The following is a 70,458-nucleotide window of genomic DNA, read 5'->3' as shown; positions in this document are numbered from 1 at the left end:
TATTCAGACTTTGGTTCTCGTAGTTATTTTATTCTAGGACCCTGCCTTTTACCTTTTTTTTGTTAATGTAGGATGAGCGTGAAGTGAAAAGACAAAAACGAAAACAATCAAACAGGGAATCAGCTCGCCGCTCAAGATTACGCAAGCAGGTCTTATTTTTGCATGATTTCCCCTGAACCATTTCATGTTATTTTTTTAGCATGTGCACCTTCTGGGAAGCAAGCTTATCTAGAAGAGACCAAGTTTGTTGGAGAACAGAACATTAGTGATGGTTCTCTAGTTGAAAGCTGCAGCAATGTAGGATGATAGGGAGGATACCGCAGGATTGACTTCAGACAGAACTTATTAAGCTAATTATCCATTGCAAAGACATAACCTCTATAAGATCTGGTGCCCAGTTGCTCTACCATACCTGGCCACTAGAAGTTCTCAACTTGGGGGATGCACCTAAATCAACCCTAAACAACAGTGAGTTAGATATGGTCGAACCTATTTGGGTGGACTGCATGGGGTTGGTTCTTAAGTACGTATGGCCATCTTTGGCAATGCATGTGTGCATGCAAACTTTTCTCCGAGTCTAGGATAGAGCTGGTGTTTTCTGTAGCAGAGAATTATCTTATATAGATGCCATAACCAATTTTTCTGCAGAATAAGATCTGTGCAAATATTTGCTTCAATAAAAGAGAAGAAAACATGAGAGAATATAGGTGACCACCTTTGAATAGCATAGCAAAACTTCAACCATTCACAAACTGATAACATAGGATTCATATAGGAACTCAAAACACAGGAAACGTCATAGGAAAATCGTATAATTGTTGACACGGAAGAGAAAAAAAATATAGGTAAGACCTTATGTTTGTTTGCCCCCAAATCCCTATGGAATAGACCGAATCCCGATGGATTATTCCTTTGTTCCAATGACACCATAGAGGAATTTTTCTATAGGAATGCAATTATTCAAAAAAATCTATGTTATTGCCTTTGACAATTTTAATCTTAGCATAGCTCTCGGTCTTTTTTCTCTGAGACCTTTTCCTTCTCTCCTCCATTTTCTGCCCTATCCTGTAAATATGTTTCAGTTCGACGAACATTTTACCGTCTGGGCCTTCCCTACAGTTTTCCATTTAAAAATATTTGTTGCCTGATAGCTGGTGTTATACTACAGGCTGAGTGGGAGGAAGTAGCCAATCGGGCTGATTTGCTAAAGCAAGAGAACAGTGCACTTAAAGAAGAACTGAAACAACTTCAGGGGAAGTGTGATAGCTTGACCTCAGAAAATACAACTTTACATGTAAGCTCTGCCTTTTGTTTTTACATAGTAGTTTATCAGAGCTGTTTACTATTACGTAAACATTACTAACAGAGGTCTACTATTGAATCACCCTAGCCTCACATTGCCTCATTCGTTCTGGAACTTCGGAGTTAATGTTGCACCCTTAAATGTGTGAGATGTTCGTAATGATTGCAGGAAAAGCTTAAAGAGCTTGATGGTGAGAAATCAAATGGAAATCTGTAAACCGTGATGGCCGTGGCTTCACTTTCTGACTGCTGATGTAAGGCATAATTACTTGGCAGCTGCTACAACCATTGCAGATTAATATGAAGCCTAATATTTTCGTCGTAATTTTCTTGCTTTTTTCCAGATATATTGGAGGCGTCATGATAGGTCCGATAATTAGGAGGTACACTCATGTATGCTATTAGATTTTTGGCTGAGATGGTAGGATTGTATCATAGGATTCAAGATGATGGCTACAGATTCTTCTTCCAGTTGCCACAGCTGCTGTGTTTTTTTTTTCCTTCTTCTTTATGTAAGATGCTACTTTAGCAGTATGCAAAGATCCCCAGGTGATGTTTGAAACTTTGGGGGATTAGCTTATAAGGTGCTTGTTGTAGAGCTGCTCGTTGAGCTGAACAGATGCGTGCTATAGTTACAATTTATGATCTGTCGATTCAGATGTACTAATCTGTATGATGTACTGATTATTAGTGTTAACATGCATTGATTCCATTGTCAATGCTGGCTCAAAAATATGAAATTTTGAACTAAAACCACGACAGGTATCTTGGACTGGAAGGAGTAGTATTGTTCTGACCTGGAATATCATGTTCTGCTATCGATACTTTCTTGCACAAGTGTTGTTAGTTTCAGATTCAAAATTCCCACAATATACTCTCAATTTTTTTCCCCACAATACAAAGTAGGACCTTTGGGATTGAAAGTGAGAATTTGGCTCAATGTTTTTGTAATGTCCGTATAGCCCTAGTCCAATCACTTTATCTTATCCTTTTTTCCTTTCTCTTTTTGGTCTCCCGGCTCTCATCTATTCTCTTTTTGCCCATTCAGAGTCTAGAAACAAAAGGCCGTCCATCTTGCTGTTGTGCTCATGTTCAAACTTGATTGAAAAGGTGCAGTTGCCTTTTGATCTCTTTCGTCACCAATCTGCTACTTTTGTCAATCACGTGGAATGTGGCATCCTTTTCCCTATTCATCCTGCTGCTGGGTGTGAGCTGGTAGAGCATTTCGATGTCGTGTGTCATGACCAAACAGAATGAGTGATCGTGGCAAACACCAAAATATGGGGCACAGTTTATTTAGCAGCGGGGTTGCTCAAAAGAACCGGTGGTCCTGTTTTTTGTTCAACTCATTACTTGTGTGACCGGCGTATGCTTGTCTTTAATCACAAGATGATTTCCAAAAAGAAGAGATAAAGTAGCTGGGCACATATTTTTGCAATTGACTTGAGCGTGATGAACTTGTTGCCGAGATAAAGTCCAGATGTCGCATTGTAGTTGCAAACTGCTCAGAATGAAGAAATAAATGGTAATTACACCCGAAGTACACAACTTGGGTGGTGGATGCATTTTAGTCCAAGAACTACCAACACGAAATTAGCTGCTCCACCAACTTATAATGCGGGTTTAAACAGGTCCAAATCGGGCAGTGCTGATGCGCAGCATGACACACCGTCAAATGCCACACGCCTGTGGCTAGTTATTTTGCCAAAAATCGCCCATGGTTAAAAAAAATAACCCTTCGACCCATCTGTTCAAAACCTCAAATTCCCAAATATATTCTCCATTTCCCCTTCCAATGACGGTCAGAACCAAATGCTCGCATCGATCCCAGGGTGGCGGCTAGGGCAAAACCCTAGCCGCCACCGCTCCTCCCAACCCCTCCTTCCCCGCATCTCCCCGCCGGCGATGGAGGAAGCCGACGGGCAAAGCCCCTCCCGGCAGATGGCGGTGGCGGGCTCTCATCTCCAAGCGTGACTGGTAGCGGCGGAGGCCTCCTCCTCCTCGTGTGATGGGATCTTCGGCCTTCCCATATTTCAGATCGTGCGGCTTCGGGAGGGAGCGACGCGGAGCTTCGATATCTGTTGCCATCGTGGGACATGTCAGTTTTTAATTTCCATGGAGAAGACAGTGACGAAGAATATTTATGGTGGCTGAGGTCTGAGGTATAGTAATGGAAGACTGAGTCTTCGCGTCGAACATGACTTTGCTTGGTATTTCTTGACTGCGACATCGGCAAGAAGGGACGACGGCATAGCAGGAGTACATATTCTTATCTTTCAGGGTGAAAATTCAAGGTCTTGCTTTAATTGGTTGTGCGTGGCAATAGCCATGTTGAAGGCGTCGTTTTGAGAGGGCAGACTTGCTCCAGGGTGAAAATCCAAGGTCTGGCCTTAATTGGTTGCTTCTGGCAATGGACATGTTGAAGGCATTTTTTTGAGTGCGTAGACTCCGGGTGTTGTCTTGGCAGTAGTTTGTGGTGTGGCTACAAGATTTTGATCATCATAGCGGGATTTTTTTGTAGTGGGGTTTGTGTGTATCTGTAATGTCTTTAGGACATTTTGTCTCGGTGTAATTGATATCTTCACGATATTAATATATTCTCTTTCTAAAAATAAATCTTTGCATGTGGTCATGACATCGACGACATGGGGGCGAGTCATAGGAATCGTTTGGAATTAGTGTCTACCTCTGGTGTGCTCGGTTGTGTTGTGGGCATCGGGTGCACGACGGTTCACGGCGAGCCCTGGGCTAAGGTCAAGAGGGTTTTGTATTAGGCTCAAATCATCTTTGGAGGTGCGATATTTAGCTCAATTTTGTTCTAAATTCCACGGTCCCATTTTGTTTAGCATTATTGTTCTGAATTGATATATTTAGGAAAATTCTTATTGAAAGGATCAAGACGATGGGCTAGAGGAGGGTGAATAGATGGCTAACAATTTTAACTTCTTTGATTTTAGGGAACCAAGAATTTGGGTTGTCTAGATTATGCAATTAGGTGGATAACCTATATGATGAGGATACAATCTAGCATACAAAATAGAACTTGCAAAATATGATAGATAAGTAAACAATATAGTGCAAGTAAGTAAATGATAGAAATAATCGCAAGGTGGAGATGGTGTATCTTGGAGCTTTGGGGAGGTACGTCTCAGATGAAGAAGTGTGATGGCACGATTCCCACCAATATACACAATTGCTCACCTAATTCTCCATGTGCCCTCGCGGAATGCATGGTGCCATGATCCACTATGAGGCGTCCTTGGAGGCAGCAACCACACTTCCACTAACAACTCTTTGGAGAAATATCCACAATCAAATTGGAGGCTCCAAAGTCAACAAAACCAAGAATGAGCTTCATGAAAGCCACATCCGTCTAGGGTGCCTAAACAACCAATAGTAACAAGTTCCACAAGAGAATCTAGGGGGGATCAAATTTCCTTTAGTGGGATGGTAGATCTAGGTCTTCTCATCAAAACCTAAAAGACCACTGAGTTTAGTTGAATAGGTTGAGAGGTCTAGGAAGATTTGATATTCGAAACAATTGAGGTGAGAGACAATAAGGCATCGTCCTCTTGGGGAAGTAGATGCTCTTTTATAGGTGGCCTCCAATTTTACCGTTGGGTACATTCGCATGCCATAAGTTCCGAACTAAGTGACCGGATGTAGGGGTATATTGCCCCTATGTGTGGTTTTGGTAATTAGTGACAACCCCTATGGACTAATGTTTTCATTGAGTTTATATGAAGGAATATTCCTTAGGTACTACTTGTATTCCATGTGTTGGATTCAAGTATGGATGTCATGAAGATAAAGATATACCTTGTGTATTGGCATCAAGATCATCTATTTGAAGATATATATGTGATATGATCAAGAAGAAGAAATGAAGATGGAGTTCTTATGTGGAACTCAATAATTAGCCATGCTCTAGCTTATGTGATAAGCAATGAATGATCAACATCTTGAGTGCTTGATTCCAAGTGAAGAATTATTTATACATCTCAAGATAGTATGATAGAGCATGAGAAGATACAAGGTTGACCAATACAAAGAGTGAAGAATAGATTAAAGTTTGGTCAACAAATGAAGCATGAAGAATGTGCCACGTGAAGTCATGTGGTATGGTAAGCCTTGTTAATTATGCTTTATGAACTAACCCATCATATATGTGCACTTGTGTTGTCCATGTGGGTTAGGTATCTTTCCATGGGCATGCATCAAAAGGGAGATCTCATATAGCCCATGAGAGGATGACATCAAGTGGTGATCGTCATCAGGGTTGAATTGGGCAAGTTCAAGTTGAGCATCTCAAGAGGATCATATGCTTGAATCTTGCCGTCCATTTGGTGATAATGGACATGTGAAGATGTGCATCAATGGAGCTTTGCCATCATGGTGTATGCGGGAGGATTTGTGAGTCTTCACGAAGCAACAATGATCAAGTAAGGCATTCCGGCTTGAATGGAGCTTGAAGAGTTATCATCAAGATCAAGCGGGATGCGCAAGGAAAATGTATGGCCTTGCTAGGTTTTCCTTTTACCGGTCTCAAGGTGGTTTTTGGGAGACCGGATTATAGGATAGATAGCCACACTATCAAGAGGGGCTTTTGGTTGGGTAACTTGATCACATCGTCTTAGGGAGCTCAATCCTTTGCATACTTTGCATATTCCTATTGTTTCTTGGTGTTTCTCTATGTGAGGTTCTTGAGCTTGTTTCTAGCTTTACAACAAGCCCAAGTTCAGCGAAAATGGAATCCGCATGCATCTTCTATTGCGTTTTCTAGTTTGGACGTCTTCACAGTTTCTTGACGGTGGGAGACTCCCTCTGTAGATTCATCTAAAAATATTCTGTGAGGAGTCTCCATATTTTCAGGTGTTTATCCCCTGGCCATATCTCCATATTTCACCATTTTTTCGGGTTCTATTCGTCGTTATCTTTCCAACAAAATTGGTTTCATATCAATCGGAGTTCGGGAGCATTTTCTGTTAAAAATGAAGAAAAGTTGTTTAGCCCTTGGCCGGTCTGTGGTCCGGTTGGACCGGCCGTGGCGCCGGTTGACCCGGCACCGACCGGCCCTGGACCGGTGCACACCGGGCACCATCCAGGGGAGTTTTCCCCTTCGCCCGGTGCTAGCCCGCCGTACGGCCCGGTCTAGACCGGCTAGGTCCGGTCTCATGCCCGGTTGGGCCGGCCTGTGGACCGGTTGCCCCGGCGCGGACCGGCCCCTGCTCCGGTGACAACCGGGGGCAGGTACTGCAAGCCCTGGACCCGTCCCAGTCATGGCCCAGCGCACATTCCGGTGCCAACCGGATGGTCCGGTCTGTAGCTCGGTCTGACCAGCCCCTGCGCCGGACGGCCCGTCCCCAGGCCCGATTGACCGGCCTCCTCAACTGTTTGTTGTGCTGTCTCGATCTTCCCCAACGGTTAGATTTTCCCTTGGGCTATAAATAGCCCTTCTTCCACCTTGGGCTGGATAAGTTCTTTCACTCTCTCTCCTCCATTGTTGCCTTTGAAGAACTTGCCCTATCTCTTGTTTCCCCCCATGATTCTTGCTCATTTTTGAGGGATCTAAGAGAGGAGATCTAGATCTACAATCCCCACCAATCCATTTCTCCTCTAAGTGAGGGGAACCCCTTGTATCTAGATCTTGGAGTCATTTGTTGATTTCCTCTTTGTTCTTCCTCTCTAATCTCATCCTATCATTTGTTGCTTTGGTGGGATTTGAGTGTGAAGGATTTGAACACCTCTAGTGTTCTTGCTTTGCATCATTGCATAGTGTTGAGCTCTCCACCATTATTAGTTCGAGTGAGAGACCGTGAGCTTGTTACTCTTGGAGGGGGGATCTCCTACTTGGCTTGGCGGTTGGTGCTCCGCTGATCTCTTCAAGGAAGATTGTGAAGATGCCCAGGCTTCTCCTTCGTGGAGCTTGTGAAGTGGTTCTGGAGCTTGCCATCTCCAGAGTGGAGGAAAAGCTAACCATAAGGAAAGGGTCATTATCCTTCGTGGGTTTGGTTCGAAGAATAGGGTGAGACTTCGTGGCGTTGGGGAATCCTTTGTGGGACATCCATCCCTCCAAACATGACGTACCTTCTTGCAAAGAAAGGGAACACGGAATACATCCTCGTCTCCGCGTGCCTCGGTTATTTCTATACCCGAGCTTACTTTCCTTGTGATAGCCATCGTGCTTGAAGTACATATATCTTGCTATCACTTGTGCTACATATATCTTGTGCCTATCTTGCGTAGCTCTAGTTGTTATTGTTGCACTTAGTTGAGCCTAGCATATTTAGGATTTGTGCTTGTAAAATAAACGTTAGTTTAATTCCGCATTCTTACAAGCCAAATCCGTAAGAGTTTTTTAAACGCATATTCACCCCCCCCCCCTCTAGGCGACATCTCGTCCTTTCACCGGAATTCCGAGCCAACTTCCGGATGAACATATTACCCTATATACATAGCTGTACCACTTGGGAAACTCCAGAGTCTAGGTATGTATGCTTGGGATGGAGATTGGTAGGAGGCTTCATCCACTCAAAGTTCTGGTGTATCACACTGGAAGTTCTGGCATGGAGAACCAAAATGCTCCACCATTGGATTTTAGGGTGACTCTCTCACAACAAAAATGAGGAATTTTAGTGGGTGCAATATATGATATGTGTATGTGATACGTCCCAAACGTATCTATAATTTCTTATGTTCCATGCTACTTTTATGACAATACTTACATGTTTTATACATACTTTACATCATTATTATACATTTTCCGGCACTAACCTATTAACAAGATGCCGAAGTGTCAGTTGCTGTTTTTTGCTGTTTTTGGTTTCAGAAATCCTACAAAGGAAATATTCTCGGAATTGGACGAAATCAACGCCCAGGGTCTTATTTTTCCACGGAGCTTCCAGAAGACCGGAGGGGTTACGAAGAGGGGCCACGAGGGCCCGACACCATAGGCCGGCGCGACCAGAGTGGGGCCCACGCCGCCCTATGGTGTGGGCCCCTCGCGCCGCCTCCTGACCTACCCTTCCGCCTACTAAAAGCCTTCGTCGCGAATACCCCTGTACCGAGAGCCACGATACGGAAAACCTTCCAGAGACGCCGCCGCCGCCAATCCCATCTCGGGGGATTCAGGAGATCGCCTTCGGCACCTTACCGGAGAGGGGAATCATCACCGGAGGGCTCTACATCATCATGCCCGCCTCCGGATTGATGCGTGAGTAGTTCATCCTTGGACTATGGGTCCATAGCAGTAGCTAGATGGTTGTCTTCTCCGCTTGTGCTATCATTGTTTAGATCTTGTGAGCTGCCTAACATGATCAAGATCATCTATTTGTAATGCTACATGTTGTGTTTGGTGGGATCCGATGAATCTAGAATATTATGTCAAGTTGATTATCAATCTATCATATATGTGTTTTTTATGTTCTTGCATGCTCTCCGTTGCTAGTAGAGGCTACGGCCAAGTTGATACTTGTAACTCCAAGAGGGGGTATTTATGCTCGATAGTGGGTTCATGCCTCCATTGAATGCAGGACAGTGACGAGAAAGTTCTAAGGTTGTGGATGTCTTTGTTGCTACTAGGGATAAAACATCGATGCTTTGTCTAAGGATATTTGTGTTGATTACATTACGCACCATACTTAATGCAATTGTCTCGTTGCTTACAACTTAATACTTGGAAGGGGTGCGGATGCTAACCCGAAGGTGGATTATTTAGGCATAGATGCATCTTTGGATAGCGGTCTATGTACTTTGTCGTAATGCCCACGATTAAATCTCATAGTAATCATCATTGATATGTATTGAATCTTTATTTGTCAATTGCCCACCTGTAATTTGTTCACCCAGCATGTTAGTTATCTTATTGGAGAGACACCACTAGTGAATTGTGGACCCCGGTCCATTCTTTTACATCTGAATACAATCTACTGCAATCATTGTTCTCTACTGTTCTTTGCAAACAAACATCATCTTCCACTCGATACATTTAATCCTTTGTTTTCAGCAAGCCGGTGAGATTGACAACCTCACTGTTACGTTGGGGCAAAGTATCTTGATTGTGTTGTGCAGGTTCCACGTTGGCGCCGGTTTCACTGGTGTTGCGCCGCACTACACTCCTCCACCAACAAACTTCACGTGCTTCTTGACTCCCTACTGGTTCGATAACCTTGGTTTCATATCGAGGAAACTTGCTTCTATACGCATCATACCTTCCACTTGGGGTTCCCAACGGACGTGTGCTTCGCGCGTATCAAGCTAAATTTATGGCGCCGTTGCCGGGGAGATCAAGACACGCTGCAAGGGGAGTCTCCACATCCAATCTCTTTACTTTGTTTTTGTCTTGCTTTACTTTATTTTATTTATTGTCTTGTTTGCTTTATATCAAAAACACAAAAAAAATAGTTGCTTTACTTACTGTCTTGTTTATTTGCTCTATATCAAAATACAAAAAAAATAGTTACTTGCATTTAGTTTAGTTTTATTATCATGTCTAGTTCTGTACCTGTTACTTCTTCACCTGAAGAATTAGTCTTTACTTTTAAACAAGGGGATGAGGAGAGTTTTAAAGATGCTTGGTCTAGAATTTTTGATTCTTATCATAAAGCTGAACCTCAAATGACTCTAAGTCTACTCCTTAGTAATTTTTATTTTGGGCTTATGATTCGCTATAGATATGCCTTAGATGCTGTAGTGGGAGGAGATATCCTTCATTGCGACGGTGATCAAGCTTTTATTGCCATAAAAAAATTGGTTGCATCACATAGTTCAGCTAATAACTTTGATTCAGCTCTTATTAGCATTTATAATAGATTAAACACTCTTGAGACAAGTGCATCTTGCTTGAAAGAAAGGTATAGTTATGTTCGTAACCGTCTTGATCAAGTTTTAGTGAACTCTGAACCTTCAATGTGGGACCCTACTATTAAACTTATTATTGGTGGTGAAACTTTTCATGCCCATTGTGATATTATGTCTGAATTTTGCCTTATGCCTAAGAGTATTTATGAATCTTTGACACTTTGGGGACTCGTTGAAGGGGGAGAAGGAATAACTCTTATTGATAACTCCGTTATAATTCCTAAAGGAATAGCCGAGGGTGTGCACACAACCATTCTTGGAAGAACTGTATCCACTGATTATCTTGTTATTGAATGTGTAGGAACAGGACAAATCACACTTGGAAGATCCTACTTTGAAACTATTGGGAGCAATCATAGATGTGGAAAAAGGCACCCTAAAATTCACCTCTACACCGGGAGGCAGACATGTATTCCCTAAACCAAAGAGTAAGAAAAATAGTAAGAAGGGTAGGCGTAAAGCCCGAGGTAATGTTGATGCTTCTTCTCTAGATAATACTTGATTTGCACTTTCTGCGCCTAGCTGAAAGGCATTAAAGAAAAGCACTTCTTGGGAGATAACCCATGTTTTCTTTTACTACTGTATTGTTGAGTCTTGGAAGTTGTTACTACTGTAGCAACCTCTCCTTATCATGTTTTTGTGCCAAGTAAAGTCTCTATGGTGCCAGACCGTTTCGCCCCTCGCGTCGCCTCCTCCAGGCGACCGGGGAGGCGAAACCCTAACCCCGCGCCGCCGCCGCCCTCCTCCCCCTCTCTCCCTGCCTCGCCGCCCCCAGAGACGCCGCCGGGCTGCGCTCGCGATGCCGGTGAAGGGGGCGGCGGGGATCTGAGCTCTCGGCTCCCCCCGTGGTTGCTAGATGGAGGATCTCCGCGCGGGGTTTGCCATGACCGTGGCGGCGTCCGACGAGCTTCCCCTTCGCGGGCGAGCTTGTCCGTCCTCTGCTCCGGTGGGGGCTCTGGATCTGAGGCGGCGGCCTCTGGTGGTGTGGCGGCGCGGGCTCTGCGGCGAGCGGCGTGCACGATGCGGGTTCTCCTCCTCGGTTGTGTGGACGGCGGGGAGGTGGAGGGTGCTGGCCGTGGTGCGGGGGCCGCGGCGTCGGTGCCCCGGACCAGATCAGTAGGGCGGCGTCTTCCTCTGCGCTTGGCGCGCCCCACCCTCCCGGCGTCGAGCTTTGACGGTTTCTGGCTGGCGGATCTGGTGCCGGGCTGGGTGCTGGAGGTGGTGCGGATGCCGGGAGAAATCCACGGCTGGGCGTGTCGGCCACGACGGTGGCGACGCCCGCGGCGCCGTGTTCTTCTCGGAGCGCCGTCAAGTTATCTTGCCCCCTCCCTTCCCCTTCCTGATACCGGGAGAAATCCCAAATCCTTTGGATTGGGCGGCAGCGACGCCCCGTGCGCCGCCACCTTCCTGAAGGTGTCGCCTTGGATCAGTTGGGGATGTGGGTTGGCGCTGTTTCCTGGTGGTTGGCGCCTTGGCTGTGGTAGGGGCGGTGGTGGTGCTGCTGAGCTCAAGGGTCTAGCTCCCGCAATTCTTTTGGATGCTCGCTGGTTCGTGCCCTGCACTCGCTCGGGTGCGAGGTTGCGGGACGACAGGAGCACGATGCTTCTTCCTTGTAGGTGCTGCCCCGGAGCTCGGCTATGTCAATCCTCGTCCCCTCCAGAGCTCCTTCTCTTCAGCGTCCTCGCCCTGCAGCTTCGTCTCTTTGCGTCAGGTGCCGCGGCCAGCAGCAAGGCATCTCGTGGTGTGCTCAACGCAGCGCTCGGGTGGGCTCTGGTGTTGGCTCAGTTTAGCAGTCTGGTCTTGTCCCTTCTCTGCTCTGGGTGAGTGTGTCTCCATGGGCGGCGGTACGGCGCCCTTCGAGCCAGGGCGAGGGGCAGGGGTCCCTCTCCGGCCATGGAAGAGAATGGACAGGCGACGACTCGCCATCTTGGTCCAGCCGTGAACCCTCCCAAGCAATGCAGATGATCCCATCCTGTTTCACCTTGCCTGCTCCCTGGTGCTTCGTTTGCGTTGGAAGGGCTCTTCGGGCTTCAGCTAGTCTCTAGTGTACCTTATGTTTGATGTGGTCTGTGTGAGTTGTAAGCTGTTCTTCAGCATCTTTAACCTTGGCCGTGTGGCTTTATTAATTTAAAGCTGGGCACTTTGTGCCTTCTGTTTTAAAAAAAGTCTCTATGGTAAAGTTGATGCTAGATTTGGATTGCTGCGCAGAAATAGAATTACTGACTGTCACGAATTTGCGTAGAACTCTCTGTAAAAAAATCAAAAAAATCTGCCAATTTACGTGCGTGATCCTCAGATATGTACGCAACTTTCATTAGTTTTGAGTTTTTCCGTTTGAGTAAGTTAAGTGCCTCTGTAAAATTCGTCTTTACGGACTGTTCTGTTTTGACAGATTCTGCCTTTTATTTCGCATTGCCGCTTTTGCTGCTATGTTGAATGGGTTTCTTTGTTCCATTAACTTTCAGTAGCTTTTTGCAATGTCCAGAAGTGTTAAGAATGATTATGTCACCTCTGAATATGTGAATTTTTGATTATGCACTAACCCTCTAATGAGTTTGCTTTAAGTTTGGTGTGGAGGAAGTTTTCAAGGGTCAAGAGAAGAGGATGATACAATATGATCAAGAAGAGTGAAAAGTCTAAGCTTGGGGATGCCCCGGTGGTTCATCCCCGCATATTTTAAGAAGACTCGAGCATCTAAGCTTGGGGATGCCCAAGGCATCCCTTCTTCATCGACAACTTATCAGGTCACTTCTAGTGAAACTATATTTTTATTCCATCACATCTTATGTTCTTTACTTGGAGCGTCTGTTTGCTTTTGTTTTCGTTTTAGTTTTAATAAAGTTGGATCCCGCCATCCTTGTATTGGAGATATTACGCTCCGTTTTTTCATATGGAACACTTGTGTTCTTAGTTGTGCTTTAATGTTCATGGCGAAGGCTGAAAATTGCTTCGTTGATTGCTATTTGGTTGGAATCAGAAAATGCTTCATATGGTTTGGAATAACTTGATACTTGGCAATTGTTTTGCTCTCATAGATCATGTTTAAGCTCTTGCATCATGTAGTTTAATCTATTAGTGGAGAACTACCGTAGAGCTTGTTAAAATTTGGTTTGCATGATTGGTCTCTCTAAGTCTAGATATTTTCTGGTAAAGTGTTTGAACAACAAGGAAGACAGTACGTGTAGAGTCTTATAATGCTTGCAATATGTTCTTGTGTAAGTTTTGCTGTACCTATTCATACTTGTGTTTGCTTCAAACAACCTTGCTAGCCCAAAGCCTTGTACTGAGAGGAAATGCTTCTCGTGCATCCAAACACCTTGAGCCAAAACCCATGCCATTTGTGTCCACCATATCTACCTATTATGTGGTATTTTTCTGCCATTCCAAAGTAAATTACTTGAGTGCTACCTTTAAAACTTCATTCCTCTATCTTTGCAATATATAGCTCATGGGAAAAATAGCTTAAAAACTATTGTGGTGATGAATATGTAGTTATGTGTCTTAGTTCTTATAAGTTGCTTGTTGAGCGGTAACCATGTTTATGGGGACGCCATCAACTTTTTACCTTTGTTGGATATCATGTGAGATGCTATGCATGTTCGTCTTGTCTGAAGTAAGGGCGATTTTCATGATCAAATGGTTTGAGTATGCATATTGTTAGAGAAGAACATTGGGCCGCTAACCAAATCCATGTATCATGGTGGAAGTTTTCAGTTTGGACATACAACATCACTCTCTTATGAGAATATTATCTGTTGTTGAATGCTTATGCATTAAAAGAGGAGTCCATTATCTGTTGTCTATGTTGTCCCGGTATGGATGTCCCAAGTTGAGATCTATTAAAAATGAGAAATCAAATGCAATTGATCTCCTTGGACCTTTGTACAGGCGGCATAGAGGTACCCCTTTGTGACACTTGGTTGAAACATATGTTATGCAATGATAATCCGTGTTAATCCAAGCTAATTAGGACAAGGTGCGAGCACTATTGGTATTCTATGCATGAGGCTTGCAACTTGTAGGAAGTATTATGCATAGCACATATGAATTATTACTACCGTTGACAAAATTGTTTCTATGTTTTCAAAATAAAAGCTCTAGCACAAAAATAGTAATCCATGCTTCCCTCTGCGAAGGGCCATTCTTTTACTTTATGTTGAGTCGGTTTACCTACTTCTTTCTATCTTAGAAGCAAACACTTGTGTTAACTGTGTGCATTGATTCTTACATGTTTGCTTATTGCACTTGTTATATTACTCTATGTTGACAAATATCCATGAGATATACATGTTACAAGTTGAAAGCAATTGCTGAAACTTAATCATCCTTTGTGTTGCTTCAATGCATTCTACTTTGAATTTATTGCTTATGAGTTAGCTCTTATGCAAGTCTTGTTGATGCTTGTCTTGAAAGTACTATTCATGAAAAGTTTTGCTATATGATTCAATTGTTTAGTCATTATCTTTTGTTAGCAATCTTTTGCTATATGCTTGATACGTCTCCAACGTATCTATAATTTCTTATGTTCCATGCTAGTTTTATAACAATTCCTACATGTTTTGTTCACACTTTATGATGTTTTGATGCATTTTCCGGAACTAACCTATTGACGAGATGCCGAAGTGCCAGTTTCTGTTTTCTCGTTTTTGGTTTCGAAATCCTAGTAAGGAAATATTCTCTGAATTGGACGAAATCAACGCCCAGCATCTTATAATTCCACGAAGCTTCCAGAACACCGAAGAGGGACCAGAGGGGAGGCCCAGGGGCCCCACACACCATGGCGGCGCGGCCAGAGGGGGGGCGCCAGGCTACTGTGTGGGCCCCCCCCCCAGAACCCTTCCGACTCCGCCTCTTTGCCTATTTAAGCCTCCCTGACCTAAAACCTCGACACAGAAAAACCACGATACGAGAAAAGTTCCAGAGCCTCCGCCATCGCGAAGCCAAGATTCGGGGGACATAAGTCTCTGTTCCGGCACGCCGCCGGGATGGGGAATTGCCCCCGGAAGGCATCTCCATCGACACCACCGCCATCTCCATCAATGCTGCTGCTCCCATGATGAGGAGGGAGTAGTTCTCCCCCGAGGCTAAGGGCTGTACCGGTAGCTATGTGGTTAATCTCTCTCTGTACTCCAATACAATGATCTCATGAATTGTTTTGCATGATTGAGATCCATATGATGAGCTTTGTATCGCTACTAGTCTATGTGCTACTCATGTGATGTTATTAAAGTAGTCTATTCCTCCCCGCATGGTGTAAAGGTGACGATGTAGTATGCATCGTGTAGTTCTTGTCAGTAGGTTATGATCATAATCTCTTGTAGGTTATGGAGTTAATTATTACTATGATAGTATTGATGTGATCTATTCCCCCTTTCATAGTGTAATGGTGACAAGTGTGTATGCTATGTTAGTACTCGGTTTATTTTGCAAAGATCTATTATGCTCTAAGGTTACTTAAATATGAATGCTGAATGTTGTGGCGCTTGTTAACTCCGGCTTGAGGGATCTCTTGTAGCCCTACACAATGAATGGTGTTAGTCATCCAACAAAAGAGTGTATATAGCACAAGTGAGGAGAAGTTATTTATTTATTATGTGATCAATGTTGAGAGTGTCCACTAGTGAAAGATGATCCCTAGGCCTTGTTTCCAATACTGCAAACATCGCTTGTTTACTGTTTTACTGCATCTTTACTTTCTGCAATATTACCACCATCTAAACCACATGTGCTTTACTATCTCTTCGCCGAACTAGTGCACCTATACATCTGACAAGTGTATTAGGTGTGTTGGGGACACAAGAGACTTCTTGTATCTTAATTGCATGGTTGCTTGAGAGGACTATCTTTGACCTCTACCTCCCTGAGTTCGATAAACCTTGGGTGATTCACTTAAGGGAAACTTGCTGATGTTCTACAAACCTCTGCTCTTCGAGGCCCAACACTGTCTACAAGAATAGAAGTACCCGTAGACATCAGCATGTCACTTCAGAAATTATTTGTTGTTATCGTTTACCTACTCGAGGGCGAGTAGGAACTAAGCTTGGGGATGCTTGATACGTTCCAAACGTATCTATAATTTCTTATGTTCCATGCTACTTTTATGACAATACTTGCATATGTATACATACTTTACATCATTATTATACATTTTCCGGCACTAACCTATTAACAAGATGCCGAAGTGCCAATTGTTGTTTTCTGTTGTTTTTGGTTTCAGAAATCCTACATAGGAAATATTCTCGGAATTGGACGAAATCAACGCCCAGGGTCTTATTTTTCTGCGGAGCTTCCAGAAGACTGGAGGGGTTACGAAGAGGGGCCACGAGGGCCCGGCACCATAGGCCGGCGCGGCCAGAGTGGGGCCCGCGCCGCCCTATGGTGTGGGCCCTCGCGCCGCCTCCTGACCTACCCTTCCGCCTACTTAAAGCCTTCGTCGCGAAACCCCCTGTACCGAGAGCCACGATACGGAAAACCTTCCAGAGACGCCGCCGCCGCCAATCCCATCTCGGGGGATTCAGGAGATCGCCAGAGAGGGGAATCATCACCGGAGGGCCCTACATCATCATGCCCGCCTCCGGATTGATGCGTGAGTAGTTCATCCTTGGACTATGGGTCCATAGCAGTAGCTAGATGGTTGTCTTCTCCGCTTGTGCTATCATTGTTTAGATCTTGTGAGCTGCCTAACATGATCAAGATCATCTATTTGTAATGCTACATGTTGTGTTTGGTGGGATCCGATGAATCTAGAATATTATGTCAAGTTGATTATCAATCTATCATATATGTGTTGTTTATGTTCTTGCATGCTCTCCGTTGCTAGTAGAGGCTCCGGCCAAGTTGATACTTGTAACTCCAAGAGGGGGTATTTATGCTCGATAGTGGGTTCATGCCTCCATTGAATCCGGGACGAGTGACGTAAAGTTCTAAGGTTGTGGATGTGCTGTTGCTACTAGGGATAAAACATCGATGCTTTGTCTAAGGATATTTGTGTTGATTACATTACGCACCATACTTAATGCAATTGTCTATTGTTTACAACTTAATACTGGAAGGGGTGCAGATGCTAACCTGAAGGTGGATTATTTAGGCATAGATGCATGCTGGATAGCGGTCTATGTACTTTGTCGTAATGCCCTGATTAAATCTCATAGTAATCATCATTGATATGTATTGAATCTTTATTTGTCAATTGCCCATCTGTAATTTGTTCACCCAGCATGTTAGTTATCTTATTGGAGAGACACCACTAGTGAACTGTGGACCCCGGTCCATTCTTTTACATCTGAATACAATCTACTGCAATCATTGTTCTCTACTGTTCTTTGCAAACAAGCATCATCTTCCACTCGATATGTTTAATCCTTTGTTTTCAGCAAGCCGGTGAGATTGACAACCTCACTGTTACGTTGGGGCAAAGTATCTTGATTGTGTTGTGCGGGTTCCACGTTGGCGCCGGTTTCACTGGTGTTGCGCCGCACTACACTCCTCCACCAACAACCTTCACGTGCTTCTTGGCTCCTACTGGTTCGATAACCTTGGTTTCATACTGAGGGAAACTTGCTTCTATACGCATCATACCTTCCACTTGGGGTTCCCAACGGACGTGTGCTTCGCGCGTATCAGTATGTGATTCAGTTTCACCCATAACTTCAAATACGAACCCCTCCCCCCTTGATAGTACGGTTTTTATACGACTCAAATATACAAAAAAAGGCTGGGAAGCCGTCTTCACTCGTTTGACTTTTGAGGAGGTCTTCAGCCATCTTGTTCCATGCATCGAATACACCAATGGGCGTGGTTATAGATGCCGAATAGGGTATACAACGACATTGGCTTAACTTAGCAAACTCAGGTGGCCCATTTGGGTGGTGGAATCATCAAGATAGCCGAGGGTCCTACTTGCTAGAAGATGGAGGCCCTACCGACCAAGGAAGGTCCAAGACGAAGTCGAGAAGGTTCAAGAAGACTGAGGAAATGTAGTGCAAGACACAACATACTTGCCGGGATAGACTAGGACTCTGTAGCCGGTTAGCTAGGTCTGTACCTACATCAAACCCTAGGTCTTGGCGCCTTCATAAGCCAACCTAGGGACAACATTTAGGGCAATACTTAGAAATAAACACCTAGATGTAATCTATAATTTGTGCCATTATACTGAATTCTAGCAAGACTTAGTGATCCTCCATCATGGGGACGTGAACTTGGGTCACCGCCCTGAGCATCCCGTCGTCTAATATAATTCCACTACTATCCATAAGTCATGAGTAACCCCTCATGACACTATCGTTATCAAGGCAACGGTAGTTGGTGCGCACCGTGGGGGCATATGGATTCAAGATTCGGGCGAAAACACTTGGAGACATCAGCGATACCATGACAGTCGGCCAGGTTGTCTACTTTGGTGGCACTCTGTTCATCACGGATGAAACCTTCACGCCGACTTCCCACAACATTCCCGCCTACACGGCCATCCCGATCGTCGGCATCGACATCTTCGCCGGCTTCACTTCGGTGTAGGCAGCATACAAAGCAATCCCCACCCGACCTTCCCTAGATGAGGAAACCGTGGTGGAAGTCAGGTCCGGTCTACCCTCTCCATTGACACAACCGAGTTCCAGATCAGACAAAACTCTACTTAGACCCTCTCCACCCTTGAGGAGGACATCATGGTCACAACTGGATCTACACCCGTCCTTCCAGTCGAGGGTCGCGACAACTATCAACAACACTTTGTGGGCCATGTCAATGCTATCCCGGGTTCTCCCAAAGATGGCGAAGATCATGAATCCGTGCTCACGGCCATAAACAAGGAGTGCGGATATAGCTACTCCGACGTAAGAAATTAACGAAACCACCCATGTTTGTTAGGATAAGAGTGACCAGGATGGTGAATCTGAGCCGTTTGATGAAGATGATGATGATCCGGATCACTTTGTGAACTCCAAGATATTCTTATGGGCAAAAATCGATTGTTGCAATAGTTTGCCCTTGGAGTCCCAATATTGCTAGGTTCCATAGAATGTTGCAACAAATCAATGTTCTCCTCAAACCAAGGTGAAGCACCACAAGTGAAGGATGGACCCCCACCATCTAACGATCAAGTCAGATCTAGAAGATGAAGTATAACAACTATCTCCTCCATGTTAAGAGTTTCATATCTAGAGACTAAGAAGGTATTCCACAAATGCCACCACCGACAACATATTGGGTGATATGAGGAAATGAACTCAAACTCTCACCGTATTAAATTGCAAATGTTTTGTGAGAATCACTTACTTGTTTCCTATTTGGAACAAAGTGACAAGTTCTATTTTGGATGTGGATCTCCTTCCTCTTGGATATCAATAGGCAACAGAAAACTTCGAGGCGAGGGTTTTATCTCCTAAGCTCTTGGCCATAGTTCCACAACTGGTTAAACTGACTTGCCTCGTCACCATAATTTTTCAGTGCTTCTTTATTTTATCTTCTTTTTTTTTATATTATAACACATGTTAAAATCCCTCTAAACATTATTTGAAGAAGTGTCTAGGTTTTTCATCTAGTTATCATTGAGTCAATCCACAAATTTCCTTACAAAAAAACTTGTAGTCAAGGCCTTAAATTTCCAAACTTCATTGCAATTATGATTTGATGCGTAAGTCCAAATTATGAAGCCGGTTGTCTTGCTATACTTCGAGGGTTTGCGCAACCATGGGCACCGAGCTTACGCACTGCTTCCAACCTCTTTGTCTTATTTGTTATCATATTTAACCACCACCCCATTCTTGTTGTTTTTTCATGTCACGGAAACCATGAAAACCTTGAATACATGGTTATTCATGTCCACATCTAAGTTAAAATCTCGACAATTAGACCTTAGGTGTTCTTCGACTTTTGACAGATTTAGACCTGCAGCATCCAATGGATCTTCCGCAACTAATTATTCAATTTGTGTTTTTTCATTGTGATCATTTACTTATGAATCCACATTTTCATCACAAGGGTCATCATCTGCCTCCTCCAACCCCTTTGCTTCGTCTCTTATTTTCTAACCTCGCTCTGTTCCCAATATTATACACACTCAAAACATGATTTAGTTCACGTGGGAGAAAACCATACCAACTTTGAAAATGAAGTTAGTCGTGTCCACCTTTGGCCTGAGATCGCTAAAAGAAAAACTAACATGTAAAAACTAATACTCCTACCTTTTATCTTTTGTTTCGCTAAAAAAACTAAAATGGAATCGGAGGGAGTTCTAAATCAACAACAACTAATATAAAACGGAGGTAGTATCTTTTTTTTTAAAAAAAAACCTAAACATGTAAAAACTGTTAACTTTCAGGGAGGTTTCTTTTTTGAAAACCTAACATGCTTGGAGGGAGTTCTAAATCAACAATAACTTTTATCTTTCCTCTCTCCTCGATGCCATCACATGAGGAGCTTTCCCAGCCCAGGCCTGTCTCCCATCCAAGCATCCAAAGGGGATGGCATGGTGGGCAGTGGCAGGGGGGGCACAGAGGTATTGCATGGGATCCATCAGAGAAAGGACAGGGGCAGTGGAGTTAACTTGCAGGCAGGCATGTTGTGCAGGACGCAGAGTCAGAGGCAGAGGAAACGCAAAAGCCACACTCAAACTGCTTTCTGACAAGAAAAACAACTCACGCGCCGGTCATGACCATGCCATCTACCATACACCATCGGTAGGGCACCGCGCGCGAAATAAATAACAAAGTACACAAGTGCAAGGACGTCGCAGGCAGAGATGGCACGTTATCTTACGCAACAACAGCTTCACTGCAATGCCCAAAAGGGCACAATCCTGACTCACCCCTGACTAAAGTATCATGCCGACCCTCTGGTCCCCTGCAAAAACTCCCTCCACACAACACGCATCCTTTCCGTCACTCCCTACTATAGTTATTTTTCTCTTATGTTTTTGTTGTTGTGGTACAATATTAGTATATAGCAAATGATATTATAGAGTAATTGTGTACTGGAACACACATAATCCTAGGAATAAACAAGTGCTAGACCAGGAATGAGCAGCTCAATTGTCTAGTAATTGTGGGGGGCACTTTCCTGGGATGGTGCTGGTGGTGCTAGTGATGGTCATGGTACACAACACAGCAACAGAGGGGAGAAAGGCAAGTCCAAGTCGGAGGTGAGATATCTCTCTGACTTGTGCTCTTGTATCTTTAGTGCAGATACATCCTTTTCCAGTACCACTTCCGAGCGCAGTCTGTCTCGCATCCCAACCAGTAATTTACCAAACCTCTGCATTCTTCCATAATTAAACACCCGCACTGGGGATGCCACCACTTTAACTGAAACACACCACCTCGCACCACTGCACCCTTCCCCACCCCCTCCTCCTCACTTTGCTTCTCTCCTCCTTCGGCGAGCGCAAGGGACGATCTATTCTTGCAGGAGGAGCCATGGCCTGAACTCTCAGCTTTCTTGCTTGAGATCTTCTTCTTCAGGTTTCGGGCTTGGTTGCTGAGCGAGGAGGCGCGGTGTGCAGGGTTCTTCTTACTGGGTGTTTGAGGTAATTCTCGGGTGCTTCCCTTGCCAAAGCAACTGATCCCCATGCATCTTGACTGGTTTTCTTCCTCTTCAAGAATCCTGCCGTTCTTTACTTCAGTGCTATGTTCTTGGTTCTATGAGTAATTCTTTGTGCATGATCTGCCGGGCGCCTAAGAGAACATCAACAGAATTTGGGTTCAGATGAGTACGATGCATATATCTCCTCCTAGAATTATCAAGATCTTTCAAGCGATTTTGCCGTGACGATCCGTTCAAGCACGGCCTTTTATTTTCTCCAAGGGACAAGACTCTAGAACAGCAGTAGAAATTCTTTCACGAATCTAGTTCGTGCGTGCTCCACTCCAGTCCCTGCCCAGTGGTGTTTCTGCCGGTTGGTAGCACGTCGCTCTACCAGGTCTTTGTTCTGTATACCACCAGATGCGCGCGCGCAGCTGATAGGGTCTCGCGATCTCGTCTCTCGATAATCATGTCTTCCTGCTTCCTATGTTTTGCCAAAACTGGCGAATCTCCTGGTCCAAGTACTCGCATAATTTATACCTGTCCTAAGTAAGGTAGCATCGCTAAGCCGTATGCTAACAAGAGTGCTTTCCCCAAATTAATTGCATTACATGTCGTCGAGTAGGACCATGTGTAATTCGACCCTAGAGAGTGGCTGATGCTTGTTTGTTTGTAACCCGGCCTCCTGGTAGTAATCTTGTGATACTTGCAATGGCATGGACAAAAGGAAGCCCAATCTACTAGTGCTCTTTAGACACTATCAGATAGTAACTTGTAGCACATGAAAAACAACAGAGAAAACTTGCAGCACATGAAAAACAACAGAGCAATCTTGTTTGTTGGGCTTCTGAGAAAAAAAAAGTCTTCTTTGTTGTTGAATAATTTGCCTAGTCATCCAGCATTCACGATTTTTGTTCTCATCTACTCCATGATTTAGACCTACAGAACACCATGATTTAAATGAACGGGGTTTAACTGGCAACACCAAAGCTTCCATCTTTTCATGACAACAACTGAATGTGCTATTCTCGGACTTTCTCCATCAGATAAGGTTCCGTTTTAGAGATTCCCGGACCAGAAAAGAAGCCATGCTTTTCATCTGTTCGTCCTCTGGTTTGGCATCAAACATGGCATATCTTGGCTTAGCAGTGGATCAGATACTTCTCTGCATTTGTCACACTTCCCATCTCTGCATTCCAATTTTCAGCTATTCTGCAAACATGACATGTGTATTTGCTATAGTTATTAGCTAGAGAACTTCTGTTGTGCTTCTCTAGTCATCAGGATAAAATCTGAATTATTTTCTTAGATTCCTACATTGACAGCATAATGAACTGTCGTGTTCAGAATCACGTAAACTGGAAGCAATCACAGACAAAAATGTGTCAACTCAGACATCATAGTGCTTATCCACGAGGCTAAGCATGCCCATCTATAAACATTCAGTTTGTCATGATCACCACAACTGACAAGAACAACACATGTTCTTTTATCCTTGTGCACTCATGGCTTATCTGCACTCTGGTGAGTCACTCAATGAGTGCAGCTAGAAACACAGTAGTGATCTTTCCTCCTCAGTGTATGCATCAAATCATCTCACCAAGTACACACACATGCACTTTCTTACTTGAGTTTGTTTGTTCTCTGGATGCAGGTGAGAGCTAAGGAAAGAAAGTGACTCTAGGGGAAGAAAAAAGGGTTCAGACTTCAGAGAGAGATCGTTCGCTTCAGAGATGAAGAGCAACAGCGCCCAAGAACCGTGTGAGGATCAGCTGTCCGACATCAGCAGCCAGGAGGCGTCCAACTCCTCATCCTGCCCGCCGGCCACCCTCGAGCTGTCGCTCACCGTCACCGCCGCCGCAACCACCACCGAGTCGAGCACCACCGACAGCAACGCCGGCAGGGGTGCGCAGGCCGCGGCTGCCGCGCGGGAGCCGGCGCGCGTGTTCACGTGCAACTACTGCCAGAGGAAGTTCTTCAGCTCGCAGGCGCTGGGCGGGCACCAGAACGCGCACCGGCGGGAGCGCACGATGGCCCGGCGCGCCGTGCACCGTCTTGACGCCTACCCCTACGGCTACGCCGACGTGTCCTCCCTCCCTCTCTACGGCTCCCACGGCCTGTACCCCATCGGCATCCAGGCGCACGCGTCGGCGCACCACCCCGGCGTGGCCGTGCCGGCGCCGGCGGAGCGGCAGCAGCAGCTGCAGCAGCAGGACCAGGCGCGTGCGAGGGCGCTGCTGGGCCCGATGCCGTTCCTCGTGGGCGCCGACGAGGAGGCCAGCTTCGGGTGGCCCGGAAGCTTCAGGCCACCACCATCGGCTGGCGGCGTGCTCCCCGCTGGCGCGGCCCTCCACCACTCAGGCTCCTTCTTCGGCGGCAGCAGCGGCAGCGTGGTGGTGCAGGCCGACGAGGAGCCCGACCTGACGCTTAGACTCTAGCCAGTCAGTCCGTACGACGTCGATCGCCCGTAGGTTGGTGTAACTGGATCGTCAGGTTCTTGAGAATTGCTAGCTTTGCTCCCGCTTGATGTCGATCAGATTGTTCAGATCATAATGGTGGTAGACGACCCGTATTGTTTCATGCGAGAGTACGTGGAAGTATTTTTGTACAGCTTTGGTGCTCTTCTGTGGTATTGGTAGTAACGTGTACTCTGGAGTTTCCTGGGTATAAGATTCATGTATAACCATGTTACCCATGCATTTCGGATTGCTTTTCTTAATGGCTCTGTGAAATTTCCTGTGCCAGTGTGGTACCGACACGACTCCCCCACCGTCGCTCTCGACGGCGACGCTGGAGTACGAGGGTGAGGGAGACGTCGAGGCTATTGCTTCTGTTACTAGACCATGATGTCCTAACAGGAGTTGAAACTTGCAACAGCAGTTCACTGGATCAAGACGAACAACCGAACAGGCAAATCTACGCGGGATCTCAACGCACACACCAACACTGTGTGCCCCCCGAAAAGATCATTGAAACAGAGAGTAGAGAATGACAGGATGAGACGTTGAAATATTCTCATGACGATGCCAATTATAGCATGGGGCAAAATGCACAGGTCATGACCCAACAACTGCACATCAGAACTATTTGCAACGACAGGGCACACTTTTTTTGCAAGCAATTAACTGAAATGTTGTTGTCAAGTTGTATCTGCCAGCGAGAGGTTAGGCCCCCTCCACTTATAACACAGTTAACATGTAAGAAAACAAATTACAGATGGAATTAACAACCGCTCAGAAACCATTCTAATGGAGAACGATGTATTTTTTAGACATTCTTCAGGTTGCAGCAGGAGGTATATATTTTACCGGGGGTCTATACCCACATCTTCTTTGTGGCTTCCATCCTCTCAAGCAGGCCCTGGATCTCGGTCTGCATCCGCAACTTCATCTTGTGGTAGTCGTAGTGCGAGTTCTCGAGCGTCTTCAGTTCCTCCATCTTCTTTCTCCTCTTCTCCTCCGTCTCTTGGAAGCATAGCTTCGCCAGCTTTGTGGCATACTCCTCCTCCAGCTTCTGAGTTCTGGAGCGGACCATCTGGCGGTAGTTATCGACTTCCTTCCGTGCGTCATCAGCCAGCTTCTGGAAGAGTTTTGCTTCGGCTTCCTTGCACTTCACGATGGTCTCAAGGGTAGAGGCGTCGTCATCCTTTGAGGTGCTGCTGAAATGGGGTTCAACAGAGAGCGGCTTTGGGCTGGCAGCGAAATGGGATTCAATAGAGAGTGGCTTTGGGCTAGCTGCGAAATGGGGCTCAATAGAGATTGGCTTTGAGCTGCTGCCGTAATGGGGTTCAATAGTGAGTGGCTTTGAGCTTGTGCCGTAACGGGGTTCAATAGTAAGTGGCTTTGAGCTATTGCCGTAACGGGGTTCAATAGAGAGTGGCTTTGGGCTACCCTTGAGGGCATCAATATGCGTATCGAGAATGGAATTGTTGGCATTGAAATTGAAGGATTTTGGTGCAGTCATGGTTGGACTTAGAAGGGGAATCGTTGATTGGCTTGCTTGAGCTGCTGCTAATATACCTTTGGACTTGTTGCCGGTAACAGAGCAGTCCGTAACACCATCTGTGAAAACATAAAGGTTAATTAGAGCTGTGCTACCTGGCAAGTTCTATAAACCAATGTCGAACGTATTCTCTATCGCAGCATATATAATGACACTCCTATTTCATTCTGAGTAATGGAGAGGTCCTTTGACCCTACTTTTGTTAGATTTGGAGAGGTTAGGAGTACTACTCCCTCCGTCCTAAAAAGGATGTCTCAACTTTATCAAAATTCACATGTATGTACACACTAAAACACATCTAGATACATGTGTATCTAGACGAAGCTGAGACATCCTTTATAGAACAGGGGAGTATTATAGATTTAGTTTTAACAGAATATACATTTTGCTTCTTAGATCATACCCAACGTTATTCTTGTAATTCATGACCTGATGGAATAGCTATCACGAAATATAAGTGCATTCAAGGATCCCAAGCCCCTCAATAGTTCATGGTTCAGTAGGAGCAATATGTTTTCAACAGAATTCCACAAAGATACTGCTGACCAACAAAATCAAGGTTAATTTGTTCACTTAGAGCTATTGGCTTAACCTATAAAGAATTTTCAATTCAAAATAAATTCAAGCCACTCGGGACAAACTGTGTCCAGCTTTGCAGTTATGTCAAAGTATATGTGCTAAATGACAGGAGTTCCTTGTGCATGTAAAAATATAAATCCTTATCGGAATGCCGTGAGGTGTAGTGCCCACACAAATTGATGTAGCAAATACCAATTTCAAAGCCAAAATGACTGGGTAACACAATGAGTTCTAGTGCTACACAAATAGATTTCCCAAACATGGGATAAATGGAAGAAATTGTGAATGCCTAAACATGCCAGACGGAGATAGTGTGTAGCACAAAATACACAGAATGATCATATTTCTAGGCAGTTGGTTTAAAGTGTCGAACGACCCACGGAGAATGTATGCAACTGCTACATGAAAATCATGCTTATGCAATTGATAAAGCAAGTAACAGTTAATTTAGAGTTTGTAACAATCGTATTTTCGGATGAAAGGTCTTACATTTGAAGAATTGCAGCATGATGTTTGTTGCATCCAGCAGGGAAATAACTTTCTTCCCGAGCATGTTGAGGACCTCTTCGGCCTTGGAATGAAGCCCCTTCCCCTCGAAATCATCGCTAGCAGCGAAGATATTCCTGACGAAATCCAGCTCCTTGACGAGCGTCTCGGCGTTCCAGTTCTCCGCGCAGGAATTGAACACCTCCTTAACAAACCCAAACATCTCAGAAGCATGGCTGCATCCAAGGCACTGGAACTGCATCTCGGTGGTCCCGATGGGGCCTTTGAGGGTCGGCCCCGGCCTGATGAGGTTCCTCTCAAGGCCGCAGACGGCGTGGCACCAGTGGCCGCAGACGTCGCAGCCGACCCAGCTGCAGGTGTTGGCGGCGCAGTCGAACTTGTGGCACACGGGGCACATGCAGGCGCTGCAGAAGCCCTTCTTGGCGGCGCAGACCTTGCACTCGCAGTCGTCGACGGGGAGCGCGCTCTTGCAGCTGGGGTTGCGGCAGCGCGTCATGAGGAACATCTCGACGAGCTCGGCGCTGGGCACGCGGCCCTTGCCGGCGGCGAACGCGGCGGTGCCGGTGCGCACGGCGGTCAGGACCTCGAGCTGGGTGCGGTTGGCGCGGGCCAGGGCGTCGGCGGTGAGGTCCGAGCGGCGGTCCAGCCGGCGCTGCAGGCCGGCCAGCTCGTCCCGCCTCTCCGGGGCGTCCACCAGGGCCCGCGCCGCGTCACGGACCGCGTCGAGGGTGTCGCTCGGGAGGTCCTGCAGCGCGTGCGCCATGGCGGGGACTGAGTCTGTGACGATCTCCCGCAGGATCCTGTCGGGGTGGGAGGGTTGGCCGCGGCCGCCGTCGAAGGTGGTGGCGGCGGCGGCGGCAGCTGCGGCGGCGAGTTTGGCGGGGAGCTCGGTGGGGAAGAAGGAGGAGGAGCCGGGGTTGGCGGGCGGGGTGGCGAAGGCGACGCTGCCGTCCCCCACGGGGCGGAAGTTGAAGCGGCTGTGCACGGAGCCGTTGGTGCCCTCCCCCGCGGCGTACATGTCGGTGGAGTTGTGCGTGAGGGAGCAGCTCGGGTTGTGCGAGAACATGGAGTAGGAGTAGGACATGTCGTCGGAGTTGATGCTCCGTGTGCGGCCCGTGGTGGCGCTGTAGGTCCGCCTCGGGGCCGGGGCCGCCGCGCCGGCCGACGCGGCGGCGCGGAGATCTCCGTCGGGGGCCGCGGAGGGGAGGTGGGGGTGGGAGGAGGGCTGCCCGTCGGAGGCGAGGGAGAGCGAGAGCTGGAGCGAGTCGAGGCGCGGCTTCTTGCCGCCGGCGACGGAGGAGTCGTCCCCCGGGCCCGGGGGATCCCCGCCGCGCTTGGGCGCGGAGAGGTGGAGGAAGTCGCGCTCGACGCAGAGCTTGGCGGCCTCCGCGGCTGCGTCGGCGGCGGGGTTGGGCGGGGAGGATGGGCCGGCTGCGGCTGATGCGGCGGCGGATGCTGCGTTCTCGGCGGCGGCGGCGGAGGCGAGGGTGGGCTTGTCGCAGAGGTAGCTGCTGAGGGTGAGCTCGCGGTTGGGGAAGGGCTGGTCGGAGGGCGGCGGCGCGCCGGCGCCGGCGCCGGCGTCCTTGGATCCGTCGGAGTCGCCGTACATGGCGGCCGGATTGGGGAGGGATTCGCGGCGATTTCGGTGGGCGGGGCTCGGGGTGGGTTGGAGTTGACTTCCTCGCACGGCGAGACGCGGAAATGGGGCTGCTGGGCGGCGGAGGTTGGGAGGAAACCAGGCGCAACTCTTTCTTTATTTTGGTTTTCTTTTCTCGAGGGATTTTTCTTTTCTTTTTGTTTGTGGCGAGACTGGGGGAGCGGGGGAATGTCTCGGCAGAGTTTACTTTGTTGGGTTCGTCTCTCCGCTGCCGCCCATGAAGTTCAAAGCGACTCTACACTATACAGTCTACAGCCACGGCTGCGCTGGCGTCAATTTTTTTGGCCGTCTGCCCATGCAGAAACGGACGGTAGCGCGATAACGCGTCGTGCTCGTGCTCTACGTAGGGAGGAAGAGTGGGCACAAATGGAGCGTCCAGAAGCAGCCGACTCGTGAACCTTCAACGCGAAGAATGCACAAACCCGCTTGGTACGCGGGATGGAAAACAAACAAAAGGGTCAAGCATGTGATTTTTGACAGCGACCATGAGCGATCTCGTGTTTTTCGGAAAGGAAGAAAAAAGACAATAAAAGAAACGGTCTGCTCTCCCGGTGTGCACGGCAAGACCTATCTCTACCAGACCCCAGATATCGTGAAATCGAAAGGGGTAACCCAAAATTATTTTTCGATGCCGCAAGTTCGGCCGTGCCAACTTATTTTAGATATCGAAATTGTGGTCATGGCAATCTTCCATACCATCTTCACCATTGGTCATTTGGTCACGGAGACAGGGGGGACCGGGCCCTGGCCCCCCTAACACCATTGATTTCTTTTTAAAAAATTATGAACAGTGCAGATTTGGGGAATTTTTCTTTAACCACCACCCTCAACAAGCAAAATTTCACATTTCTTCCTCCGCCACTGGCCATCACAGTGACTGCACATAGTGTCACCGCCATGAGCAGCCATAGAGTCACCACCACCGTCGGAATGAGCATCACCGCCACATATCGTAGTGTAACCATCGGCCAAAGCGGCAAGATACTCTTGCATTCCCTGTTGCATGATCTGGTTGCCCTCGGCACTCGCCTCGGCATTCACCTTGTCCGCCTTAGTCCTCGACTCGATCTCCTTGAGACGGAGTTTTCACTTGGTGCGTACTTATGTCAGTCAAACGTCCTATGCAAGAGAGGTAAAATGCAAGAAAAGGACACGCTTGGTCTGTACTTATGCCAATCAAACGTTTTGGAGGGCGGCATGGACTATTACGCACATGCTTTCTGGGTACACATGCAGAATATTTTTAAAATTTTATTCCTATTTGAGCGGAGCCTAAAATAGGTGTATATGTGCAAATATATTACTTGTGAGTGGTCTCAATGTCACATACATGCGCAAACATGCGCAAACAAGAGATATGTTCCACTAACGCAATAAGTTTTAGGGCCTCGATCAATAACCCCCTATTGCAAGTCTAAGACCTGGGATATGGTTATTGACATCCAACCGTTCCTACTTCAGTGGCAGAGTTAGGATTTTCATGTGAACTGGAAAATAAATTTCACCAAAACAATATAAGATAAAAAAAAAATAGACGATGACATCAATAATACAACAATTTATTCATAGTCGTCTCCAATTACCTAGTATTGTAAGAAAAGAGAAAATAAGAATTTAACATTTTTCATGCCTAAAATATGGACCACATTAACAAATTGATGCTCAAATCTCTATTTCTTCTTGTTAGATAATGTTGAGATATCTAGTGAATACTTTCACCCCCAAAAAAGTTTACGCCCAGTGCCTCATTTTCAGAGCGAAGAGAACCCCTATACGCTTGTATTTCATGGTTATGTTTCCCGGTTTTCCTTCCCTTTCGTAGGCTTTCCTTTGTGTTTTGGTCTTTGAGAAATGTCTGAATATTTTTCAAGTTTTGAAATAATTAAAATCTTAATATTTTTTAATATGAACTTTTAAAATTGGATTTTTTTGAAATCTTACTATTACAAAAATAGAATATTTTTTGAAATCTAAACATTTTTTAATCTAAAATTTACTAAAAAAAATGAAAAAAAATTGAGTCCTAGGCCCTGGCCTATCTCATCCATAGATAAACAATAAAATTAACAACAAAAATTTAGTTGGAAAGGTCTAACATAAAGATAACCAAGCTCTCAAGGTTTCGACAAATAATGTAATCTTGCACCTAAGAAATTTCTTCCCATGGTTTGATTAAACCTAGGTCTTCTAGTAAAAAAATACTATAATGCATCCATAATCCAGATCGAAGGTATCAGATGCCAAAGTATGTTGTACCCTTTATTAATTTTTGGCGATTTTCCATGCTGATCTCTTCGAGGTCTTTGATGCGGCCATGCTTCAGTGTGGAAGATCCTGGGCCTTGTTGGATTTGGTGCAAGGGAACTGCTGTCGTATAAAGGAGGCGGCCATTGGGTTCTTCTTGCGCCAAGAAGGTGTTCTTCTTGAGGCAAGTATGATGTGGGCATGACCCTTCGGGTACCTGATATTGCACTACCTCTTTTGGCCCAACAAGGGGCCCATCTGGGGCGCCGCGGCCCAAAAAGGTCCAAGGTGTCGGTTGCACGGTGGAAAGATTGAAGGTGACTGTTTTTGGAGTACAGGGCAAGGGAGGTTTAAACATGGAAATATTAGATAGACTTCATTTGTATTCTAACCGAATCTAGGCAGGAATCTCGGGATCTTGCCTCCTATATAAGAGTCAGGAGAGGGACTGCCGGATCTCTCTCAACTCTCACGCACGCACCAAACCCTAGAAACCTTGCCCCTCAGCGAGATCATCACCACGCAGTCCTTCGGCTGCCCCATTGTAAACAATTTCACCCATAATCAAGATCGGACATGCGGGACGTAAGGGTATTACCTCTCCGAGGTCCCCGAACCTGGGTAAATCTCGCTCTATGCTTGTCTAGTATCCGATGTCTCATGCTAACATGCAGGCTTCCGCTAACCCTAAGCTCCTCATCGTGGGCATTGCCGAGGAGCCACCTCGTCAATGTCCTCATTGATCTGGCCGGTGACGAGTTCTAGAAGGCTCCTCCGATGATCTCCATGCGTCGCATGTTGCCTATAGATTGTTGGATCGAATAGGATTCAGTCGCGTGCGCTTATTTTTCTGGTCGTGCGACTTTGGTAGGGAGTGACGCGAAGCTTCTGTGTCTGTTTTCATCATGGGACATATCGGTTTGTTTCGATTTCCATGGTGAAGACAGTGGCAGGGAATTCCATGAAGGCTGAGATCTAAGGTCTAGTAATGGCGGACCAAGTCTTCGAGGCGTTGGGGAATTTGTTTGGTGTTTATTGACTTGTAGCAGTGACATCGGAAAGCTGAGGTGGCAACAGAGAAAGAATATGGAGTCTTATCTTTGAGGATGAAAATCCAAGGCATGACATTAGTTTGTTGTGTCTTGCAATATCCTTCTTGAAGTCATTGTTTTAAGAGCGTGGACTTTATGTAGGGTGGAAATCAGAGATTTACGACCGGGCCACGACGGTGCGTGTGCCCTGTTTCCTTCTTGGAGGTGTCTCTTTTGGAGAATTTGGACTTCGTGTGTTGTATTGGCAGTGTTTGTGTTTTTATCACTATACCGGGATTTATTTCTTCTTCTTTTTTATTTTGAGATGTTGGGTGTACGGTAACATCGGCACTCTCGTGCAGGCTAAGCCTAACGTGTCAAGGTGAGGTCCCACCGGGTGTTCACTTATACCCCTCCATTTCTTGATATAAGGTGTATAGTTTTTTCGAAAAAAAACTCTAAAATATAAGGTGTATTACGTAGAACCACTCATTTGGAAAAAAAAAGTTATGGATTCGATTGCATTTTCTTAGCTCATGCAAACTCCTCTATTTTCTCAAAGGTGATAATTCAGGGGTAATCTTGCCCTAAACTCGTGTAACTTATCCTCAATGTGTGTTTCTTAATTTCTATGCCAAAAACTATACACCTATATCTAAGAACGGAGGGAGTATTGTATTTTACTTTTCTAGTTCAATTTTATGTTAAAATTTACACCAAAAATATACAATATAGGTGCGATTTAGGGGATAAAGATTTAGTGCACATGAGCACCAGTGCTCTCGGTTTCTAAAAAAAATCAAAACATATACTTTTAAGTTGCAAAAAAGTCTAGGAAAAAATACGTATGTAGATAATGATGTATCCAACAAACGTGCAAAAAATCAACTCTAAATACTTTATATTTTGAGCTACACAAAAACAACAAAAGTGCAGATCTGAGTAGTACACTCAAATCTCTAAAACATAGCAGATTTTGTTTTCTTATCCAGACGAAAATATATAAAAAAAAAGTTTGGGTTGAGATTTTGCAGGATTGTGAGTTGTATTATTGACAATTTCCAAAATTATTTTCAAATTTTTCTATAACTTGTAAAAGGAATATGGCAGAAGTACTGGAGCTCGAGAGACGAGAGGTAAAAGCACTTTTCGCGATTTAGACGAGATCACACTTAAAAGGTCGAGTCGGTGCAAGCAGGCAGAAAGAAAGAAAGAGGAACGCGGGCAGCGATCAGTTTGGCCTGGGTGGACCGTCGACGCGGCAGCAACGAGCACTAGCTGGGAATTTCTTAAGGTTATCTCGTGTCCGCGTGACACCCGAGCTGTTTATCCATCGTTAAGTGCGGCAGCGACGCAATGCCAATAGTAGTACCTTAATTAGATACATTACGATATCGACATGTGGCATCAATCGATCATCAATGGCAAACTGCTCCATGTTTAATCTGAAAATGGTCCAAACCTTGCACGACGAGAAGTGCGCGCGACAGGTTGTTTGCTGCAGGTGGGTGATTGTGCAGCAGCAGCAGCAGCTTGTCCGCGCGTGTGCTTGTATCTTGGCTTCAATGTCAACCCCCACGGCCGAGCCGCTCGTACAAGTACTACTTCACGAATAAGAGGTTGTTAATAAATCCCGAAAAATTAAAAGAGGTTGTTAATCAAGTCTTTGCCAGTCGCGATCCGTTGACGTGCAGGACATCTGTGCGTGATAGTTGCTTCTGAAGCAGTCGCTGGTCGTATTCTTCGATCAAGCTGTGCCGCCGGCCGCAGCATCTGCTATGCCGTGGCAGAGTCAGTCGTCTTCTCGGTGCTTCAAACCCAAGGTTGCGTAAAGCACTGTCGGTATTCAGCAGCATTCCACACCGCGAGGCGACTGTCAGTTTCATGTAGTATTGCTTGGTCGCTTTGTTTTCTTCGTTTACTCGTTTTTGGGAGGATACGATACATGGCATTCTTGTAGACACGGAATCCAGTCTGCGCTTTCTGTGGCGGTACGTGGTGGATGTCTCTCTCGACTCGGCAATTTGGTATTCTTCCTATCTCCGCACTCTACTCCACTGCCTTTCTCTGTAAAGCTCATGCCATGACTACGCGGTCTACTCGGCGAAAAGCAACACGGCACTGAGTTCAGATCGAACAGAAAATATAGTAACGGGGAGGCTCGTGACAGACTCAAATGCAGCAGACGGGCCAAATTGGGCTGGTCAGCCTGGGTAGCCCATTATCTGCCAGCTCGGCCGGCCGGCCGGCCCCAGCACCAGGACTGCCCTTCGAATCGGGCTAAACTTAACGGTCAGCCAGGCTGGGCCACTATTGATAAGAGCAGCGGACCAGGCCATGATCTGGCACGTCTATCGCTTTGTCTCCGCAAGTTTGAAATTCTTCAACAGCTCGTACGAGTCGTACTCGTCTCAATTCACAAAACACAGGGAGACAGCGAGAGAACAGCACTAGTAACGCCATTGATGGATAACGGCAGCAGCTAGGAAACAAAACCACTCCCAGGAAAAGATACGCTCCTGGCCAAAGCTCCAACTCATGCATGGTCGCCCACGAAAAGCAACCTCGCCCGAGGACTGACTGATCGGCGTTGGCCAGCCAGACGGCCGATGAGCATCGATCGATACAGTTCATGGCGATCGGTTCGACAGCCTGCCCGGGGATCGTGGTCCAAAAGGGAGAAGACGGCAAGGATTACCGGCTAGTCCATGCCAGGTCCCGCTGTATCCACCTTTGTCCGCCCCATTTTGACATTTTTCTTCATCCCACGGACAGACACCGCAATCACTCCGTCTACGTACTGTCACGTTTCAGATTTACTACAATCAATTGTCATTATTCGCGTGCTCATCAGTGTAGTACAGTACAGTACCTTCTCCGTGGTGTTCACCGTGCGCCCGTAGCTCTCAGTCAATGTGAGTACAGTGCTCCTACTACCGTACTAAACTTCTACGTGAGTGTCTTTGCTGCTTCCGTTTCAGGGTGCTGCTACATGTGCATGTACGTAACGTACACCGTAGTCATCAGTGTAGTACCTTCCCGGGAGTTTAACCGTGCAACCGTAGGCTCTTAGATAATGTGATTACGGTACTCCTAGTACTGTGAACTTGTACTACGCGTGCGAAAAAACCCAATGTGATGTGAGTGTCTTTGCCGAGCACTGTGAATGCGATCCGAAACACTTTTGCCTACTGTGCGAGCTAGAAGATGTGGTTGTCTTCTGCCTCGCTTCCGCTTCAGGGTGCTAGCTGCTATATGTGCATGTACGTGCACGAAGGGATGAAAATAGATGGAAAGTTTCCGGCTTCTCCGTGAAAAAAATGGAATGAAAATTCGGTAATGGAAATAGAATTTTGTGAAATGGAAATGGAAACAGAAACACCGTGACGGAAACGGAAACAGAAACGAAAACGGGACAGGAGTAGAAACCGAATTTATGTTCTCGGCTAATATGGAATTTCCGTTTCAGATAGCTCATTCTTTCCATCCAACAACCCCATTAATGACCTTGTCAAGAGAAGCTTGCAAAGATGCTTATTCCAAAACTGGCGACAGTCATAAAACCTTGTATGCATTCGAGGAGGCTTTCACGGTTCGACCATCCCATATTTCCTAGTAAATCGAGCACCACGCTAGAATTTAGAAACAAGTTTGTTGATTCCGGGGTCCTTCCCTCTCCTCACTGTCCCTTTTGTGATGCTGACGAAGACCTGCTCCATCTCTTCGTCAGGTGCACGTGGTTTGCTCCTCTTTTTGCTCTCATCGGGGCGGCCAGTGCAACGCAGGACCTGGAAGGGGTTTGTGCGGCGCTTGCCAAGGCGCATGCACCCCTCGTTCGGCACATGTTAGTGCTGCTTATCCTCTGGGTCATGTGGAAAAGCCGAAACCGCAAGGTCTTTGACGACGTCTGGCTGCGCGCTCGTCAACTCGCCCTGCTGCTGATTGAGCACTGCGAGCTGTGGCTGCATCGTCTGGCTTACACAGCTTCGAGCTAGCTCTCCGTGACCCCTGGCAACGCATGCGTTGTTCTCTCTTGTGTTTGCTGCTTCCTCTAGCTCTTGGTTGTAAAGAACCTGCTGCTAATTTGGAATAAAAGTTTACTTCAGGTGGGGATTTTTGCCCCACTGTTGAGCTGTCAAAAAAAAAGTTCGTTAATTGTTTGAATGCTTGAGAATTTATTTTTGCATTGGTTCTCTTGGTTTTCTCCAACATCTGCATCGCTTCATATCTACACTATATTTTGTTTCGGTTTTTGTTTCCGCTATATTTTCATGCCTACATAAACGACAGTTTCAGAAAAAGGCTGCTCGCGTCGCGTCGGCCGTCGCGTCCCCTAAATTTCGGGCGCCCGTGCGCGACAGTGCGTCGCCCAATCAGTTGCACCACTCCCGGATCCTGACGATCAGATCCTATCCTACGACAATTATTTACGATACCGGCGCCGCGCGCGGCCGCGTATACGTACGAACTTCTCCGGTCCTTGCTCGACATTTCTAGGATCCCTGCCCGGCTATGTCTCGTCGGATCCCAATGCGTCCAGTCATCTTGGCCTTGGACCAGATTCTGCGCATCTTGTTCATTCGACGCCACACGAGGCCACGAATACGATATTTCCGTCAATGCTATACGCCGAATGTCTGTCGACTGTCGACCAGCCTGTCGCTAGGCGTGCCTCGTTTGTACAGTACCCTTCTTCCTGCCGCCGGTCCTATGTGCTGACAGAGTGACAGCAGTATGGACTGTGGAGTGTGGACCAAGTCGCGAGCAAGGGCAACGGGAAGCTCGTGCCGGCACTCAACGGTACTATAATTGCGTGAAGCAAAAGCTTGTGAATACCACACCCTCTCGCCCATAACACTTGTTGCTGGATCGCATCTTTATATATACAGACACCTAAAAACATGACCCCTCTCATCTTTCAAGCATCAACTAAAAAAAATGGAATGTTGAGCAAGTCAGCCAAGGGAATGCTTGGATCTCAAAGATCAAGATGAACATCAGTTTGATAATCCCTCATCTTAGGAAATTCGTGGCTTTGTGGAGGATGCTACATGAGATGACACTTGGAGAAGATGACGACGAGGAGGATACTATCACATGGAACCTCACTGCGAATGGGGAATGCACTTCGGCTTCGGCATATGTGGCCCAATTCTTTGGCGGCGGCTAGCACCTTAATGAATACGATGGTGCGGAAGATGTAGGCGTCCCACCCAAAATCAAATTCTTCGCATGGTTGGCAATTCAAAATAGCCTTTGGACTGCGGATAGACTAGAGAGGAGGGGTTCACCTAATTGCGGCATTTGCCCTCTTTACAAGCAAGCTCAAGAAACAATGGTGCATCTTTTCTCTTATTATCGCTACACTAAGAGGCTTTGGAATATGATCGAGCAGTGGCTTTGGCATTGAGTCGATCGACACTAGGCTTTGGTCGGAGGACCTCTCCATTAGCGATTGGTGGACGCGCATGTCGAGGAAGAATAGAATGTTCCCAACCATAAGGCCATGGCTAGCCACACTATGCTTACTAGTTGGTCCATTTGGAATGAAAATTACACGAGGGTATTCAAGAGCAAATCCGCCCCAACCACAGTCCTCTTCAAGACTATCAAGGACATAGCAAAATTTCGGTCTCCACGGACGTCAAACTTTTTAGAGTTGGAGACCGTTGATCATCTTTCATCCATTGCCGGTTCTCTATTCGCCTTTGGGACGCTATCAAGGGGTGGATTGGCATCCCCACCATACATTCGAGGCAATTGACGGGTCTTTCTATCTTTGCTTGGTGGAAGATGATGGCGGAGGGTACTTCGCCGGATAGAAAAATCCATCTCCTCGCTTACCTTGTTGGTCACTTGGGAGATATGGAATGAGCGCAACGTGAGGGCTTTCCGTAACAAGCAAGTGTCGTTACATGTTGTTCTAGATAGAGTTAAGAGTGAAGCCCGGTTGTGGGTAACCACGGGTGCGAGGCATTTGGGCAACATTATGCTGGGAGAGTAATCCGTTGTAATAATAATAACTTTTACATTTATGTAGAACTTCTTGCTTAATCAATAGATTGGGGCAAAGCTTTTGCCCCCGTTTCAAAAAAAAATTTAGAGTTGTGATTTTGGAGAGCAGTTTGCATGCGCTAACTTTTTGTACTTTTACTTTTTCTTGTCAAGATCAAGGTTTAAAATAGCGTGCTAAATGAAATAGCGTCAGTCTCCATCAAACGCTATGGACGCTATATCGTGCTAATTGCGTGCTATATTTCAAATAGCGTTTTGAAAAAAAATATTAAATATAGTCTAAAAATAAAGGATTTTGCTAAAAATGTTGGATATTTATTCCAAAAAATGACTGAATCATACATACATAGCCACATACAACACATAGATCTCGAATTTTTCATAAGGCTAACATCGGTATTCCACAAGGCAACAACATAGTATAAATTATTTATTAAGAATCATCAAGCATTAACGATATTAAGTTCTAATCTAGAAGAGGAACCAACATATTGCACTTCATCACCACGAAAAAGTGAAAGTAACTTTGCTTGAAAAAATAGCGTGCTAATGCTATGAAGTTTTAGCACGATATATCACGCTATTTCACAAATAGCTCCAAAGCGAGCAAAATTACTAAAATTTAGCGTAGACCCTCCAAATATGCTATTGCGTGGTATTAGCGGAGAAATAGCGCGCTATTTTAAACATTGGTCAAGATACTTCTCCTTATTTAATTAATGATGGCAAATCTTTTGCCTCCTTTTCTAAAAAATAATATATAGACACATATTCAATCGTTTCAAACATGCGTGCACGCAGCTTAAAACTAAAACTTTAAACATTAATTTGGTTAACGAAACATGAATTATATGTCTAAAAAATACATTACCATTAAATTCAAATATAAAAATAGTTTTCAATGATAAAAAATTATGATATAGTACATAGTTAATACTTTATCGATCAAAATAATGATCAAAGTAATTTCTTAAGAATTGCTCCTACAATTGATTACTGAAGTAACGGTGGGTAAGTAGAAGAGTTTTTTTTTGTTGAAGTGGGTAAGTATAGAAGAGCTGAGTGGACTATAAGTGCAGTGTATCACAGAAAAGATGTGCGCATCCGAAATCAGAATACTTAACCGTGGACGCATCCGCAATTACTCCGCCAGCAAGGCACTAGCTGCTCTCCTCCTCGCAAAATGCCGATAAAGGCGCTGCGTCCCTGCCGGATGGATGGAAAGCTACCTTGCTTTCCAATACATCGGCCTACACACCAAAGGTAAACAGAGCCATAGCCCAGGAGCGATATAGAGTGCAGAGGAAGGAACAGAGAGGAAGCAGGGGAGGTAGAGAAGAGAAGCGAGTCAAGTATAGCAGCAATGGCGCGTCCCTTCGTCTTCGTCTTGGCCGTCGCCGTCGTCCTGGCGTCGCCCTCTTGCCTCGCCGCGGACGACCTCCTGATCCCGCGGCCGGCGACGGCGGCGACGGCGCTCACCTTCGGGGAGGGCTACACGCAGCTGTTCGGGGACTCCAACCTCAGGCTCCACGGCGACGGGAGGCGAGTCCACATCTCCCTCGACGAGAGGACAGGTAACTGCCCGCACCTGCGCCTTACATTCATTGAGTAATTCATCGATGCATCAATCGACGTTACGCCTGCCTCTGTTCCGTTTCAGGCTCCGGGTTCGCGTCGCAGGCCGCGCACCTCCACGGCTTCTTCAGCGCCAGCATCAAGCTGCCCTCCGACCACACCGCCGGCGTCGTCGTCGCCTTCTACGTAAGTACCTACACACAACCCCGCTGCGCAGTCTCTTAGCGATGAAGAGTTAACATTGACATTGCAATCGCTCTGGTGGTGGTGGTGGCAGATGTCCAACGGCGACGTGTACGAGAAGACGCACGACGAGCTGGACTTCGAGTTCCTGGGCAACGTCAGGGGCAGGGAGTGGCGCGTGCAGACCAACGTCTACGGCGACGGCAGCACCGCGGTCGGGAGGGAGGAGCGGTACGGCCTCTGGTTCGACCCCACGGAGGACTTCCACCGCTACGCCATCCGGTGGACCAATCGCACCATCGTGTAAGAACACACACCCCCTGCTCTGCTCTCCCATTATTACTCGCCCGATTTAATTCACCCGTGATCATCAGACACACTGCATTGCCTGCACGTACGGTTGCGACTCTGGGCTGTTGCATTCATCGATCACTTCAAGGGTTGATGAGCTTAAACTTTGAATACGCACGTTTACACGAGTTCACAAATTCGGAATTCGGATAGGGAACCTCAAGTAAAGGGTTCTGCCATATATGTACAGAAGAGTTTACTTTAAACAGCTGTAGCCAGTTGCCTGAAGTAAGGTTTTGATGAGATCAAACTTTGAATACGCACGTGTTTAAACGAGTTCACAAACTCAGAATTCAGATAGGGAACCTGAAGTAAAGCTTCTGCCATATGTGTAGACGAGTTCAGTTGAAACAGTCGTAGCCAGTTAGCTCTACTCCATTAACTTTACTTGCTCAAACTATACATGATCGCTGTTCTAGAATGTCGTTTTCGAATGTTTACCACATTATTACCATCGAAATAAATTTCAGACTAATTTTGCAATGCCGACGCATGCGTCACAGACTCACAGGTGTTGATGTGTACTTTGTACTATATCCAATTTCGAAGTACAAAATGCAGCAAATCTGTGATTTTCAGTATGCATAGGCATCTTCTGTGCTTGTTGCGCACATTAATGAAATAGTTTTAGTACTTGATTGATCTTCTTCCTGGTACTTGTACTTAGCAATGCTGCATGCGCTAGAACAATGAGGTTAATCCTCACTATCATTAGCTTCAGGTAGTACCCCTCTTTTTCCCTTCTTCTTTCACTTTCTTTATCCCTTTTTTTCACTCTCAGGACATGATTGAGCGTTATTGGCTCTTCTTCTTTCCAGCGTATAGATTCCTTATGCCGTTGCCGCTTTAATAATTTCAAGTACCGAGGGCCCAAAATCGAGTAGATAGCGTTGCCACAACGGGTATGGAAATGCATGACAATGCGTTGCTAATATGCTTCAGGATTTCTGGCTTGGAACAAGAAACGTTCCGACATCAAAATCTCGCCGAGAAATCATGTCTTCTTCCACCTGAATTACTAGCCCAGATTACATAATCTGTTATAACTGATTAGCATACCCATATAATTGCGCAACGTTTGGTACTTGGGATAAGAAGAGCCACAGTTTATAGTACTGCAAATTACCTATGCATAGTATTGCAAATTACCTATGCATAGTATTGCAAATTACCTATGCAACTTACTAGTTAGTACTCACACTATCATTACCTGCAAAAGAAGTTTCAGTTGAATTCTGCAATGTCGGACGTCTGCATCGCAAATGTTGATGTGTACTTTGTATATACAGCTTCAAATTATACATGCAGAAGATTAGTCTTTATGAAAAATGCAGAATATTAGTATTTTTATGTACATATCCAACATTTTATAAGCCTGTAGAATACAGTAAAGATCATTGTGCACATCGATGAAATAGTGTCAGTACTCCACTGATCTACTTCCAGGTAATACATTACTACTTAGCAATGCTGCATGTGCTAGAACAATGTGGTTAATCTTCTCTCTCAGCAGCTTCAGGTAGTACCTCATTTTTCCTTCCTCTTTCACTTTCTTTTTCCCCCTTTTTTTCACTCTCTTGACATGATTGAGCGTTATTGGCTCTTCTTCTTTACAGCTTATAGATTCCTTATGCAATTGCCACTTTAATAATTTCAAGTACCGAGGGCCCAAAATTGAGTAGATAGCATTGCCACAGCGGGTATGGAAATGACAATGCGTTGCTAATATGCATGCTTCAGGATTGCTTGCTTCGAACAAGAAGCTTCCGAGATCAAAATCTCGCCTAGAAACCAATGTCTTCTTCCACCTGAATTACTAGCCCAGATTGCATAATCTGTTGACTGACCAACATAGCCCGTGTAGACGGTATAATTGTGCATCATTCATAGTACTGCAAATTACCTGCTATGCAACTTACTACTCACACAGTCACGCTCCCACTCAGACTGCATGTCCCTGTGAGTGAGTGAGCGAGTTAAAGTTGGCATGCGAAATGGGTCGTCCGCTTTTACAGTTTCCATCCACTAAACCCTGAACATTCATCACACCATGTGCACTGGACTCTCGACGATCTCACCCTGCACCTGATCCTTCCACCAAGATCCCCGTGCCGCCTTTTCTCGCATAATTGCGTCTCCCACATGCTTTCTACGCTACCCTCTGCAGGAGTTGTGTGATCGCTCGCTAGTCAGGCTTTTAATGGAGAAGGTGGATGAAAAGAAAGTTCACCACCACCACCGAGCCCACTTTTCACCATGCGTTTCATATGAGCTAACCCGCTCTGTTCAGTTTCACCTTTTATTACATGTCCAAAGTCTGAACTTGTCCAAATTTTCACTGCAAATCTGTTGAATCCTTCAGACTGTGATTAACACGTCACGCTTGCTGAATAAACTGCACCCATACACTATAGGTCTATAGCTGCTTGCTGTTTGATGGTGCGGATCGTGTTGAATTGCGTTGTGTTGATCGACCGTTTTGCTTTGTGTGTGTGTGTGTGCACAGGTTCTACATTGACGACACTCCGATCAGGGAGGTGGTGCGGAGCGAGCGGATGGGTGCGCAGTTCCCGTCCAAGCCCATGTCGCTGTACGCCACCATCTGGGACGGCTCCAGCTGGGCTACCTCCGGCGGCCGCTACAAGGTGGACTACAAGTATGCGCCCTACGTCGCCCAGTTCACCGACCTCCTGCTCCAGCCGGAGCCGCACCACGGCGCCGGCGAGACCATGTCGCCGGCGCGGCGGGCAGCCATGGAGAGGGTCCGCGCGAGGTACATGACGTACGGGTACTGCTACGACCGCGCACGGTACCCGGCACCGCTGCCGGAGTGCAGCGTGGGCGCGGAGGCGGAGATGTACCTCCCGTCGGGCGAGGCGCGGTCGTGGGACCGGCGCAGGCGCGGCAGGCGCCACCGCCGTGCCGGCGCGGACTCCGCCCTCTGACGATATGATACGATCACTACTCACTGATGCCTGATGGGCGGTGCTAGCTAGCCAGCTAGGTGTGTTCGCGGTGTGCCCCTCACGTTTGCGACGTGATTTATGTATGATCACTTGATCAGGTTACCGCGATCCCTGAGATGCTCTCTTGATTGTAGCTTCACCATTGGGTAGTAATTAGCAGAGCTGAGCTCGCAGTTGGTTGATCACTTCAGCATCGTGCACGGATTGATACTTGGTGGTGGCGCCGCACCAACGCTGTGCACCAGAATTAGCAGTACAAATTCACCGCCGTTCACCTAGCTGGTAGTAGTACTCCTCTTGACGGTGCTATTTTTTTTTACTTTACTTCAGAGATTTAAACATTTCACATGGCATCTGCATAATTAAGATGCCCACAAGGCCACAACCGTTCACCATCTAAATTTATGGATACAAAAATGAAAACTCAATACACGAAAACCAAGTGGAACTGTATCGACGTCTAAGTCGGTAGAGATCCAATCCTTAGACCACGCTGACACCTCCGTAAAGAGGTCAGGGTTCTCCATGCGCTGAAGAGACGACCATAAATAAGGCAAAAAGGTGCACCGGTAGATAATCTGCATTAGAGAAGACTTTTTTTATCATTACTACATAACAAAAGCGAACAAATAAGCGCTCGCATTCTAGTAAGTATTTTAAACATAGATCCACTCCATTTGCCAGTTACCGGAAATAATAGTAACGCTACGTGGCGGATGTAAGGTAGAACCTATTTGGATGATTGACCATATAGACCTAACAAACTGCCATTGAAAGAATAAGTGTTTTGTTGCCTCATCCCGGTGACAAAAGACACATCTTTATTTCCCCGCCAATTACTTTTTGCAAGATTATCAGCACAACTTGGGCAGGATCTATCCTTACATAGGATATGTGAGATCATTTTTTAAAAGACAAAACATGTTAAATATTCACAAAAAATGACAATACACATCTATGTTACATATGCAACATCAAGAATTTGCTGCTTCAAATTCGACCTACACTTAGAGAACTAAAAATGATAAATTTGAGAGTGAATAGTGTGAAATACTGTTCACCCAAAGATTGCACTATTCACAATACATATTATCTTTTTTGTTTGTCTAACTGTAGGTAGAATTTGAAGAAAAAAATTATTGGACTTGTAGAAACAGCCCATAGGTATGTTGTATAAGAGTTTTAGATGTTTTCACAATTTCTAAATATAAATTTTATGTGTTGATCCTAGGAGGCTAGGATCTCACCTAAAGTAGAGATCCTATACAAGTCTCCCCCTCCCCCGCCCGAAAATACCATGCAATAACCTTAGTCTTTAGTGGTATCTTCATTTTCCAATCGACTTATATTGTTAGCAACCGACTCAATAGTCTGAATCAAAGCTCTATACATGGAATCCATCGAGCATTTACCATTCTCATTTAGGTTCCAACGAAACTCGCCCGACCTTTGCATCAAATGGACAATAGCCAAACGCTAAAGAAAGCATTCCAAGATGCAATCCGGGGCCAAAAAAGATATCTTATCAACGTTGCATTAGGTGGAGAGGACTCCGTCACCTTAGGTAAGGTATCACTTTTGTGACGTACAATATTGTACATAGATGGATATTATTCTCGAGAGTGGTATTTCCTAACCATTTATTCTCCTGGAACTTTATCTCTGATCCATTCTTAATAGAGAAAGAACTATATGTAAAGAAGTGCTTCTTCGTCGCCATCAGGCCAGCCCAGAAATAATATTCCCCATGTTTCACATAAACTTGGGATAATGCACTCAACCAACATTTTTATCCTTAGAATGGTTTGCCAAAACCCATTTTTCGTAAGTAGCTTGGACAACTATTTACCCAGAAGAACCATGTTCTTAATCTTAAGGTCATGCACACCTAGCCCTCCTTGATCTTTAGGGAGGCAAACAACACTCCATTTAGTAAGCCGGTATTTATTTTTCCCACTATTCCCTTGCCAAAAGAATCTTGATCTGAAATAATCGAGACAATGCAAGACTTCTTTGGGTAACTGGAAGAAGGAAACCTTATATATATTACCATATTGGTTAGTACTGAATTAATGAGATCCAATCTTCCACCTAGAAATGGTAATTTACCTTTTCAACTAATAACATGCTTTTGCAATCTATCATCGGCATGTTTCCATTCAGCATTGAGCCTCCAAAAAGTGAATCAGAATGTCTAAATAGCTAATTGTAAACTGACCCAAGTCTTGGCCGAAAAGCTTGCATAGAGGTCAGCCTCGTCTTGGTCTTCACCAAAACACAAAAACTCACTTTTATGGCAATGAATTTTCAGATCGAATAATTGCTTGAAGCTGACAAAATTAGTTTTAGGTTTCTGGCTTTTTCAACGTCATGTTCCGTAAATAGAATCGTATCATTTGCGTATTGAAGAATAAATCACCATCCACAAGTTGAGGAAATAATCCTTTAATTTGCCCATCAGCCTTTGCACTCACAATAACTATAACTAAAATATCCGTCACTATATTAAATAGCATGGGCGATAATGGACCATCTTGCCTTAAACTTTTTTCGTATGGAAGTATCAACAAACGTCATCGCTGACTTTGATGGCTATACTTCATCCAAAAATAAAGTTATGTATTTGAGCGTGCCACTCATCAGAAAAACCTTTCATTTTGAGTGCACCATTCATCTTCTAGCGATATAACCCATGGACTCTCTTATGCAAGGTTACAACACCATCCATGATATATCGTCCTTACATGAAGGGAGTTTGAGTAGGTCGAAGCACATGATCAAAAAATAAATTTAGACTAATAGTAACCGCTTTTGTGAAAATTTTAAAGCAAACATTAAGGATGTAGATCAGCCTATATTGTTGAATCTGTTTCATTAACTTTTGGCAGTAAAATGATCTCACTGAAATTAAGGTGAAACAGCTCAATTTGTCCGGCATGGAGAGCACCGAAAAGCTCCATCAAGTATGCTTTCTCCGAGAAGTTCTGATAGAACTCAGCTAGAAAAACATCGAGCTTTATTATGTTCCATGTGGAAAACTACCTTCTTTACTAATTTCTCCTCAGTAAGGAGCACTAAGGAGAGCATTTTCCTCATCGAAAACTTGAGGAATGCCATCTTAGGGTTTCCTCCATCAAAGTTACCTTTCTCTCGATCCACAAACAAACATTTATAATAATATGTTATATAAGATTTGAGCTGCCCGCATCCTTCAATCAAGTCCTCATCTTGTACAAGAGAATAAATGAGTTTCTTCTGATGTCTACCATTGACGATACTACGAAAGTGTAAGGGTACATTGCCCCTATGTGTGGTTTTGGTAATTAATGACAACCCCTATGAACTAATGTTTTCATTGAGTTTATATGAAGGAATATTCCATAGGTACTACTTGTATTCCATGTGTTGGATTCAAGTATGGATGCCATGAAGATAAAAGGTATACCTTGGGTATTGGCATCAAGATCATCGGTTATAAAGATACATATGTGATATGATCAAGAAGAAGAAATGAAGATGGAGTTCTTATGTGGAACTCAATATTAGCCATGCTCTATCTTATGTGAGTATGAGAAGATACAAGGATTGAGTTGGGAAAGTTCAAGATGAGCATCTCAAGTGGATCACATGCTTGAAGCTTGCCGTCCATTTGGTGATAATGGACATGTGAAGATGTGCATCAATGGAGCTTTCCCATCATAGTGTATGGGGGAGTATTTGTGAGTCTTCACGAAGCAACATTGATCAAGTGAGGCATTCGGCTTGTGTAGAGCTTGAAGAGTTATCATCAAGATCAAGCGGGATGCGCAAGGCAAAGGTATGGCCTTGCTAGGTTTTCCTTTTACCGGTCTCAAGGTGGATGATGGGAGACCGGATTATAGGATAGATAGCCGCACTATTAAGAGGGGCTTTCGGTTGGGTAACTTGATCACATCGTCTTAGGGAGCTCAATCCTTTGCATACTTTGCATATCCTTATTGCTTCTTGGTGTTTCTCTATGTGAGGTTCTTGAGCTTGTTGCTAGCTTTACAACAAGCCCAAGTTCATCGAAAACGGAGTTCGCATGCATCTTCTATTGCGTTTTCGAGGTTGGGTGATTTTACCGGTTATTCATGATATAAGGTTCTACCTTTTATATTCATGATAAAATCCCCTCCTACAGATTCTTGGGTTTTCACTTTCTATTAGATAGCATTCGTTGTTATCTTCCAAACAAAATTGGTTTCATGTTAATCGGAGTTCGGGAGCAATAGTTATTAAAGAAAAGGTAAAAGAAGAAAAAGAAAAAGAAAAGAAAAAAAAGGGGGGACGGCTGCCCGGTCTCCGACCGGTCGACCGGACCACCCGCCGGCCCGACCGGATGCCTGACCGGCCTCCCCAGCCCAGGCTCCGGTCAGACCGGCCTCTGTGGCCGGCTGGGCTGTGTTTTCTGCCCGTTTTTCTTCCTGTTTCTCTGTCTTTTTTCCCCAACGGTTTTATTTGCTCCTAGCTATAAATAGACCCTTCTTCCACCTTGAGCAACCACTTCTTCCCCATTCTCTCACCTCCATTGTTGCATTTGAAGAAGTTGCTCTCTCTCTTGTTCCCCCCCATGATTCTTGCTCATATTTGAGGATTTGAGAGAGGAGATCTAGATCTGCACTTCCACCAAACCAATTCTTCTCTAAGTGAGGGAATCTCTTGGGATCTAGATCTTGGAGTCTTTAGTTGACTTTCCCCCTTGTTCTTCCTCTCCAATCTCATCCTAGCATTCGTTGCTTTGGTGGGATTTGAGTGTGAAGGACTTGAACACCTCCGGTGTTCTTGCTTTGTATCATTGCATAGTGTTGAGCTCTCCACCACGATTTGTTCGAGTGAGAGACCGTGAGCTTGTTACTCTTGGAGGGTGACCTCCTAGTTGGCTTGGTGATTGGTGCTCCGGTGATCTCTTCAAGAAGATTGCGAAGAGGCCCGGGCTTCTCCTTCGTGGAGCTTGTGAAGTGGTTGTGGAGCTTGCCATCTCCGGAGCGGAGGAAAAGCTAACCATAAGGAAAGGGCCATTATCCTTCGTGGGTGTGGTTCGGAGAATAGGGTGAGCCTTCGTGGCGCGGGGAATCCTTCGTGGGACCTCCACTCCTCCAAACGTGACGTACCTTGTTGCAAAGCAAGGGAACACGGGAATACATCCTCGTCTCCGCGTGCCTCGGTTATTTCTATACCCGAGCTCTCTTTCCTTGTGATAGCCATCGTGCTTGAAGTACATATATCTTGCTATCACTTGTGCTACATATATCTTGTGCCTATCTTGCTTAGCTCTAGTTGCCATTGTCACATTTAGTTGAGCTTAGCATATCTAGGGTTTGTGCTTGTAAACTAAACATTAGTTTAATTCCGCATTCTTACAAGACAAATCCGAAAGAGTTTGTAATTGCCTATTCACCCCCCCCCCTCTAGGCGACATCTCGATCTTTCAGAAAGTATCTTGTATTCGAAGCCCCTTCCAAAATGAATTGGACCTTTGATCGTTGGTACGATTTGAAGTTCCTCTTCGCGCAAGAATCCAGCTAACTGAGCATTGGATTGACTTCTCAGTTCAATCTCCTGTGATAACGGCCTCACTTCTGCATTCTCTTCAATGTCGTCAATAATCGATGATAGTGCTATCTAGAGCAGAAAATTATCAAGTGTCATATGTTTTGTTTCCGTACGAGATAGATTGGAGGATTGGAAGTTTGGTCAACCGTGTAGTTGGCAGCATGGAGTGAGAGGGCCAGATAATTTGGATATGCTAAACCATCAGGAGATCACGCCTTAGGCCTCACCAGTCACCAGCCGAGTTAAGAGTTATCCAACCTAGTTATCTCTTTTGTGAACTATGATCGCTATATCTGGAAACATAGACTGAGTTCTACTGGCTATGTATTTGGCAATTGGGTCACCAGTACTAATGGAAGTGAGTCTGAAGTCAATTAGGGTTTGGTAATAGATGCAAATGAAGAGGGGACACTAACCTGAAGACTATTGGCTATGTATTTGGTGTCTTCATGTATGTTGATTTTTAAAAGAAAAAAGGTGTTGTCCCCATGGTTCCATTTCATGCAATCAACCAAGTCACAATGTTAAGAAAAGGAGAACTTATTGATAATTAGTTTAATTCTCAGTCAACCCCTAAAACATTGGACTGCATCATGATTTATGCTAGCATGCGTTGCAACAGAGGTTGAAACAGAAAAATTTCTAGCTTCACATATGGTTTCAATCGAGAAAAATGTATGGGCTAGTCGATCGCTTCATGGACCGTGCTCATAATGACTTGCAACATGGGTTAATAGTGCCCAAGACGTTGGATTACCTCGTGATTTGTGCTAGTCATGGAGTGGCAACGTGGGTTGAAACTAAGATTCAATGACATCACCTGACTGAGAATTAGTCACACCCAAAATAAAAAAGGCTACACAAAAGAAACCTATATCAAGAACCGGTGCCGAGGAGGAGAGAGAGACGATCATAAAGAAACCCATCTAGGGTTGCGTCTTTTGGACCATATAGGTAAAATTTTGTATCCATTGACTTTTGGACCTCTTTAGGAGGGTTTTCTACAACTCACTAAGGTGCGAGAAGAGGAATAGCTCGCCCACTCCTTCTCCTCTATCGTGTACATTGTAATTCGTGAATGAGTTGAGGTTGGCTCCATGCTTGTTGTGTGTAAATTAATTGTGTTTAAGTTTTGAGACATCAGTGGAGTATTAAGCAATGAACCTTCTTGGATATATACTAGGAGCATTGGCGTGGCGGCACGCCGCGCCGGTGATGTTATGTTTTTTCTGTATGGATTGGTTTCATTTACATAGATCTAGTATGTTACGCGTGGACTGAATCGTTGATAGCATGTATTTTTTTGGCTGTCATTGAGGTGAAAGAATGTACTATTTCTTTGAGCATTCGGTAGAGGTAATATAAGTTAGATAATACAGTAGACAATGCTAAGAAAACTGGAGTGCAAATTAGTTGGCAGTTCAATCAGTTTTTTTGGGTTGCATTTCATATTGCTACTGCGATTACATATTGGCTAGTGCGGTCAAGACATACTTCTACTGAATTACACAGTGGTAATAAGCTGGCCGATGATACTAATCTACAGTAGTAATACGCGTTAGAGAGTGCATTCGCTACCCGCATGGGTAGCTACACACCCATGCAGTATACCAATATGCAAGCCATATTAACTTGTTTTAGCTCGGTTTCCTAGTAGAACGTGGAATTCTAGTGTACAAAAGTGGTTTCCAAATTTTGATATGAATATTTTTTGATCAAAGTCAACTCACCAACGTATTTTGCATTGACTTTTTGAATATTGAGTTGACTTTGACAAAAAAAAGTTCAAATCAAAATTCGGAAACCACTTTTATACACTAGAATTCCACGTTCTACTAGGAAACTGAGCTAAAACAAGTTAATATGGCTTGCATATTGGTATACTGTATGGGTGTGTAGTTACCCATGCGGGTAGCAAGCTTCATCCGATACGCATTAATACTAACATAGATAGGTAGCAGCATGGTCAAAATTGATAGAACTAATGCATAAAAATTGGTAGAATAAAGGCAGATGGAAAATAACCTTGTTCCAAGATTCATCGGATGGTAATATAATAATTTCGATAACTGAAAAGCCACCAGGCTTTATATGTAGTAATGATCTAATTTTCGATCCAATCATTATTGCATCAAGATGAAGAAATGAATTAAAAGACAGAAAGGTTAATAGATGTGCAAATCTAACTGATTTACTATTTGTGTCGCAATAGAACCGAGTGGACCGGAAATAGGAGCAAAATACAAAGAACACCCACATTGTTTCTTCAAAACTGTCTTAAATTTAAATTTATAGAACGGAGACAGTAAAAAGTGTCATAGTACGATTCAAGATAGATGTAGCAACTTACAATATAGTTCATAAAAAGGGAATATGGCTCTAACAAAAAAATAGTACTCTTGTATACAACTTACAACATAGAGCTTACATTATGATCTCTGGATTTGGCATTCTTTCGTTGGCATGGCGGGATCGCATAGTGATATCAATGTGCTGCAACGCTCTCCGTTGTTCTCGAAACTTGTGGAAGGTTATGCTCCACCATGCAACTATGAGATCGATGGCAATCACAATACCAAAGGCTACTATCTAGCCGATGATATTTACCAAACATGGCGACATTTGTCAAGACAACATGCATTTGGTGTGCTTTAAGTTTAATTTGCTATTGTTCGGTATCCTGCTCTTTGTTGGTCTCATGACCAATTGTGGGAGGTGATGGAAGCTTGTGTGATCATGCACAACATGATCATCGAGAATGACTGCAAGACTCGAGCCAGACATGTTGGTCCCTATGAGTGTCAAGAACCTCTTGCGGAGGTTGATCACCAAGTGCTTACAGAGTTTGCTGATTTCCTCGTCATTCATACGGAAATCAGTGATAGCATTGTTCAGGCTCAACTGCAATATGATCTCGTAGAGCATATATGGAGGCTCAAAGGAGAGATATCAACCGCATCGGCGCCTTGATCTAGCCTAACTTCTATTTGTTTGATTTTAGTTGTTTGTCACTTTCAGTTTGGAAATAATATTGTCAAACATATTTACTTGTGTGCTATGTTTAAATTGATTATGTCTTCAAATACCCTAAACACACACAAAAAAAGAAACGGAGGCCACGTTGGGGACGCGGCTAGTTAGGGACGTGCCCTAAAAGCGGCACCACGCCGTGACGTCCCCAAAACGGTTGACCGCTCGATGTATTCGAGAGACAAAAGGAAGTGCAACTTTCCGAAGAAGGAATAATTTCGGGCACGTCTAAGGTTAAAATGAACAATTGCTCGCGATCACCTCTGTTGATCTAGTTGCCTCCTGTAAACAATGTCCAATTAAGTAGTACTAGTAAAATTGCACGTGCAACGCACGATTCCTATTCTTCATCTTTATAGTCACAACATATTAATTACTTGCAACATATTATAATTCATCCCTAGTTTGAAGCAGACGCGACACAGAAAGAAAATGAGCGTACGCATGATACCTTATTTTTGCACGGACATGTCCGCCGGGAAAACTTCTGCATACATGTGCAATAAATATAGCTTGTCTAACATAGCAAAGCTAAAACATAAAAAAAAAACGCCCTCTATACTCCTTCAGTTATCTAGTAAACTGAGCCGATTTGTGTCCAGCAATCGACTGAGCAACAATTAGGATCAATCTCTGAGATTAACTTCTGTAGGCTCGTACTCAATTGCTGGTCGCACCTGCTATGCTTGTGTCTCCGTCATCATCTACCTCATCCACCCTGCTATATTTCTTCAGATCTATCATCGGAAAAGGTCAGCAGGATGCTTAGCACAGGCTGAAGAAACTAAACAAATAACATACACACAAATATGTTCGGTACTATCTTTGTTCCAAATTGTAAGATGTTTTGGTAGTCTATTTTATCCCACCAAAATATCTTAAATTTGGAATGAATGTAGTAGCAAGTTAGCACAATACAACTTCAGATATCATATCATGTCACAATGATGAGTGAAAAAATTAAATCCATCAAAAAACAGATTTAAATGTTACCTTTGTGCAGCAAACGGTAGTGTAATTTCCGCTGTCAGGATTTTACTTGGAGCAATTCTGAACCATGTGTCTATTTGACTGGAGTATGATGCATGCACAATGCTAGAATAGACAGTAAAAAAATCATGTATGAAAAACACGAACTTTGCAGGGCATTTTACTTCTGTTTATATCACTCACAGCAATGCAGGGTGTAAGTGAAGGCAAAAATAGTGTTTGCATACATGATTCCCTTCTTTTGCTTGTGCAGCAGTACTCATTATAACAGTAACTATTGGTGAGGGAAACAGAGAAAAAAATCTGTACAAACGAAGTGTTCATCTTCATCTAAATGCAAATTTTATGCCCTAAGCGATATTAGCTAGCTACAACATAAACTGAACTTCTGTTAGAGGAGAGGTATCAATATACAAAACGATTCAAGAGAACAAGTGAGATATGATTGCTACCATCATTAGTGGATAGAGATGAGTCTGACCAACATTCTGGATTGTCAAAAACGAACTATGGTCCAGCACATTATACGGATTTAGCTTCTGCTTGATGATTTCTCTGAGGAAATATGGTGTATCCAAAGTCTTTGGATCTGCAGAATTAGCTTTAGCAAATTAACATGTAGAGATTCCGTTGCCTGTAGCAAATTAACATGTAGACGTTCTGTTGCCTGTATAATCAGTAGGAAATCTAAAAAAATAGAAGTAACAGGACTAATATGACAGCATCACTTTCCAAAAGAGATTACATCTTTAGGACAAACAACTGTATGTAAAGTAAGATTTACACCATGACAGAGAATATATATCCAACAAAACACCACCGGTAGCAGTACAGCCGATGGTGCAGAAGCGATGCGCCTTAAGATGGACAAATACAATGTCTCCGTATAATCTTCGGAAGACAAGACCAATGTCTCCAAATCATGAATACATACTCCAGCTGTTCAGATTATTGTCCAGTCTTAAAAAGAATAAGAGCATCTCCAGTCGCGTCCCCCAAACCGTCCCCCAAACCGCGCCGGATTGAGCGTTTGGGGGACGTGTTTCGTTCGTGCCGCGTTTGGGGGACGTCGCTCTCCAGTCGCGTCCCCCAAACAAAATTTCGCAAATTTTAAACTTAACTAGATTCGATTAGATTCGTCCAAACTTACATAGATTCGAACGAAATTTGACTAACTTTAAAACTAAACCTAATCTAGAACCACTTGCGGCGGCCGGAGGCGTCGTAGTACTGCTGGAAGTTGTACATCTCGTCGGTGGACGACCTCCTCGCTTGACGCGCTCGTCGACGGGCTCGTCCACGGGCTCGTCCTTCACCAAGCCGCTTGGTCCTGCCTCGCCGTCGTCGGTGAGGTCCACCAGCGGCTTGCCGGAGTCGCGGATGGACATGGCGATCGCCGCGTCCAGGTTGCCCCTCCAGGCGTCCTTGTCATCCATGGATGCCAAGAACACCGCCCGCAGCCCTGGGCAGTCCTCGGGGTCGTCGCTGCTGGCGATGAGCCGCTGCTGCCGCTCGTACTCCGCCCGGCAGCGCCGCTGCGGACGCTTCCTCCGGCTCCTCCTTCACCTCCGGCTTCGGGATGAGGAGGGCGCCGCCGCGCCTCCCTTGCTGCCGCCCGCTGCCGCTACCGCCACGCCTCGTGTTGACGGGCGTCGCCGGCTCCTCCTTGACCTCCCGTTTGGGAACGGTGTACGGCGCCGACCGATACGACGAGGACGGCGTCGATCGCGCCGGCCCCGAGGAAGAAGAGTGCGAGGAGGACGAGTACGTCGTCCTCCTCGGCTGCCATTGAGGAGACGGCGGCGGCGACGGCGGCATCTCCAGCCTTGGAGCGCCGTTGCGGAGGCCGCGGATGACGTTCTCGAGGGTGCGCCCGGAACGCCCCGGAACGAGGCGCGGCCTTCCTCGTTCCAGCTGTTGGGCCCGCCGATGAGGCCGGTGGTGCTGTGCATCTCGACGTCGTACTTGGCCTTGAAGTACGTGACCCACCAGTCGTCGTTGTCCTTGGCCGCCCATGTCGGATCCGCCCGCTCCTCGGCGGTGAGTTGAGCCCGACGGGCCTTGATGGCGTCCCACCATTGCTGCGTGCGCGGCTTCGGCGGCGGCGGAACGCCAATGCCGTTCACGGCCATCTTCCAGCCGCCGCTGCTTGGCAGCCGCATGTCCGGCGGGGCTGGATACCGGGCGTGGTACAGCGCCCACGCCTCCGCCACGGTGAGGCTGCCGCGGCCGAAGCCGTTCGCCGCGGCGATCTTGCGGGAGGACGAGCTCGACATTTTTTGAGCGGCGAGGAGAGGATCCGGGAAGGGGAGGCGGCGGCGACGAGAAGGATTATGATGAGCGGCGATAAGCCGGAGGGCGTCTTAAAACAGCGGCGGCAGCGGGTGGTTGCACGCAATAACTCCGGCGCGGACGGCCACGCGGCCATGTACGACGAGACGCGTCCCTGCGTCGCTCGGGAAAACGGGGACGCCATTAACGTCGCTTGACCAAAGGTAGGCGACGGGGTTTTAGCCTTCCGTGCCGCCGGCGCGTCGGGCCCGCGTCGGTTGGCCTCGCGTTTCGTTGTGTCCGGCGTCCCCGGAGCGTCCCCTGTGGGACGGGGACGGGCTCGGGGCGCCGGACACCGTATCGGGCCGCGCCGGACAAAAATGGGCTTTGGGGGACGCGGCTGGAACGGTTTTTTTGTCCGGCGCGCCCCAAATCGCTTTGGGGGACGGTTTGGGGGACGCGACTGGAGATGCTCTAAGTTCTTTGAGGCATCTCTACTACTTATAAAGGCATGAAGTACCGTTGAAAAATTCAATCTCAACCATCCATCGGAGTTGATCTAACGCTCCAGAATAACTTCTTCTCCCACCCCGAAGACTAATTTCCATGACCACATGAACGCCCCACCCATCCTGTTTAGATCCGAAAATCAAGCAAATTAACTGCCTCGCACGTCCCCTTTCTTTTCTGATGGACACTTCCTTCCTCCTCGCAAAGGTCTTGAGGCAGATTTCGTTCCCTATGGTGCCGTCTCCACGAGATTCGCCGACCAACTCTCACACGGATGAGATGGATTGGACGCCGCCATCACCTGCCAGTTGCTCGCGCTCCGGTATGCTACCGCCACGCATCAACGGATACGCAATCTAGATGAATCGCTTCGCCTCGTGCCTCCCCGCTCGCGAATGGAGGCCGCCGCCGAGACCGACGGTCTTCGCTGCATTCCGATCGATAACAGCCGCTGAAGCCCGCCATGCTCTCTCTCTCACCCTCCGTACGTACTGCATATTTATGTCTTCAAAAGTTACAGATGTACTTCATTCTCCTGGAAAGCGCTCCTAAGGTAAATTGTTCCCATAACTATGTGTTCTGCTTGAATGGTATAGTACCTGTACGGTGTAGCTATTAAGATGTGTCATTGACATTGAGATAAAGTAGGTAATCGATGGGATGTCAAAAATTGAGATTGAAACTAACTAATTACAGGTTCATTTTTCAATTTTATTTGCATAATGGCTTAATGCGCTGTGTAGATAAAAATGTGAGGATTTTAATAATTTATTTTTACAGTTATTGTAGTACTGCAGCAGCACCCCTCACCAAGATTACTACAACGTAGCTTTTGGCCAACAGATATCGCTCATTAATATGATGTTCCCGCTGTTGCCGGGTGCCTTGACTGCCGCCATCTGATCCTGGCCGATGGTATTTGTGCCCCTCCCATGGTTACTTCTCTTCAATGATAACCTGGCCGATGGATATATCTGTCAAATTGATGTGAGTATTCTCACAGATTAACACATGCACGGAGAATTTTAGTTCAGATTGGTGTACAATATACTGAGCATGGATATCCTGTGGCTGAGTTCTCACAGGCAGTATTAAGAGTATTCACCAAGATGGATAACGAAAGGCAATTGTAATAATCTGATCGCATGTACATGAACCTTCTATGCATTGTTCGTGCTTGCTGAAGCTGAATGTCTTTATATGATGTTAAGATATGCAATGCAAAGGGCATCAGAATGATTGTGATACCGAAGTTGGGACATAGCTCTATTGTTGATCACTTTAGTTCCCTGATGTCTGCGTGGCATGGACAATATAGGGCTTCTGTGAATAACCTTCTTTCATAATGCATGAAAACAGCACGAGTGGAAAGATTTATCTAAAAGGTAATCCAAAATTTGTTGGCGATGATGAAAGGTTTTGTAACACATTACGTATAAACTTCAAATTCAGATTCTAAACTATTTTCTTGTCGTTCAGAATATATGTAATGATAAATTGAAAGATTAGTACATGAGCTGGATATTTTTCCATTGTATTGCTTACTCGTTATTCTATTTGTTATGGATATATTCAGGTTAGATTGGACCATGGAGCTGAAAGCTGCAGTTGTATACATGTATTTCATGTTCACCTACATTTTTTCAGGATTGATCGCTGCCATCCTCACGCCTCACGTCGTTGGGGCGATTTGACCATGGCTGCCAAGCGCGGCTCATTGCATCCTTTTCTCGATGGCGCCCGCGAAAGACCCTGCAAAGCGGGAACTTCAGCAACATATACTATCTGACACTCCACCTATGTCACGGACTAATGAGGCTAAGGACTCTGAATTATGAATTTGAAGCTAATATGGTCTTCTACTGCCATGGGAGATGGGCTCATGATATGTGCGTATTTCAGAGAATTGGTGAGCTATAAAGACAGCGATAAATTGTTGTTGCGAGGTGCAGCATGATGCTTTCAGTGAAAGGATGGAGGAGAGTTTGTAAATAGCAAATGCATCGTGGAAGACATGAGGTATAAGGTATACATTCTTGTGTGTGTTACCAATACCATGTGCGATTATGTTAGACTGTATTGTTGAAACGAGCATAATTTATTTTGTGCTTTGATATAACTTAGTACTGGATTATGGTCTCTCACGTGTGAATCAAATATTTTATTTTTCTTGAAAATGAAATGAGACCTCGACCTCGCTCACATGCCAAGCGTCTTCACCTCAGTTTGGTTACCAGTTATTATGTGCTGGTACTAATGTTTATATATATATGTATGAAATTCAAATGGATTGTACACGTGCCCTGCTACTAGTTAGCACAAACACCTAGACTGCAGTACCCAGAGATTTATGAAGACGGAGGAGTATAACAAAAAGATGTCAGACATATACTCGGTATGGAGAAGCAGACCTTGGTGAGTTCCTCAAGCAATAATCCTATAGCTACGGACTGGTGGGTGAGTCCGTAAGCAATTTTTGTAAGAGCATTGCTGTTCCTCAAGACAGGGAGCACGCGAGGCAACACCGAAGATATGAAGTTGTTGGATAGTGTCAGAGGTGGAATTTAATTGTATTGCCTTCAGATGGAGATTCAGATCAGTGATAATACTCACGGTTAACAAAGGACAATAAGGTTGAGATTTTACCTTATTTCCTGAATCAAAATAAGCAGATGTCCACCAAGAGTCGAAGATGAACTTGAATGGCGAGTTGACAACATTGTTCATTACACGAAACTGAGTCAAAGCGGAGGAATCAAATGCCTCGATGGAAGTGATGACGCAGAAAACTCGGACTGCTTTGCGGCGGTCAGTAGGTGAGCGCCGGATCAAAGTAGTGGTACCGGCAGCAGCAATAGGCGAGGAAGGTGCGCGGCTTGACCACGGGCAAGCGTGAGGATTGTTGCGGAGGTCCTCCTGACGCTTCAGCGTTGGATCACGTCGGGGAAGCCGCACTCCGCCTCCGGTAGCGGCGGCGGCGGCGAGCGAGGACAGGGGTCGGCATTGGATGATGCGTTGGTGCAGGGAGCACGGTTGTGCCGATGCTGGGGCCTGGGTGGTCCAGCGCGGTGGGCAGCGCAGGGCTGCATGGCGAGGAAGCACCAGGCGGCGAGGGGCGCGTTGGCGAGGAGCGACGAAATACGGCGTGCAATCAATCCCCGTGATTTTGGGGATGCAATTAATTGAGGAATCGGTGCTGCGAAAATTTTGTTCCAACCGCGGAGCGGCCATGATCCGTGAAAACAGGGGGAGCGGTGGGGGAGAACGGGGCGTTCTGGTCCGTTTGATCAAGCCATATGAACGATCCAGATCTAATTTTCCCATAAACTTCTTGCCTTTATAAGTAGTGGAAATGGAAATGGAGATGGAGATGTATACAACATGCGATGGACAAAATAAATGATATTACATGTAGTAGGAAATTGCCGGTGCTGATTTATGGATCAAACAAAGTTTGTTGCCAGCAACAGATGATATTTCCCCTTTTTATTTTTATTTTTCAGTATCATTCCACCCCGATGCATGCAGGAGAGAACACGGCTACTGGTAGAACTAGAGCAGAGGATTGACGACCTGCCCTGCGAAAAGCACAATGCCGCTCCGGTCCTCGGTGACGAGGAACATGAACGGGTGGTCCGCCACGAAGTCGACACGTTCAGGCTCCTCATCATCCTCGAGGCAGAACCCCGCCATCATCTCAGCTTCGGTCGCCGCAGCGGCCATGGTGCCGTCCTCGTCGACCTCAACGACGCACTGGTGAAGCACGCTGCCCACCGCGAGAGGCTCCGAGCAGTCGACCATCTCCGCGAAGTCACGTGAAAAGACGAACGGGCGCTCCAGACCCAGATCCTTGAGAAGTCCCGACGCCTCTATCTTGAAGGACGCCTTGAACTTGGGGATCCTGAAGTCCCCCACCTTGACCGCCTGTTGAGGGACGCAGCGGTCCAGGAGCCCGGAAGTGTCGGAGCTGAGCTCGCGGACCAGCGCCTGTAAGCCGTCGCGGCCGTCGGGGAGGTAGATGTGCATGCTGAACCGGTGGTTGCCGCGGCACTCGTAGGGCAGCCGCAGGACTTTGAAGCCGGCATGGCAGCTGATGTACTGGCTGTTTGTGTTCCTCATGAACGGCACGCGCACAGGCCTGCTCTCGTCGGGCAAGAAGAAGTCGCCGTCCTTGGTGTCGTCCGGGTCGAAGGGGTCGAGCCATGTGCCTCTCAGGTAGAGCGCGTTGCCGATGACGAGGACGGAGCCGCTGCTAAGGTGGCCGTCCGGCATGAGGTCTGTGATGAGGCCGCCCGTCTTGCACTCGAACCACCGGTTGATCTCGACTCTCGCCTCCTCAGCCTTTCGTTGAGCATGTAGTACATCAAAGCATGCAGAGCAGAGGCGATCGAATCTAGCTAATCCAAATTCCGCAAAAACTCTAGAAAGAAATGTTATTATTGCTAGTAGATCATCAGTTACCTTTTCTTGGAAAGGCATGGCACAAGCCGCGGCCTTGTACTGGGAGGCGACCTTCTCTGCAAAGGCGGGCCTAAGCCGGAACGACGAGTCCACCCAAACGCCTACCGCGCACCGGACGTCGGGCTCCGCGCCCCTTTCCCCGGCGAGGATACCGGAGGCTACATGGGAGGCGAGGGATGCATGTGCCGTTCCGCCGGAGGGGCCCAGGAAGGAGACGATCTGGTCGAGGGTGTCGCCCGTGGCACCAGCAGCCAGAAGCACCAGAACGGAGTGGAAGGAGAGCGGTGAGAGGGCTAGGTTGGCTTTGTCGCTGCCGAGGTGGAGCAGGAGCCGCGTGGAGAGGGCGGCAAGGTCGCGGACGGCGTCCGTCATGCCCTCCGTGTTCATCGCAGCAGTGGACAATGGTGAACGTGCGGCGGCGCGGTGTACTACAGTACTGATCTGCAGCGGATCGAAGTAGAGGGAGGGCACCTCAGGCACGCTGCGAATTAGCTGGAGTACTTCCTCAACACGCACGGCCGCACGGGTGGCTTTTTTGTAGCCCAAGGCGAGGTGTTAATTTGTCTTGTTGTCTTCGTTTTTCTGCGGTGGATGGCATTCCTCCAGAAATTTCCTCGAGTAATAAACCTTTATTGAGTGAAATAATAGTATGCCTTAGCTGTGAAGTTATGGCTATAACTGAAAGATTTTCTTTCGGTGGCGTACTTTTTTTTTTTTCTGAGGGTAGTATGGTTTCTTTCTTTTTTTCTTTCTGTTTCGATATAAAAAGATGTTCAAATATAAAAGAAACATTTAAATTTAAAAAACATATAAAGTTCAAAATTTAAAAGTGTGGATTAAAAAATCTTAAAATTTCAAATAAATAATCAAACTTTCAAATGTGAAAAAATTCAAACTTCAAAACAATAAAAAAAAGTTCAAGTTTTAAATTTTCAAAAAATCATGCCAGATAAAACCTGACAAAAACACAAAACTGAAAGAAAACCGCAATAAAATAAACAAACCCTAAAGAAAACTGTCTACCTCACAAATGAGCCCGGTCCAACCTACCCCGCCATGTGTGGAGCCCTCGTGGTCGTTCCTCTTCTTGTCCATGGCTTTGTGGCGGCGAGTTGTGGTTGTCCATGTGTTTGGATGCAACCATGGTGAGGGAGGTGTGGGCGATGTCATGATGTTGTTGGTGCCCTTTTAAGGATGGGCGCGAGACACGAAGGCGTGTGTCATTAATGGTGCCACAGAAGGCTAACTGCCGCCAGCTAGACCTGGCACGACTTCTGTATGTTTATAAGCAAACAGAATACAACATGATACCCACACATAGGATTCTAACTGAACATACTAGGGAAGCACACAACACAAACTTCGCATGTCGCTCATCTCCGCCATAACCCAAGCACCCGCCAGAAAATAAACCAAGAGACCATCGGGCATGAGCCAAAGAAGCACCATCGCATCAATGCTTTGAGAGCCGATGAAATTCGCCGTCGGACAAGGTTTTCTCCAGTGTGGCATGTCAACTTGGGAACATCCCCATGCCTTTGCGGCTCCAGAACCGCATCCTCCAACCAGCCTCGTCGGCCGAAGGGCATTGGGCCCGCACGCCATCTACCACCAACCATGCGCTAGAGCAACTGACATGCCCAGAATGCCGTCGTCACTACCAGAAGGAGCAACAAAATGACTCTTGTAGAAGACGACATCACAAGCTTCTTGGTGACGCCGGAGCACACGCCACCGTGACAGGGACAAAGCCGAAGGACCTTATTCAACGACGTGGTCGTCGCCGCCACCTCGCCAACCATGCGAAGAACACCTAGCCTCGCCAGACCAAAGGGCCGGCCAGGAAAACAACCCCCGATCTGATGGCCGCCGCCGGGATGGCCAACGCCGAGATGGGACCGGAGCTAGGGAACAAACTTATTCATCTGTGCCGCAGCCGTCACCATCAAAGCTGCGCAGCTAGAAAACCTAGACCTAACCCTATCTACTAGCCAGACACGAGTGATGTTGCCAACCTCTCGCAACTGACGAATTCTTTTGGAGAACAAATGAGAGAGAGAGAATTTTGTGCTGCATGCAACCGTGTAGCTTTTCTGGTTCTGTTCTTCTTATTCAGGTGAGGGAAACTCTCATTTGCAACTAGTTGCGCCCGCACCCTATTTTTTGTTGTGACACTTCTAAGTTTCCAAAAAATGCAAACTAAAATTCTAGACATACATTGTGTTGTGTCTTGTGCATCTATGAAGTTTCATCCAAAAATATGTTAAAATGTGACCTGTGTAAAAAAGAGAAGACGTACGTAAATAGTGTCACGTACTATTTACAGATCATTTGTTCTTTTTGTGTAGGCCACATTTTGACATATTTTTGGATGAAACTTCACAGATGCACAAGACACAACACAATGTATGTCCAGAATTATAGTTTGCATTTTTTGGAAACTTGAAAGTGTCACAACAAAAATGGGATGCGGGCGCAACTAGTTGCGGAATATCCCCTCTCGGCAGGTGATCACCAACGAAAATCTACCGAAATAGCTAACAAACGTTGACTGAGCTTACATGTCGTGCCATCCCACGACGTCCAAGTCTCGCGCTAGTTCTACTGCCACAGTATTCGCATGATCCATGCCATCCCATGGTGCGCATAGTGCGGCCTAACTAATCCTATAAGCAAGGAAAAGATAATCACGACCATGTCTTGAACAAGCTCACAGACATGTCATTATTTGGCTAACAGCTAACTGACAACAAAATATCAGTGCTTGTCTAATGAAGAAGAAGAAGAAGAAGAAGAAGAAGAAGAAGAAGAAGAAGAACCATTAACCCTCACTCGGGTGTATGGGCCTGCCCATTTTAGCCCAGCTTGTTTTTTCCTGTTCGTTTTCTTTTCCTTTTTCTTCTATTTGTTTTATTTTTTTGATTCTTTGTAATACTATGAATATTTATTCATTTCCTTCAACAAAAAGTGAATGTTATTCATAACTCGGTGATTTTTTTTTTAAAAAAATATAAGGGAACACAGGAGGAGTTCGATCCATGAAACAGTGATAACGTCCACACCCTATACCCTGAAAGCAGAACGGAAAAAATAGAGAAAACAACTCTCGCAAGTGGCTCTCCGCTGGTGCACCACGCCCGCTCCCCGCATCCCGCACCCCCGCGCCCTCTACACCCTGCATCCGCGTCGCTGGAGGACACCCTGCCCCAGTCGTAAAAAACCTGAAGAGCTAACCAATATATAGCTAGGGAACGGGACGGAGAAGATCCCAGCATCCAGCAAAGCCGATCGAGATTGCAATTCCGTGCCTGCAAGATGGAGAGAAAATTGCCTCCTATTGCTCCGGCAGGGCCGTCGACGGGGACTTTAGCCGGGAGGAAGCGCAAAGTTGTCTCCTTGGCTCCGGTCGCTCCCAACAAGCGCGTGGCGCGGGCAAGCCGTGGCTGGGCGTCCCTGCCCACCGACATAGTCATACTCATCCTCCGTCGGGTCCTAGCCGGCGGCGACATTGTGGACTGCATCGCCTTCCGTGCCGTCTGCTTCTACTGGCGCGCCTGCACGCCCCCGCTGCGCGACCCCACCCTGCGGGACCGACGCCTGCGCCCGTGCCGCTGGGTGGCGCTGTGCGGAGGCGACGCGGTCCGGCCGGACGACGCGTGCGAGATCGCCTTGTTCAACACGCGCACAGCGAGGCGCATCCGCGCGCGCCCGCCGGAGCTCCGGCGCCACAGGATCGTGGGCTTCACGGACGGCCTCGTCATCCTCCTGCACAAGAGCACCACCGCGGTCCGGGTGCTCCACCCCTTGACGCGCGTCGCCGTCGACCTCCCGCCCCTCGCCCGCGTGTACCGCCAGGAGGTGGATCGGTGGTGGAAGCACCACCTTCTCGACATGAACGCCGTGGTATGCGACAGCGCTAGCTCGCCGAGCTCCATCGCGGTCGTGGTGTGGTTCCGCTGGAGGGAGGCGGTGTTCGCCGCGGAGGCAGGCGATTCGGACTGGAAGGTGCTCTATCGAGGGTCTTCTTTTCTAAGCAAAAGCATCTTGCCGTTCCAAGGAAAGCTCTACGCCACCTCCTCAGCTTCAAAACAGATCCTGCAACTATATCCACCATCGCTCGAGCTCGACGACGACGTGCCAGTGCCAGCGGTGGTTGCTCATGTTCCAGATGTCCACAGATTCTCCCGGTATTTCCTGGTGGAGGTCGGTGGACGAATGCTGCTCGTCGTCCATCCACTCGACCACGACCGCTTTGCACTCTTTGTAGTGCACTTGCGCAGAAGCGGCGGCGGCATCGGCAAGCTGATTCCGGTGAAGTGCCTGGGTGATCGCGTGCTGTTCCTCAACAGGGATCGCTGCCTGTCTGTTTCTGCCAGGGACCTCCCTTCTCTGATGGGCAACTCCATCTACTTCTCTCAAAATAACGGAAGCCCTGTCGTGCTGCACTCGGTGACGACTGGACTGTCCGAGGACTTGGCAGAGCACTGCCGGATACACGACATGGTGGATAGGACCCGCCCCTCCGTGCGCCCCTTCACCATTGCTGATCATCTTCTCACCTACTGCCATCCTAGCGAGTGGTAAGTTTTATGTACAGCTCAGTTTCCTTCCTTGCATCTACGCACGCTGTACTGAATCTATGTGTGTAACTCTTCTGGATCCTGATGGCCTTCTCTTTGAAAACATGCATGTGTAGGGCTGAAGGACTCATGTTTCACGAGTACCACCATATACCTGAATCTTTCAAAGAGCTGAGGGAGAGCATCCGGGCAAAAAATTCAAAACTGCGCATGCCGCCGCGCGTGAGGATACTCTGAATTACTACTGTACATTGATTTAGAGCTTGATCTCATTTACCATATGATCAGCTTAATCGTTGGACAGCACATTGATTCCAATCACCACAGTGCCGACACATATTCACTTCAAGGGAGTGACTAATTTTCAGTTTACTGGGAGATCATCAAATTTCAGTCCCTTCGTCTATAAAAAAGTATCGGTTATTTGTCTACATTGAGATGTCTATATATCAAAAAGTATCAAGATACATTTGGTAATTAGCGAAATTAATTAATTAATTAAGCGTGAGCCCTCCAAAGCCCATATCCAAAGCCGGTATACCCATACGTGGATATACCGTATACATAGAGCAAACACGATCTCCATCAAAGGCTCTACGATATGAACGTCCTCAACTAGCCGAGTTGTCGTTGCCGATCACGTCCGCCAGTGTCCGCCAGTGTCGCTGGCGATCACATCCACTGCCGCAAATGATCACGTCCGCCGCCGCCGAACATGTCCAACATTGCGCTCCTTCTTCCCTAACGCGCCGGACTGGCCAGCTGGAACGTGACCAGACTATCTATCCAAATGCAGCGCCGCCGACCTGGCTTCACGTCGCCACCACCAGAGAATCCCTGTCGAGGCTCGTGCTGACCAGCGCCGCTCGCAGTGCCTCGTGGACGGCATGCCGCTGCCTTGCCGTGCCCCCTGCCCGCCGGTCTCGACCGCCACTGCCCGGCAAAGTCGCTTCCGATGAGTCGACAACGGCATACGTACACCCAAACATATCTATATGTATTCTACTTATTTGTACAAATAATTTGGGTGATACGGATTTTGTACAGGGTTATGTATACCTGTTTAGTTTTCTAAAAGACCATCGTGACATTAATTATGAAGGGGTATCGAGCGAATCTCCGTCATTTTTGTGTTTGAGCCAAGACTGAGTTTGGGAGAGGGGTTGTAATGGAGCAAAGCCGTAGTAACTAATGATTAACATGTATCACGAAGCAATTTAAATTTGGGTATTTGACATGTTGTAATTCATGGACGTTTTTCTCCGAGGCAATATTAAAGCCAACTTCCTCTCCTTGTTGGCGGCAATTCTCTCCTCCAAAGCGGCTCTCCTAGCTTCAATAGCATCCATAGCCTCTTTTTCCAAGTTTCTTTGCATCTTCCTATCTTCATTTGCTTGCAACCGTGCATTTGCAATCCTTTCCATAGTCATTGCAATGTCGTCATCTCCGGCCTTCTTTCCCTTCATATCTTTGGCGGTCTTCCTACCATGCACATTCCTCCGCTCATTGTTGACCGAGTGAGGACTGGAGCTTCTCTTCTTGCCTTCATCACTTGAATCATCATCATCGATGATTGTTGCATCACCGGTAGCATTGGCCGCCATAGTTGCCGCATCCAACTTGTCGCGGGTCTTCCACTTTTCTTCATTCCCTAGAACATCATAGCAATGATGCAAGGTGAATGGCTTGCCAAGAATCTTGTTGCCTTTCTTGTTCTTCTTTCCCACATCCCTAAACAATCCTTGAGCCATAGAGTTCTACATATATGCGGAAAAGAAAATAGATGAGCTATATGAACTAGAATTGTATTCTTCTCATATGAGCCATATGGTGAACATAGTAGTACAATGGCTTACCCTATCATTCTCATTTGTGCCACTTGGATTAAGAACATCGACGTTGGCTTGCACGCCCGCCCATTTTTGGCAATCGGTGTTGATGCCGGACCAACGGGACCGAAGTGAGCGCATGGTTCGCTCGTTCCCACTTGTGTTGTGTGTGTTGAAGTACTCCGTCATCCTCATCCAATATGTTTCTCTTGTTTGATCGGTACCGGTTGTTGGATCCATTCCAATTGTCAACCACGTCTTGCAAAGCAACTTGTACTCCGCTATGGTGTAGTTGGCCGACCGACCGGGATGGCGAGGTTCAATCAACCCTTCTCCTTCCTCATCTACATCCTCATATTCCTCCTCTCGGTCGGCGGCTTCATCATGCATGAACGAAGATCCAACATTCATTGTCTCCATGAATGTGTCATCATCAACTCTACATTGCAATGAAATTCATTATTATCCTGCTAGGTATGCATCTAAACTACAATTTGGACGAAAAGTAGTGTTTTTTACCTCTCGGGCATTTCATCATGCACCGTATGTGCGCCTGCGCGGTTGCCGGACGGAGGCGCCGGCTGGTTCGTCGGAGGAGGAGGAGGCTGCGGCCGGCGGGAGGCGGGCGCCTTCGCTTTCTTCGGCGGCGCGACGGAGGCGGCACCGATGTACGGCCGTTTGGTCGACGGCGCCTTCCCCCTCCTCGGCGCGGGCCGCGCATTGCCGGCGCCCTGCGCGGCTGCCATCTGCGCGGCGGCTGCACCTGCGTGCAGCGTCCCGCGCGGTGGGACGAAGAGCACGCGCGCAGCAGCCATTGTGTTGCCGCCGTCGGCGCCGCCGCTAGGGTTTGGCGGCGGAAGCGGCGGCAGCGGCGGAGGGTGGGACGGAGTAGGGAGGGGTCGGTGGGTTGCCGGAGGTGCCGTCCATCGTCGGGATTGCGCCGGCGGCCGCGCGGAGACGACGGATTGGGCGCTCGGGCGGCGACGCGGAAGGGAAGTTTCAGCGCGGGGTTTTTTCGCGCGTGGACGAGCGATGCCGCGCACGGTAGCCGATGCGTGACATATGGCGCTCCGGATTGTGCAAAACGCCGCGCGTCCTAAATTTTTTGCAGCGCCGCGCCGTTTACCGCGCCTGCTGGAACGCCTGCTTCCCTCCCGTGCGCGGTATACCGGTCGTTTTTTTGCAGCGGTGTCTATATAGAGCGTCTGTTGGAGATGCTCTGACCCAGGCAGGCAGCCGGATTGGGCCCATATAGCCTAGAACGGGAACGGGATTGAGAAGGTCCCAGGAAACGGATCGAGGTTGCAAATCCAAGAATCCCCGGCCGGAATGTCGCCGCAGACTGTCAAAAAAAAAATGTCGCCGCAGAGGGTGGCTGGAAGGAAGCGCAAAGGCGCCTCCTTGGCACCGCTCGCTCCCAGCAAGCGCCCGGCGCGGGCAAGCCATGGCTGGGCGTCCCTGCCCACCGACATAGTCGATCTTGTCCTCCGCCGGATCCTAGCCGGCGGCGACGACATTGTGGACTACATCGCCTTCCGCGGCGTGTGCTTCAACTGGCGCGCCTGCACTCCCTCGCCGCGCGACCCCACTCTACGGGACCCGCGCCTCCGGCCGCGCGGCTGGGTGGCGCTGTGCGACGGCGACGCGGTCCGCCCGGACGACGCCTGCGAGATCCCCTTCTTCAACACGCGCACGGCTAGGCGCATCCGCGTCCACCTGCCGGAGCTCCGTCGCCACAGGATCGTGGGCTTCACCGACGGCCTCGTCATCCTCCTCCACATGAGCACCACCGCGGTCCGCGTGCTCCACCCCTTCACGCGCGTCGTCGTCGATCTCCCGCCCCTCGCCCGTGTGTTCCACGGGTGGGTCGGGCGATGGAAGAAACACAGGCTCGATATGAGGGCCGTGGTATGCGGCGCGAACTCGGCGTACTCCATCGCCGTGGTGGTCAGGTTCCCGTGGTGGGTGTTCGCGGCGGAGCCAGATGATACAGAATGGAAGCTGATCAATCGAAGCCGTGATCTTTTGAGCATGTTGTCGTTCCAAGGAAATGTCTACGCCACCTTGTCGCCTTCAAGAGAGATCGTGCAGCTATATCCACCACCGCTCGGCGGCGGCGATGGCGACGACGACTCTCAAATTCCAAACATGTTCGGCGACCACATCCATTTCTGCGAGCCTTTCCTGGTGGAGTCTGGTGGACGAATGCTGGTCGCCGACCGGTATCCACCTGCTGAATTAGGAGGAGTAGGCTACGGGCTCTATGAAGTGCACTTGCGAAGCGGCGGTGGCGGCACCGGCGAGCTGATTCCGGTGAAGTGCCTGGGTGATCGCGCGCTGTTCCTCAACAGGGATCGCTGCCTGTCTGTTTCGGCCAGGGACCTCCCTTCTCTCATGGGCAACTCCATCTACTTCTCTCTAAAAAACGGAAGCCCTGTGGTGCTGCACTCACTGACGACTGGATTGTCCGAGGACTTGGCGGAGCACTGCCAGATACACAACATGGTGGATAGGATCCGCCCCTCCGTGCGCCCCTTCACCATTGCTGATCATCTTCTCACATACTGTCATCATAGTGAGTGGTAAGTTTTACTGCTCAGTTTCCTTCCTTACATCTACGAGACACGCAGTACTGACTACTGAATTTATGTGTTTTGAATCCTGATGGCCTTCTCTTCCAAAACATGTGTAGGGCTCAAGGACTCATGTTTCACGAGTACCACCATATACCTGAATCTTTCAAGGAGCTGAGGGAGAGCATCCGGGAAAATATTTCAAAACTGCGCATGCCGCCGCGCAGCAAAAGACAGTGAATTAGTTAAATCCTACCAGGGGTAACGTGATACAGCTAGTACTACCTATTACTTCTAATGTATTTGAAGCATATTCCATGGAAGTGTAAGGAATTATTCGGGATCCCAAAAAAAGTCCCCAGTAGTGCGTTTACTAAGTAGGTATTGGATGGAATTATCCCACAATTCTTCCTATTTTTGTCTAGATTAAAAACTCTCCACCATAGGAGAGTATTGAGGTGGAAGTGTAGTTCAGGAGATTGACAGAATTCACAAAATCCCTTCTCGTCCCAAATCCCTGGGAAATAGAGGTAAACAAGGCTAGATTAAGGTCTGACATGGCTAACTAGAGAAACCGAACGACAGGAACGACTGAATCACATCAACAACTGGGATAATCAAACATCAAACAGCTGAACAAGGCGGCACAGGCACAAACACTTTGAATTTCACAAGGAAATCAGGACCAAGTGAACACCAAGAGCGAAGAGACAAAAAAACCAAGACACAAACACATATGCACGAGGTCAAGAATTCATTCGCAACACCAACACTAACTGCACGAGGACCATTACCATGATATAAAGATTAACAGAACAAGCACAACAGAGATGACCAGGTTAAACTTTTTAGCCTGTAATTCTACCAAGTGGCCTTTCCCAATGTTGGATAACTGTTGGTGTATCTGTTGGGCTGTCTTCTTGTTCTCTTTTGTGGCCCATCTGGCCCAGCCTGTCCTGACCTATATAAGGTGCTTCTATCTCTGTAACCCTAAGCTGAGAGAGTTCCTCCCTGCAGCCTCCTTCTACCTCAGGTTAGGCCCTCACCTATGTCCACATGGTATCAGAGCAAGGGGCAGTGAGGGCAACGACAGGAAGGACTGCCGATCTGGAAGCCTAGTCTGCTGTGGCAGCTAGGAGGAAGAGGAAGAGGAAGAGGAAGGAAGCGAGTGCAGCTGCGGCGACTAGGAGGAAGAGGAAGGAAGCGAGTGCTGCTGTGGCGGCAAGGAGGGAAGGCGGTGACGAGTAAGAAGACGAAGAGGGCATCCTGCGGGTAAGCCCTTTGGTGTTTCGAGAGGTTAGTTTGGTGTCAAGCATGGGGGACAACGGGGATTTGGCCAAGGCTGCGGAGAAGCTGGCGAGAACTTATCACTACCAAAGGAGATGGAGGAGGAGGATCTGGCTGGAGGGGGAGCAATCGTTCCCCATACCAACATCGGTCGAAACTTGAGGCTGCCGGCGAATGAAATCAAGTTGGAAGGAGTGACCAACTATCTCCGGTGGTCAAGGAGGGCGCTGTTGATTTTGAACTCAAAAGGGCTGGATGAACGTGTGAGTGGTGAAGGCTGCGAACCAGCGAGACAAGGCCGGTCCGGAATGGAAACAGTGGAATGCCATAAATTCTCCGATTGTGGCATGGTTGCTTAACTCTTTGGTTCCTAACATTGCTTGCTTCGTAGAGGCACTCACAAAAGTTTCGGAGGTATGGGACACTCTATCAAATCTATATTCAGGAAAGGGGAACATTATGTTGATTGCTTGAGATTGAGGATAAAGTGCATGACTTGCAACAAGGAAACAAAGCTGTGATGGCATATGTGGCTGAGTTGCAGGCATCTTTGGGGAGATTT

General features: G+C 46.7%; 5 protein-coding genes across 9 annotated transcripts in view; 3 read left to right on the top strand and 2 right to left on the bottom strand.

Annotated features, from left to right (window-relative positions):
• Positions 1 to 1,989, top strand: part of LOC124701873 (bZIP transcription factor 1-A-like) — a 7,683-nt gene extending 5,694 nt beyond the window's left edge. For all 3 annotated transcript variants that reach the window (XM_047233971.1, XM_047233973.1, XM_047233972.1), the window contains exons 12-15: positions 72 to 149; positions 1,169 to 1,294; positions 1,472 to 1,556; positions 1,647 to 1,989. In XM_047233971.1, coding sequence (XP_047089927.1) covers positions 72 to 149; positions 1,169 to 1,294; positions 1,472 to 1,519 — 252 coding nt within the window. In that variant the 3' untranslated portion in view covers positions 1,520 to 1,556; positions 1,647 to 1,989. The remainder of the gene's footprint in view (positions 1 to 71; positions 150 to 1,168; positions 1,295 to 1,471; positions 1,557 to 1,646) is intronic.
• Positions 1,990 to 23,393: 21,404 nt separating this feature from the next.
• LOC124701872 (zinc finger protein 4-like) lies at positions 23,394 to 24,396 on the top strand. Its single transcript, XM_047233970.1, has one exon. It carries the CDS (start codon positions 23,415 to 23,417, stop codon positions 24,117 to 24,119), a length of 705 nt encoding a protein of 234 aa, XP_047089926.1. The 5' UTR covers positions 23,394 to 23,414; the 3' UTR covers positions 24,120 to 24,396.
• Positions 24,397 to 24,765: 369 nt separating this feature from the next.
• Positions 24,766 to 28,417, bottom strand: LOC124701871 (protein TITANIA-like). Of its 2 annotated transcripts, XM_047233969.1 has the most exons (3): positions 26,752 to 28,417; positions 25,573 to 25,742; positions 24,766 to 25,377 (listed from the first exon to the last, which is right to left on the bottom strand). In XM_047233969.1, the coding sequence occupies exons 1-3, from the start codon at positions 28,376 to 28,378 to the stop codon at positions 24,997 to 24,999; spliced, it is 2,178 nt and encodes a 725-aa protein (XP_047089925.1). In that variant the 5' UTR covers positions 28,379 to 28,417; the 3' UTR covers positions 24,766 to 24,996. The 2 variants fall into 2 exon arrangements, with proteins under 2 accessions (XP_047089925.1, XP_047089924.1); XM_047233968.1 differs by having other exon boundaries at positions 24,766 to 25,742.
• A 10,533-nt stretch (positions 28,418 to 38,950) lies between these two features.
• On the top strand, positions 38,951 to 43,069 carry LOC124697142 (probable xyloglucan endotransglucosylase/hydrolase protein 27). 2 transcript variants are annotated; one of them, XM_047229775.1, is made up of 5 exons: positions 38,951 to 39,290; positions 39,377 to 39,477; positions 39,569 to 39,777; positions 42,332 to 42,810; positions 42,843 to 43,069. In XM_047229775.1, the coding sequence occupies exons 1-4, from the start codon at positions 39,080 to 39,082 to the stop codon at positions 42,768 to 42,770; spliced, it is 960 nt and encodes a 319-aa protein (XP_047085731.1). In that variant the 5' UTR covers positions 38,951 to 39,079; the 3' UTR covers positions 42,771 to 42,810; positions 42,843 to 43,069. The 2 variants fall into 2 exon arrangements, with proteins under 2 accessions (XP_047085731.1, XP_047085730.1); XM_047229774.1 differs by having other exon boundaries at positions 42,332 to 43,069.
• A 15,649-nt stretch (positions 43,070 to 58,718) lies between these two features.
• On the bottom strand, positions 58,719 to 59,999 carry LOC124701937 (serpin-Z1-like). Its single transcript, XM_047234042.1, has 2 exons — positions 59,628 to 59,999; positions 58,719 to 59,507 (listed from the first exon to the last, which is right to left on the bottom strand). Exons 1-2 carry the CDS (start codon positions 59,997 to 59,999, stop codon positions 58,719 to 58,721), a joined length of 1,161 nt encoding a protein of 386 aa, XP_047089998.1.
• Between the last annotated feature and the right edge of the window lie 10,459 nt (positions 60,000 to 70,458).

This window comes from Lolium rigidum, chromosome 3, assembly GCF_022539505.1.
Source record: "Lolium rigidum isolate FL_2022 chromosome 3, APGP_CSIRO_Lrig_0.1, whole genome shotgun sequence".
Lineage (NCBI taxonomy): Eukaryota > Viridiplantae > Streptophyta > Magnoliopsida > Poales > Poaceae > Lolium > Lolium rigidum.
The sequence above is the reverse complement of the archived record's forward strand: the minus strand, read 5'-3'. Positions and strand labels throughout refer to the sequence as shown.

What these genes read in the sequence shown, in the direction of transcription:
- LOC124701937 (XM_047234042.1), bottom strand. Translation starts at nt 59,999, where the DNA reads ATGACGGACGCCGTCCGCGACCTTGCCGCCCTCTCCACGCGGCTCCTG. An exon ending in CCATGCCTTTCCAAGAAAAG is followed by an intron (nt 59,508 to 59,627) that starts GTAACTGATGAT and finishes GCTCAACGAAAG; the next exon opens with GCTGAGGAGGCGAGAGTCGA.
- LOC124701871 (XM_047233968.1), bottom strand. Translation starts at nt 28,378, where the DNA reads ATGTACGGCGACTCCGACGGATCCAAGGACGCCGGCGCCGGCGCCGGC. An exon ending in CATGCTGCAATTCTTCAAAT is followed by an intron (nt 25,743 to 26,751) that starts GTAAGACCTTTC and finishes ATGTTTTCACAG; the next exon opens with ATGGTGTTACGGACTGCTCT.
- LOC124701872 (XM_047233970.1), top strand. Translation starts at nt 23,415, where the DNA reads ATGAAGAGCAACAGCGCCCAAGAACCGTGTGAGGATCAGCTGTCCGAC.
- LOC124697142 (XM_047229775.1), top strand. Translation starts at nt 39,080, where the DNA reads ATGGCGCGTCCCTTCGTCTTCGTCTTGGCCGTCGCCGTCGTCCTGGCG. An exon ending in CTCCCTCGACGAGAGGACAG is followed by an intron (nt 39,291 to 39,376) that starts GTAACTGCCCGC and finishes GTTCCGTTTCAG; the next exon opens with GCTCCGGGTTCGCGTCGCAG. An exon ending in TGGACCAATCGCACCATCGT is followed by an intron (nt 39,778 to 42,331) that starts GTAAGAACACAC and finishes GTGTGTGCACAG; the next exon opens with GTTCTACATTGACGACACTC.